The 71756-nt window shown below is 46.6% G+C and overlaps 2 protein-coding genes and 1 long non-coding RNA gene across 6 annotated transcripts; all 3 read right to left on the bottom strand.

Annotated features, from left to right (window-relative positions):
* Positions 1-15120: 15120 nt before the first annotated feature.
* Positions 15121-23249, bottom strand: LOC100191627 (uncharacterized). Its single transcript, NM_001137056.2, has 2 exons — positions 22863-23249; positions 15121-15762 (listed from the first exon to the last, which is right to left on the bottom strand). The coding sequence occupies exons 1-2, from the start codon at positions 23127-23129 to the stop codon at positions 15418-15420; spliced, it is 612 nt and encodes a 203-aa protein (NP_001130528.1). The 5' UTR covers positions 23130-23249; the 3' UTR covers positions 15121-15417.
* A 28432-nt stretch (positions 23250-51681) lies between these two features.
* On the bottom strand, positions 51682-52651 carry LOC103633194 (uncharacterized). The gene is made up of 2 exons (XR_556398.4): positions 52355-52651; positions 51682-52154 (listed from the first exon to the last, which is right to left on the bottom strand). It is a non-coding gene; the product is annotated as an uncharacterized lncRNA (long non-coding RNA).
* Positions 52652-53786: 1135 nt separating this feature from the next.
* Positions 53787-64443, bottom strand: LOC100304236 (uncharacterized). Of its 4 annotated transcripts, none has more exons than XM_008653372.4 (29): positions 63667-64443; positions 61711-61962; positions 61447-61617; positions 61250-61300; positions 61072-61164; positions 60843-60938; positions 60714-60764; positions 60509-60627; positions 60098-60206; positions 59693-59815; positions 59535-59606; positions 59128-59199; positions 58987-59053; positions 58730-58872; positions 58572-58643; positions 58372-58500; positions 57858-58013; positions 57654-57767; positions 57450-57548; positions 57292-57369; positions 56419-56553; positions 56219-56293; positions 56014-56125; positions 55541-55917; positions 55404-55466; positions 55250-55321; positions 54972-55100; positions 54746-54865; positions 53834-54658 (listed from the first exon to the last, which is right to left on the bottom strand). In XM_008653372.4, exons 1-29 carry the CDS (start codon positions 64255-64257, stop codon positions 54578-54580), a joined length of 3822 nt encoding a protein of 1273 aa, XP_008651594.1. In that variant the 5' UTR covers positions 64258-64443; the 3' UTR covers positions 53834-54577. The 4 variants fall into 4 exon arrangements, with proteins under 4 accessions (XP_008651596.1, XP_008651597.1, XP_008651594.1 ...); NM_001361390.1 differs by having other exon boundaries at positions 53891-54658; positions 55541-55914; positions 63667-64381; XM_008653374.4 differs by lacking the exon at positions 55404-55466 and having other exon boundaries at positions 53787-54658; positions 63667-64397.
* Positions 64444-71756: the final 7313 nt, after the last annotated feature.

Raw genomic sequence — 71756 nt, 5'->3', positions numbered from 1 at the left:
TTTGCAAAAAAATGTTGTTTGTTCTGCTCATGAGAAGACCCCCCCCCTCCAAACAACCTTGAGTTTAGCAAGTGAAACCTCTTAAAAAAATCCTGCTTGAGTTGGTATTTTCTAACCCTTGTGTATCTTACCATTGAAGTGACACCTGCACAACTTACAGAACCCCATAGCTTGACCGCTAGACCAACCCAAGTCTCCTTGTGCACTTGTTGTGTCCAAAAAAATTTTTTGCATTGTGTCTAGTTGCTCAAACCCTATCAAGGCCATGTTTCTTTCCATAAATCCTTGCCCCCCTAAAACTTCATAACATTTCTATTGATCATCCTAGCTGATCTTGTTTGACTACCTCTCTTTTCATCTGGATCTGGTCATCTTTCCTTGTGAATCATGTTGTGACTTTATCATCCGAATCTCTGGATCCCTTAATGATTCTGCCCCGTTATCTGGTTATCTGCTATAACATGTTCTCATGTATCAAATGTGGATCAGTCTAATATCTCATTATGATCGTTCTCGTACTCTTCTCTGAGGATCATGACACTATTTTATCGATTCTATCTCTAAGCAGTGTATCCATTTGGTTCAATGGATTATGTTGTTGACTTTAGTTCTCTCATGTCTCAGCAAGTTGTCAATCTTGTTCTCATGGTTGGTTCCCCTCATATCCACTCTTGTATAAATCTCTGACCTGATAATCCCCGTGTTGATCATAAAATGGTTCTCTGAGTTGAAGAAAATTCTCATGTGATGCTCTTTTGCCAACAATCTCTGCTTCAACTCCGGTCACATTCTTATTTTCTGAGTCATACTCTCATGGACTCCATCTATTTATGCCACGTGAATTTTTTTCATTGGTTACGTTTGGTAATGGTGTCATGACTAACGACTGATGGTACCGCGATGAAACCGAGAGCCTACTATGGTGCACACATGGTTGAGCTGCTCGGCACGCGTTGGTATCGTGGTTAATAGTTGTGATCCATTATAAGACTATACCAATGTGCTATCTTTTGTGGACGTTTTCTCAAGTGATCGCTGTATTTTGTCTCAATATGTCGCGATATTCTATCCAAATCTATCTTCAGTATCTTGTCGGATACCCTCTCATGAATTTGCATCTATCTTTAGTCTGGCAGTTACATGCTTCTCCACCCTTAAAGATCCTCATTCGAATCTCGGGACGAGATTCCTTTAAGGGGGGAAGGTTGTGACACCCCAGGTGTCTATTTCGTGTTATGACGGGAGATTTATCCTAATCTCGGATGCTCAGTGAAAATTTCTATTTCCTGATCACATCTATCTCCATTCATCAAGTTACTCATGAATGTTTCACTACGGTTGGAATTATTCAATCTCAAGAACAGCCAAATTTGGAGCCTGTTAAAATTTTTGTTTCTTGAAGCAAATGCAAATTCGAAAGTCAGTCTTGTCTCGCATCTCCCGTCCAGACTCATTTATTCAGACTCTGGATAGTTGTTATGTTATCCAATCGATGTCCGAATCCGCTTTCTCGATAGTTGGTCTACGTCCAAATACTTAATCCGAATCCGCATTCTCCAGTGGAATCTCTGTAGTGTCAACCTCTAATTATTTCTTATGCAATTCAGCTTGTTATATTTATGCCATCATTCATCTCTATCTATCAAGCGTATTCTAAAGATTTCTCAAAGTTTGAACCAAATATTTATATGAAACTATAAATCGTATTCTTGCTTGAAACAGCTCGATTAAGTAAAAGAAAATTTATACATTCAACCAAGTTATGCAAACTTTTCCAAAACACTCTAAATCAACTCTACAACAAAAGTTATTGAGGGTCCATGCCAAGAAAATGTCAAGAAAATAGTCTGATTGCCTTAAAAATATAATTGAGACCTTTATAATGATACTACCTTGACCAAAGTGAAACTTTTATTTATATTCAAGATATGAGGTTTGACCTTTAATAAACATTGTAGAACCTGTGTTATACAACAAAATTTATATTTAAACCAAGTCTTGATTCAATCTCTAAGTATCTCAAACAGTGCAATCAAGACAGAATAAAAATCTGATTTCAGAATTCGAATTCTTCTAAGTGTGAAATCAGCATTGTTCGGGTCGACGTCTCGCGTTCCCAAATTTTTGTTGAACAACTCAAGTTTCCCCAAATACAAAAGTTGTTAATAACTAATAGGGGCACAACATATTAAAAGATGGCATTCATCCGATTCCGTTTGACATGCTTTGACATTCAGTTTTCATGAGTTTCCACTGTTTTCTAACCCACTGACAAACCAATTTTTGTGGGTCTTTATCTTTATAACCAGTGCTCAAATCACCTCAAGTGATGTACAAGATTTGTAGAGTGTACATAAAGGAAGATATTTCCTACAGTAACCTTGATCCGATTCCAAGGAGAAAACGACGAAAATGGGCGCCCCAAGTCGCTCTGCCATCACCTGTCATCTGCTGGTGCAGTCTGACATGTCCAGAGCTTGGCTCTATAAATGGCAGCCCACCCTCTCCCTTCCACACACCACTCCCTTCCCTTCTCTATTTTGGCTGAGCAGGGAGCTCCTCCTTCTTCCCCATGGCGCCCTCCCTCATCCATGGCTGTCTCCCCTCCCTCACCTCCCAGCCCGGCCCCTTCTCTGCTCCCTTGCGTGGAGGAGATGGCTGGAGGTTGAAGAAGACCTCCCTGTGCCTATGACGAGTGGGCCCAAGGCCATGGGTAAGAACACACAAAAGTTTCAGATTTTTGCTCTTTCTTCAAATATTCATATCTCGAGTTTTAGAGCTCCAAAAATCACGAAACTTGTTTTGTTGGCTTACTTATGAAATGCTTTAACTATTGGATCTATATGTTGGTATGTTTTAGTGGAAAAGTTTGTCTGTAGAAATTCGTATTTAAAAACTGGTTTAGAGAATAAACGAACTTGCATCTCTCCATAGTTTTAATTACAAAAATCCAAAAATGATGAAACTTGTTTTGTTAGTTAGATGTTGTCATACCCCATCAAGGAAAAATATAAAACTTATATGTTGTTCACTGTTTTATTGGTGTGTTAATTAAAACAAGTTAAATAGAGAAAAGAAGGTTTATTTGCTTGTTATTTTTGGATCTGTAGCTTTAGTGCTCCAAATAGATTCCAATTTTTACAGTAGACTCTTGGTGTGATTCTTAGTGACTGGTAAAAATTTCATGAATTGTGGTGCATGTATGATTAAGTTAGTGATTTAACTTGATTGATGCATATTAAGTAGTTTTAAGTGGTTTATAAATAATATATGGATGTAAAAATAGAAAATGATGTTCCACTGTCCTTGCATGATATTATAATAGCCTAAGAAAACTTAATATGGTCATGTATCCACAGAAAATAATTAGTTTTAGATTTAACTTGCTCTCACATGCTTTATTGCATTAACAATTTGTTATTTTTGTATTAAATAAAATATAAAACCTGGGTATGTGAAATTTATATATTGGTCATGATTTGTTATTACCTATGCCTCATAAAAATTCCAGCCTCAAATTAGATAGTTTCATATAGTACTAAAATGATACACATTTTATAATTATAAGAACAATTAGTGAAAAATTAGAAGTAAACAAGGGCATGCATGTTTCTTGAAATACTTAAGTACCTTGATATAAATTGAAACTTTACAACTAGGTCATAATGATTTGAATTTGATAAATTAGTGATAGTATCTCTCTATGAGTTTGTTTGGTGATTTAGTTAAGTGCTCTTGTGCGAGCAAACTGAAATTTATGGGTGTACAGTTTTGGTTGTGTGAGTAATCTAGTAAAGTAAAGTGTGTTTTCTGTAGATATGTGCTATATAAAAGTTGTAGTTTACTTGTGTATGTAGCTTGTCCTAAAAATGCATGAGCTAAGAATTGATTGTTTAGAAGCTATACTTTTCACAAGTTCAGTAACTGAATCTGTCCAATTTCTGAACAGATTTCAGAGATTGCAATGGTTGCTTAATTTAATGTTGCAATCAGTTATTGGTGGTCACAATAAAGTTGTATATAACTTTATTAAATTTCTTGTGTTAAAATTTGACAGCCATAAGTCTGATCGTTTAGAACTTATGCTTTTCGCAAGTTTAGTAATTGAATCTGTCCAATTCCTGTACAGATTTCAGAGGTCGCATTGTTTGCTTAAGTTCAGTTTAGAATCAGTCCTTGTCAATTATAAGAAAGTTGTAGATAATGTTCTTATCTTACTTGTGTTAAATTGTCATGACAATACACCTGATAGTTTGAGTGTTATGAATTTTATCAGAGGATTGCTGTATTCTGTCCACTGCCAGAACAGATTTAGAAAACTGTATTGTTTGGTTTAGTTAAATATAGAATCACTTCTTGGTGATTATAAAAGTTATGTATTAAGTTTTCTAAGCTTTCCAAAAAGTCTTGGATCACCCTTTTTGGTGGTCTAAAGATTAAGTTATAGGCGTTTGAAGTGTGAAGTATGAATCTGTCCAAATCTGGACAGCAAAGCCTTTCTAGTGTCTTTTAACCATGATACACTTTAAATCAACCTGAGTTGTTTATAATTGATTTATAGAAAATTTAATTATCTTTCCAGAAAGTTTAAGATCAAATGATTTGGATGTCTGAGTCCCTAGTTATGAATTTTTGAAGGCATAAGTCTGAATCTGCCCAAATCTGAATAAAGCTGTCGTTTATCACTATTTAACCTTATTAAGTGTCTAATCACCTTGAGATGATAATATCAAAGTTGTAGAGAACTTCTTAAACTTTCCAAAAGTATTTGATCACTATTTTTAGATGAATATCTTGTGAGTTACGACTGAAACAAGTAAATGTTGTGCTGCTGTCATAACCTTGTTGATTGTGGTTGATTGCCCTACTCTCTTGTCTTGCTTGAGTATGATTGATAGTTTTATCTCATGATCCCTATATTAGTAGACTATATAATTGAAGATATACAAGTAACTAGTGCAATAGTAAATTAAATGGTTGACGTCTAGTAAGAAATTAGCTTCGATCAACGTCAGTTTAGCAAGTGTCACTATATGGACGAGAAACGAAATTAATGAGATGTTACCATTTCTAATAATTGTGCTGCTAATCTGAGTACTACTAAATAACCAACCTCAATAGATTAGTATAATAAGCAGTGTGATTAGGCTATCACTTTCTTGTGTGTCCTTGGATGTATGCTTGCATTAGAGTATTGCGAACAATTGTAAAACCCGATTAAGTGACTATTCCTTTTTAACTAAGTTTATCTATAGAAGCCATGACAAATTGATATGTACTTAACTAGTATAATAATGAAGGAACTAATGAAAAATTAGAGCGAATGTGATAAATGCTTGCACGTGTGATGTTGTGTTGCGCCGGTTAATTCTAGAAAGTATTGGTTGTCTTTCTAATGGTATTGATTACGTATGATCGATGAAGTGTAGATAGCTAATGCTAGCATATGGTTGTCACGGTGTCTTACAATTTAATGTTTAGTTCTAGGGCTGGGCATTCGGGTTTTTTTGAAACTTCGGTTCGGTTTTTCGGTTTTAAAAAACTTCAGTTTTCTAAACATTAGAAACCGATCGGTTTTCTTAAAAATGAAAAACTGAGAAGTTCGGTTTCGGTTTTTCGGTAAAAACCGAATACCAAACTTATACTTAAGACAACACATACAACAAGTTTATATGATAGATTTCACATAATTTTAAAAAGTAAAAATTATATAGGTACAAATATTTAGAGATACATCATACATTACATATAAATCAGTGAATAACAATTTAATTGCTTCACACATTTTGTTCACATAATCGAATAGTCAAATTTTAGAATTGATAAAGTTTGGTTTTTTCGGTTTTTTTTGGTATTTCGGTTCGGTATACGGTGAAAACCGATTACGATACCGAAAACCGAACTTCTGAGATACAAAAACCGAAACCGAACCGAATTACCAAAAAAACCGAAATTTCGGTTCGGTACGGTTTGGTTCGGTTTTCGGTTTACGGTAAAAAAAGTGCCCACCCCTATTTAGTTCGCCACTGTGTCTTGAACATCTTGTGCTACTTTCATTATATTCATACATATGCATCTTGCATCTCATTTAGGACCGAGAGATGATAATCGTGCAAGTGATATGGTACCAACAACAAGATGCAGTTGGTGGATGACCTGAAGACTGATGGACTTAACCAGTGGATGCTCGCCAAGCGAGTACCTCCCCCAGCAAACACTACCTAAAGTGTTAAATTAAAGGCAAGCCCCGGTTTTATGCATAACCGTTTATATATGCTATTTTACTACACTTAATGTTTGTAGGCTTGTACCGTGCACTTAAGTGTAGGAGTTGGTTGAAACCCTAGTTGCATGAACTCAGGATTCCTTTTGAGATGGATACTAGTATGCTAGGTCGAGTAGCTGCTATGCTAAATCAGGATCTCGGTAGAAGTCGAGTGATTTTTCTAGCACTCGCGCGAGGTCAGGAATTGGTTGTATCCATTTTTTATAACAGAAGGATGATGGTCTGTGGACACGGATCCATGGGGATGCGTTGTCTATGAGACGAAATTGGAATAAGGATTAACGTGCGGATACCTGTGTCAAGCTTTTGAACGTACTAAGCACATGTCGGGAAAAATGGTAACCGGTAAACCTAGTACCTGAGTGAAGCCGGGCGCGGACTTTATCCCTCACCTGTCCTGAGACTGGGTCTCCCATTCTAGATATGGTGGGTACAAGTGCGGCCACTGCACGGCGGCGGCCGGGGTCAGTGGAGCATTGTATGCCAAGGCGGTGAGGCCTGGACGCAAACGGGGAATCGATGGGGACGGTTGACATGTGTGGGGACGGAGTGCCCTGACATGTCGTGTGTTTAGGTTTACCTTGCAAGGTTAAAACTCGATTCGAATCGTCTGCTTCTCGCAGCTAATGAGACTGCTTGATCCATTGTACTGCATTGAGTAATAAGTGGAAATGAGATGACTGGAAAAAGGTTTTGATTAATATAATGTTTGATACCATGTATGAATAGATAGGTTCTCATCTAGTCTAAATTATTATTCTAGAACTTGAAAAGCTAAAACTTGTTTTTAGACTCAGCTAGTGCTTTTGGCAAACCAAACCCCTCAGCCAAACAGCTGCATGGTCTAGAGGTATAGGAGTAGACTCCTCACACCGGGTAAGTCTAGCTGAGTATTAGTATACTCAGCCTTGCTTGTGGCATAATTTTTGCAGGTACTCCTTGAGTTGGTTGCTGGTGTGACTTGGCCTTCATCCCTGCCACCGGGATAGATGGTTGAGAGGGTTAATGCTTCCGCAGGAGAGGACCAGGAAGAGTAACGTGGCCAGGCTTCGCCATGTTACTCGGTTCTTCTCCGTTAGTTATTTCCGCTGCATTAAAAACTATGGTTATTATTTCTGAAACTCCGATAATGTAATCACTAATGATACTTATTAAATTTGTGGTATTATGTTTTATTGTATTTCTCTGTGCCTCACCTTCGAGTGAGCTAGTGGTATTCGATCCTGGTAAGTGACTTCATCGGACTAGATCCGAGGGACTGACGGGTTATTCCTGTTTAAGTGTGTTGCTGCCCTTAAGGGTGCGACTTGGGCACTTAAGCTGGAATAATTCGGGCGGTTCCGCCACAACCCACCACCGCCTCATCAGCGCGCGGCGGTGAGGGAGGCCTTCGCTCATGGGTGGGCGCGGTCGAAAGAGGCACGCTGGCGCCAGGCGCGCCAGGCGGAGGTATGCTGGAGCCGAGGGCGGCAGGCTTCACGCTCGCCCGCACCATTTTGACTTTGCGCCTCGGATCCCCCACCCTAGCGAACGCCCGGCATTTCCGCGGCGCGTCTTGACGATCCTTCTCCATCACTGCCGATACAACAGCACCAACATTCCGTCCGTGAGGGAAAATTTTCATCTCATGAGCTAATCAAGATGTAAACATGTCCTCACCGGCAGCCCAGGGAATCGGAACATTCTTAGGCCAGCGACCCCCGGTAACCTTTAGCATTCGCGCGGAAGATTCCCGGAGCTCGGGCGAAGACATCGTCTCCCCGAGAACCGCGCAGGTCTCCAACAAATCCGCAGTAAAACGATTGGACGCCCTCGACCCCTCAGCTGTTGTACCTAATTTCCACTTTTTGGCGGCCGCGCTCGGCGCTGTTCCCCGCGAAGGGCCCTCGACGGCCGTTGTCATCACCTTCTTCCCCCGACGGACAGCAGCATCGGCATCGTCGTCTCCCGGGTAGCCGGCAGACGGTTCAACTCAAAAACGCGCTTCAACCTAACATTTGAACCGTGGATATCCCAACTCCTCAGAGTCTCCGTCTTCGGCACATACTTTCCTACAATCTTTGCGGCCTCGGCCTCCACTTCACGCACAAACGCGGTCGGGTTGCGACCGCGTAAATCCACCACAAAAGCAGGACTTCGCACCAACCGGTCGCCTAGGGTCAGCATCCAACGGGGGCACACTTCGCCCAGTAACCAGCCGTGCGCCAAGGGCCACACCCCATAGGCAATAAATTCATCAACCAAGTCGTGCCCGCTACTCAAGCGGGCAGCATATCAAAGGGCCCCTTCATCCTCGTCTTCCTCTGCCACCTCGAATTGAGGAAACACCACATAGCAGTGTGAGCACAGAATGGCCAGAGGGAGGCTAGGCAGGTCTTCGACGTCACCAGGGGCCACATAAAACCAAAAATCCCACCAGTTGCCCCACTTGTTCCTAGCACAAGGGACTATCTCCACGACTTCAGCAGAGGTCTTCCTAGTCCTCGACGTAAAGGTCCACAATCCGAATTGTGCTATTTTATTTCCTATCTTCCTCTTCTGTCAATGCAGGCAATAATTTTTAGTGAAGACCTCCGCAGACGGCTGCCCGCCGAAAGAAGTAACTACCCAGACATACTTCGCTAGTGCAACCACGGCGTTGGGTGTCAGCTGGTCGACCTGCACTTCGAACCTTCGCAACACCTCCACCACAAATCGGTGTCGGGAGGCGAAGACCAACAACAAAAAAAGGCCTCAAAAACCACTAACTCGCCTTCTGGCTCGGGGACCTCCTCCGCGCCCGGTGCACGCCCGACACCGTCGCCAAAGTAACCAAGCCACTGCATCTCCAGCACGCGGACCGAGGAAATCCTCAAAGTACCAAACTCCACGGTATGGCCAGGCTGCAACTCCATAACCGCCAAATCGCTTAAGATCTCCTCGAACGACGTCACGGTCGGCGATGCGCTCGCAGCAGACGAGGAAGAAGACATTGCAACGTACCATCGGTGGCGGCGCGCGGTCTGTTTGATGCAGGTCAGTTTTCCAAAGCGGGAGAGAAAGGAGGGCAGGCGAGCTGTTTACAAAAGCTAGGGTTTCTACTGCGCCAATGCAAGCCGGAAACAAGCTCGGTCACAGTCGGCTTTTTATAGGCACGACGCGACGCCTCGGGAAACATGCAGTCCAACAGTAACACATCCATCAACGGTCACATTTCAAAAAAAACTTGCGGGACCACTTCAAGCGAGGACAGCGTCTTCACCATCTTACGGTGGTCTTTGGCACCAGCTGACTTAGTCGAACTGGTCCCTCAGAGGTTAAATGTTGGGGCGAAGGCGAACACGCCACCCTTCGCTCTACGACTTCGTCCTCGCCTTGCACAGACGAAGGTCGAGTCTACAGAACCCGCCAAAGCAGGCCGAGGGCGCCAATCGGGTGGAGGCCTGTTCGACCCCCTTCGTCCACACGAGACAAGATGAAGGCCCTGTCGAAGTCTGTGGACCTCCCGCTCCCTCACCACCGGGGGAGGCCCATGTCAACGAAGCTTTTGGCATTCCGTGCTAAACTTTGCTAATACTACTTATACTTTCTCGTTGGATCAACTTGCCCAGGAGAGCAGGTTCCAACAATTACATAGCAACCACCAAGGCTATTATTTAGCCCCACGTAACAACTGGTCCAAAAGCAGCACACTCATCGTTCATTTTAAATTCGAGCAACATATTAGCAAGTATTGCTTGCACACAAAAGTACAAAGTTTCTTTGCCCGGCGGCAATATTAGTAGCGGATAAGTGACATGTCTCCTCATTTCATATTAAATGTTTACCTTCATTGTACCTGTCAAGAAAGAAAATTCTCTAGGAACAAAAAAATGATGTTTTCCCATAATTTGTTGGCGAGGTAGATGTGAGCGCATATTCTGTTGGCAACGCAAAAAGCTCGAAGGCATTTGAGTACAACTATGATGAGAAGATGTGATCCTTTTCACAGTTCAATCAATAGCCTGCTTGAATCTGCTGAGGAGGCGGCTAATGGCGCAGACTCAAACAAACGCCTCAAGCGAAACCTCATACAGTGGAGCTTACTGTCCAAAACATGAGGACGGTGCACACAGCATCACAAAGAACAGGTGAGCAGAACTACTTTGGTTGCTCAAACTAAGGGAGCTGAAGAATATGGATAGATCAGCACACAGTTATATCTAGCTCGATTGATTGTCAGGACCGATGGCGATGACATATTATTCACCCTAAACTCCAAATTGACTATGCATATGTAGGGGTAATGGGTCGCGATCCAAGTGCTTTTTCACAATTTGTTACGGCCCTAAATTATTTCTAGTTCAAAAATGAATAGAAATAAGGTCTGATCCTTAAATTTTATGGTATAAAATTTAGAGTCCATTGTCACCCCTATGCATATGCAAAGTTCTTTGTCAATAATTCTATTGGCGAGGCAGATGTGAGCTCATAAATGTGTTTAGGTAGAAAAGGAGTGGATTCAAAACTGAATGGTTACATTAGTTTGCATAGGAGTTCAGTGAAAAATTAATGTATGTCCTATAGCCGTCAAAAACATTCAGGTAGCAGTATGAAACTTTTGACCATAGCGAGGACATATCTTTTATTATTTATTTTTGCATCAATCATGTATCCACAATCTATGGAGCACAAAGTCCACCACAAGATCATTACACAGCTAGAAAATGGAGATGTTTACACCAACACACAATTATAGAATGAGATGAAAAGATCTTGAATTTATTAGCCCTTCCTTTTTTTGCAAGAAATTGATACTATTAACACTTAAGCATACCTAAAGAGCACTCTTAAGCTTTTCAACTCATATTGGAGGACTCGATGAACCTAGTGTCTGGAAGCCACCCAAAATAATAGGATGTGTGCTAGAAATATGTGAAAACTATCCATACTGAATAATGTGTAATAAAAGATCATCATTAATGATTAAACTGTATTGATCTCGCAACAATCGAGGAGTTGATTTGCACCTTCTAACAAGTAATCGAGTACCAAATGGAGGATAGGGAAATGCAGGGAATAAATCGTACAATGGGAAAACGATAAGTAAATATGTAAGCAAAACAGATACATTTAACAATATAAAATTGGGAAGCACGAGAATACATCAAAACATCTTATGGCAAGGTCATAATCTATATATTAAAAGAGAAAGTTTGCACTAAATATATAGGATAAGCACTATATCGCGGTCGTGGGTGATCAGGAATCAGGTTAGGAGTAATAGTAGAACAAGATAACAGATACTTGGAGCTTGACAACACACTCCACGACTGAAAAATTAAAATCTTGCAACGAACGACTGGAAACTCGGTGAACAGATACCGCACATCCCCACCATCACCCAAAATTCTTACTTTGGCAAGTTCTCAATAACAAACCTCAAGTAGCCAATATGAAACGTGGTTTGTCCTTTCACATAATTTTTTCATAAACCGAGAGGAGATGAGCATAACATACCTTTCAATAACCAACTTAACGTTGTAATGTGCAGTTTGGAGGCCTGAGAGTAGTCATTTGTCAAATGCAACATCCTGTAAAATTCAAGTATTAGATCGCAAGCTCATTCTATCTAGGTGCAGAAACATAGTTTATGACACTGAAGAGGTACACCTAGAGACCAAATATCGGATTTAGTACCATATGGTATATCAGCAAGAAGTTTTAGGCACATATAACTTGGTGTTACTACCACCTTTGTTGGAGAAAATACGGTAACAAGAAACACCAGCAAAAAATGCAAGACTCAAAATTTTTCAAGTATACTTACAGAAGACGCAAGATCATCTGACGTCAATATATTGGCAAGACCAAAGTCACCTGAATTTGCACATATTTAGAATGAATATCATTGGGATTTCTGAATTCATACATAAAGTATTATACTTTTCCTAAGCATATGCTTTTATCTCTGGCAATAATTATATTGGAGCACTGAAATAAACCAAGAAGTTTTAATTGGGGCTAATTACATGCCTTAGGACGGAGGGGAAATACCATGTACTTCAGATCAATCGAGCACTGCTACTGACCTTCATGTCTCGATGAAGAATGTGATTTGCATGCAGATAATCAAGAGCCATGAGAAGTCGCACACTTACACAAGCCGCTTGCAAAGTTTCTAGATATGAAAAACATTGTCCAACAGATACATACATGTCTCCTCCCTCACAATTTCCAATAACAATGCAAATGTAGCAACCCTGAAATTTTGATACACTTTACTTTGGTCCTTTGCCTATCTTTTCTATGTAGGAATCTTTGTACTCCATAATGAATGGATTCTGGACTATCGCGATGAGCTGCATCTGCATCAAAATGAAAACAAACAGTACAAACAAATGCCCTAAACCTACATGCACATCAAGGGGAATTAAGAGCATAATACAATGATGCACAAAATAAAATAGATCAAACCCGAATAAACCTAGAAGAGATGCCCTCTATATGTCAAGGAAGATGAGGGTCTCCTCCATCCTTGTGTGCTCCAACATCAACTACATTATGTCCCTGTGCCACTTGCCGAGACTCCTGTCCTTAGCAACCTCCTATATTGCTCATCCCCTTCCTGGACTTCTTCCCCTTCTTGACCATCTCCACCACCTTCATCGGCACGCCCTCGAGGAGCCGCTTTCGCGCTGCCCTATTGCAGCAGCACCAGTTCGGCGACCTCCGCGACACAACGCGCGACCTACCCTCGAACCGGGCATCCACCTGGTGCAGCAGCTCGTCAGATGTGTCGCATACCTCCGAGTCGGCGATGGAGAGATGGCACACGGGGTGGCTGAGCGTGGTCGCCTCAGAGGGCGTGAGGTGGAGGGGCGCTGACGCCTTATAGAGGAGCGAGACGCGGAGGCACCACATGTCATGGATAGACGCCAGGGGAGCTTCCCTGAAGGCGAGAGATCTCGCTCGCCGACGCTGAGAGCGAGGGGAGGGAGAAAAGCGGGCGTGCGGTGTCCTGCAGCAACGGTGTGAAGACCTGGGTGGAGTTTGGGAGGCGCTGACTCACTGTCTGGTGCAGGAGAGAGAGTGGAGGAGGTTCGGACTTCAGAGCTCAGTTGCTTAAGAATTTCGGGCTTTAAAAACACTAATATTTATGATATCAAAGTACTCCCTCTGTTCGTAACCACTTTTTATTCTTATCCTATATAAGACGTGTTTTTTCTAGAGGAGCGCATATTTACTACATACATCAAAACGTTAATACTTAGGGCTCGTTTGGGAACCAGAATACATGAGAGGGTTAGATTGGCTAAAATCCTTATGTTAATCAATTTTAGGGTATGTTTGGTTTTAGTTAGGAGACGAAAGTTTAGTCCCTACCCTGTTTCGTTTTAGGGAAAAATATTCATAATACATTAAATGGATCTTAAGAGCAACTCCAATAGTTATGTAAATTTTAGCTCTCTAAATCACAGATTTAAGATGTTGCTAAATGGCTTTTGGAGTAAAAAATATGAGTTATCCAATAGTTCTCTAAATATAGGTTGTAATTTTGTTTTGTATCTATCCACATAAAAAATAAGTCACAAAAACTATATAATGCAGTCAACATTTTTATTTAGGGAGTTGTTAAATGGTTGCCAAATGTAGAGAGAAAATGAGGTTAGATGATAGGTTATTAAATTTAGAAAGTTCATTTAGAGAACTGTTGGAGAATAGTTTTCATGTTAACTACCTAAATTATTGATTTAGGAAGTATTTTAGAGAACTACTGGAGTTGCTCTAAGAAGACCAAAATATCACTTATCATTCTCCCTCCATTAGTGCAACTGAAATAAACAAGGGAAAAAGTGAAATTAATATGATTTAGGGGGTGTTTGGTTTCTAGGGAGTAATTTTTAGTCCCTCCATTTTATTCTATTTTTCTCCTAAATTGCTAAATACGGAAATTAAAACTATATTTTAGTTTTCATATTTTACAATTTTATTTTCTAGGGACTGATTTAGGGGCACGACACTGAGGTGAGGCGCGTGGGATGGACCCAAAGTATCAGTGTGGAGGGTGAAGCCGTAGTAATACGAGATGCCCATATTAGTTGCTTAATATAGTAGTATATATAAGTTAAATTATGGTAAAAGACTAGAAATGTAAAATATCACTTTTAAACCATAAATAAGCTAAAATAAGCTAACATTAGATATCTTATTTTAGCTTATTTGTAAACTCAAATTAATATTTTACCCTTCTACCCTTCCACATCCACTGTGACCTAGCTTATATAGTCTAGGAGGGAAACAAACAAGGCCTTAGACCGTTCAATCCCCTCTGATATTCTTGTCCCCGAACAAGCGCTTAGTGTTGATAACTCTTATGGCTAGTTTGGAAGCCACAAAACCAGAGGAGATTGAAGAGCCTAAAATCCCCTCTTTATTCAATTTTGAATAACGGAATTTTAGCCTCTCTGGTTTTTGCACTTCCAAACTAGGCCTTAGTGTTGATAGAGAATTAAACACGTTTCTTGTCTTATATATGGGACGGAGTAGAATTCCATAGTGTAACTATCTGAAACCATAATTATTATATTTTTTCTGTGGATTTAGCCAAACCTAAAACAGATTCACTTGGGAGAGATTCAGTGTTAGCAGCTCCCACATGAATAGAATATACAAAGGTATAGAGAAGGAATAACTTTACCCTTACATTTTTTTAACAGAAACTGCCAAACCTTTGGCTTACTAGGAAGGCTTCTCACCTCTATATATATCAGGCTTGTCCTTTACTTCGACCAGATCTAAAAATACAACCTTTTTAGTACAGAAGATGGAATTTCAAAATCTGAAAATTCTGACACAAGATCCAAAACATCTCATGCAGTAATCAAATGTGGTTTATATTTCTCTTAAAATAGACTTAACAATATTTAACAATTTACTGGAGCTATGGAGGAACATCGATTTCATCTGATCCAAGGCCGCAACTCAACGGAAAAAGAAAGCAACTCCGGGTTTTGAGCTCCAGAGTTAAAATATTCACGAGTACAAAAATAAATCCATGCAGGATTCAGGTAACAAGAAACATATGTCCATGTTTTAGATGGACTATAATTTATTTAGGATTTGCAAAGTTAAACTCAATCTAAAAGACAGACAATTTAAGATGACACCAATTAACCGGTCAATGCAGCATTGAGCGCACTGTGAACATCGACACCGATCTGAGCCTCAGCCTTCTCCAGGTCAGTAGAGGCCGAACCAAGCTTGGCAGTGAATTCAGCGAGACCCTTCTGAACAAAAGCTGGGTCGATCTGATCCACAGGGACAGCCTCAACAGCCACAATATCAGCAATGGAGTTTGCATGGACGAAAGCAAATCCACTGCTCACAAAGTACTTGGTCACATCGTTCCCCTCATGTACTGAGAGAACACCAGGCTTGAGCTCTGCAATCGTGGCAACATGGCCTGGCAAAACGCCCATCTGACCAGTTGTAGCTGGTACAATTACCATGTCCACCTGAAAACAAAATCACATCAGCCAAAAGCAACAGAGGATAAAAAAGATTCAGAGAAAACTGCTACAAGGAAACATATCATAACTACACAAGAAAGCAATATTGCAATAAACACCAGAAAGTAATTCCTTGTCGGACAGATAATGATAGCTAAACATGGCAGAAGAGAAACTATCCTGAAAACTATGAACATTATATATCACAATGTAAAGGGTTACATTTCATACAGAGGCATGCATGACAAGCAAATAAACAGTGCTGCCAGTGCACAATGGTCTTGACGCAAAAACGTGATGAGAAGATTCGGTTTAAACAGAAGCATGGATCATACTTAGACCACCCTTCTGTTCAACAGTAGCACAGAAAGCACTTTGAACTATGCACCATACAGCATTATAAGTATTGAGAGATGGCATACCATGGTAAATAAATGAGAGTAGATGAAAGGACAAACCTATATTCAATAATAAGAAACTAGGTTGCAGGAAATAAGCCACTACTTGTTCTACTCACAACAGAGCAAGCCGCAGGAGCAGCCCGGTGCATGTGCTCCCATTTGCACACTGGGGGTGTAATCGGATCGGACAGATATTTTTTTTCTCGAACACGCAGGAGAGCTACGTATCATTAAATTAAGGAAGGACGGTCCAAAAATAGACCAATTACAAATACAAGAAAAGGACACCCTATGGTGGCCGCAACTTAGAATACATGAAAACATCCATGAAGGAACACCTAAAAAGGACACCACCTACACAGACCCGACGCACCAGCCCAGCACCAGACAACATCTTCATCTATGATGTTATCAACTGGTCCCTCTACCAGACCCCTGTAATACACCTGGAATGGGAGCTGTGAGAAGAGCAAGATGTTTGGCCCCCACGAACGTCCATAAATCAATATCTTCTTCAGCACTTCTTATAGCTATCTCTAGGTTATGTTTAATTCTCTCATTTCTATGGTTCCAGAGAGTCCATAGCCCGAGGGTGATTAAAGAATTAAGCCGTATTTGTTTTCATATTTTTGTTCGGATTCGAATTCGAATACGGATAGCTTTAGATACGAATACAAATACGGATGTTTTTCGGATGCAAATACGGATAATCGAGTATCGAATATAGAACTAATCGGACACGGATAGCGTCGGTAATGGATTTTTTGTCGGATGACGTATAAAATTTCTTCTCTAATACCTACCAAATTCAGGTGTTACCTCTTGTTTCTCTCTCTAGATTTCTTCCCTTTTCCTTTTTATTAGAGATATGTCTAGTTTGTAGGGGTTAACTATTTATTTAATATAGCAAAACTTATGTGAGTCATGAAATGTTGCATCATGCGGAGCTTAAATTATTCTTTTGTTTGATGCACATGTTTGAATTATTTGAATTTGAATTGTGGTTGAATTTGAATTAAATTCCATAGAGAAAATAAAAAGAAAAGCAGTTGGAAATTCCAGGAAAATAGAAAAACTGAATTCGGCCCGTTCAGCCCAGCTAGGCCGCGCCCGCGCGCTCTCTCCCTCTCTCTCCCCCGCTGCCCGGTGGGGCCAGCTTGTCGGCGCCAGTTCCTTTGCTCGCGCGCACGCCCCCTCCCGTTGTCCAGTGGGTTCGCCCTATCAGCGCTAACCGCCCGTTCGTGAATCCTCTCGCTGTGCGCGGACCCCACCTGTCAGCCACCTCCCCTTCCCTAACCTACCACTCGTGCACCCCACCGTCGACGCGCCCACGTCGTGCTTTTCCTAGCCACCTTCCCACGCGCCCGACCTCATTTTTGAGCCCGCACCCCACTCACTCACTCCCCTCGCCCATTAGCGCCCCACTACAGAGCTCTCGCACCTCTCTCGCACCGCGCGCGCACCCGTGGAGCACCATCGTCGTCTACCGTGACCTCGGGTCCATTCTGCGGCCGTCGTTGAGCTTCTGTCGTGTTCGTTGCCCCGGTGAGCTCCGCCTCCTCGCCAGCAACTCAAGACACCCCTTGGTTTGCCCCTACCCCCTCTATTCCCCTCTGCTCGCGCTCACCGGACTCCTCGCCGTGCAGCCGTGTTGCCGCCGCCGTCGACCAGAGCCCTCGTTGTGTTCTCTCCGTCGCTCAAGCAATCCAGAGCCGTCTCTCGAGGTAACCAACCTCCCCATACCCCTAATTTCCCATTTCCTGCCTTGTTATTCGCTCAATCGCTCGCCGGAGTGAGCTAGTGCCGCCGCCGGGCCACTTCGTCGCGGACCGGTGCCCTTTGGTGCCTCTGCGCCAGTATCGTGCCCACGGCCGAGTCCGTCGTGTCGCCCCGAACCCGCCTGAGCCCTTTCCCAGCGCCCCAGACCCTCGTCGTGGTCGTGCTCTCGCCTCTGGAGAAACTCCGCCGCGGGGTCGGGCGACGCCGCCGCTGGCAGCCAGGAAGACTCTGCCCAGGCTTGCCGCAGGATCCCAACCGTCCGTCTGAGATCAAGTGGCCCAGATTCAATTAGCGCAGATCTAATCCTACCCGTCCGATTCGGATCCGGTCGCTCGGATCCGCTCCCTCACTCGCGCTCTGCAGCTGGGCTCGGCCGGTTAGGTCGCCTCGTCCCCAAGCCGCTAACAACCCTGGCCCACGCATCCGCGCACGCACTCGCGCGTTCAGATCTGATCGTGGCCGTTCGTCTGCGATCGGATGGATGAGATCACCTCGTACCACTTCGGTAGTTTTGTTAAAGAGACCCTCGGGTTTTTAGGAATCAACCCGTCGTCCCTAGTTTTCGCGCGCAGGCCCCTGAGTTTTTGCAAAAAAAAACCCTAACCTTTTAGTTTATCACAGAAATAGGCTAGTTTTGTATTTTGAATTCTAAAACTTGTTTATTTCATATCTTTTGCATATGAACTCCAAATTGAGTGATTCAAATTGCAAAATGTTCAAACGATTATTCTCCATCTGTTTAAATTATAATCTTTCACTGTCTACATGTATTAATTTTATGTCTAGGCTATAGGTTAATTTAAGTGATGGTTTATTTATTAATAGGAAAATAAAAGGAAAACCCTAATGGTAATTAGGTGATTAACTTTGTGAGGTTAGCATCATGTAATGTATGAACCCATCCCTGGTATAATTTTAGTAATTCATTAAGATTGAAGTTAAGTTATGTGATCCCCGAGATAGGTAGTACTTAGAAAACCACAAACCTCTAGGTGTAACTGCCCACCGTAGAACCTAGATTTCACTCTTGTGTTTATATTGTTCCTTTGAGCTTGTGTTCACTTTATTGTGCATGTTTGGTGTACTGTTTCCTTGTCATTTTCCAAATGTGTTGAATGCATGATCGCTTTGCGTAGACAACGAGCAGTCCGTGGTTCCTGAGTGTGTTGTCGGAGACTTCCCTGAGCAGCAACCTGGTGAAGGCAAGTGTCCTCTGACCCATTATGTCCTACTTATTTTATAATTCACTATCCCGCATTACTTAATTGAAACCTAAGGATTGACTAGTTTGTATTCACCTTGTCCTTGATTACCTTTTGGGTTATTATGGTTAGCTTTATGCTATTGCTCTACATTAATCAACGAACATAATAAGAATATTTATGATATGATGATGTTATTTTGATTATGATGATGATCTGTGATACTTTAGGGGACTCAGGTTGTTTTCTGAGTACCTCTCCGTAAGGACCTGTTCGTTGGGGATAAAAGTACAACCATGAGGGTGGAATAGGACGCACTTAGCTGATTAGTTAGAGGAACTTGAGGTGTAGTTGTCTTTGTCGTAGGGCCGTCAATAGGGCCGTCAATGGGGTATGGGCACAGTACTTGCTCTACCGAGGCTGGTTGTCGAGGTTCTTTTGATTTGGTTTTGTTAGTCACTCTTCCTATGGGGAGAAGTAATGTGTTTATCAAACTGGAGAAACCTAACGGGTGCCTATGACCTCTAGGGAATCTTTGCAAAGGCTACGTAGTGAATCCCTAGCCATTCACCTCGGTAGTGAAGATCAGGTCTGTACAAACCAGGCTAGAAAGGGATCACGACTCATGGGTAAAGTGTGCAACCTCTGCAGAGTGTTAGAAGCTAGTATATCAAACGTGCTCACGGTTAAGAGCAGTCTTGGGATACTCTTTAATTAGAATAACTTTGGATACTTTTATGATGATGGTAACTGATGATGATTACAACTATGGTTTCTGGTATTTCCTCGTGGAGGGAGTACTTTTGGGTAATAACTGAGTTTATCACTAAAACTTGGCTTACTACTAGTACTAAATATCTTACAAACTAAAAGAAACGGCTTTATCCTTAACTCCACATACAGATAGTCCACTTTAGCCAAACGAGACATTTGCTGAGTACGTTGATGTGTACTCACTCTTGCTTTAAAAAACCCATAACCCCGGGTTGTCCCCATTGCAACCAGTGCTCAGTATGAGATGCAGGCAACATGGAGAACTTTAAGGAGTTTCGGGACTACGATGAGTTCTAGTCGTGTTTACTGGCAACCCCCAGTCAGCTGCTTGTGAAAGCCTTATCCTCTACATTTCGTATTCGGCACTTTGATTATGATTATGACTATGTTAAGTTAGGTAGTGTTTGGTTGAAGAGCCAAGTAGAACGGAGTCGTTATGTCCCAGTTTTGTTGCTATTCGGTTACAAAGTAACTAGAACGGAATGGCTCCAATTAGGGAATATTCTCCTCAGATCCGGAACCATTCCGCTCCAAAAAATCAACCGGACGGAGCCGCTCCGTTCCCATCCCGCTCTCACAGTCACGCTCCATTCCGTTCACTCTACAACCAAACAAAAAACAGAGTCGCTCCGTTTCAGATTACCAAACACAGAACAGAGCGGCTCCGTTCCTAGAATCAGGAATGGAACGGCTCCGTTCTACTTGGCTCCTCAACCAAACACTACCTTAATGACTCTATGGATGTCTTGGACATCTTGATGTAATAAAGTACTATTTCAGCTGTTAATTTTAGCAATGTGTGATGATGTCTAACTATGTAATCATTGTGTACGTGAGTTTCTCATCCTGGTACGCACATGGTTCGCATTCCGTTTGCCTTCCAAAACCGGGTGTAACAAATATCCATACCGTTTACACCCCTATGCGCAAGGTCCAGGGAAGGGTCGAACCCATTTGGGTCTATAGTACGTGCTAAGCAGTCTTTCTGTGCATTTGCAATAGGCTGTTTCCACGACTTGAAGTCGCGACCTCCTGGTTACAAGGCAGCAGCTTTACCACTGCGCGAAGGCTTACCTTTAACAAGCCTCGGAAGCAAAAAGGAAAAAAAAAAGAAGTCAATTGTTTATACGATTTTTAGGGCACGATTAAGTAGGAATTTCATGGCATAGAACTTAAAAATGTGATTGTTGGGATCTGGATAACCTAAACGAAAGATATCACATTAACCACTGCACATTGTCAAAGTAATAACCTTGTTAAGGATACAACAGCACCACAAGACACACAGGTACATGATAAAAAGTCTGTCTAAGATTGGGTCTTTTGTCCTCAAATCACCATATCAACCAATTAGGGCTAGTTTGGACACATTTGGGGAGAAATGAACTAATTTCCCCTTCAATCCCGGAGGGGATTTGAGTTCCCAAACTAGCCCTTACAGATAGAACACGGAGCAACTAACCACACATCCATACATAAGAACAGCAGACATAACTCTGTAGACGCCAATATAAAAAGAAGTGCAGAACACATAATAGGATTTCATTTGATGTAGCGTGCTAGATAGAAATAAAACTATAATTATACAAACATTAGAAAACACTTAAAGCAAACCAAAATGTGGATGTGCACAATCTTCAATCCCATAAAACATAAAGAGAAAGGTGTATAAAAGGAGGCTAAGCAGGCAGGCATGTACTCCTGTTTTAAGGCGTAAAGATGTTCAACCAGGAGGATGTTGTAAAATTACGAAACTCATGTGCATCCACTAAACTCCAAATAGCTGCAAGTGTTATCAGCAGTAATCAAGTCCAGAACAATGATATACGTGATAGACTAGGGTTAGCACCAATTGAAGATAAGCTTGTCTCACACTGGTTAAAATGGTTTGAGCATATCCAATGGAAACCTCCAGAGGCACCAATGTGTAGTGGGATCCTATGGCGCGATAGTAATAGAAAGAGATACAGGAGAAGGGGGAAGTTGACATACGAAGAGATAGGGCCTATTTGTTTTGACTTTTTTCTGACGAGCTTTTCTGAGAATCTGGTTGTGGGAAGAATCTAGTTGCGGGAAGAATCTGAGTATCGTGTGGATTATGTGGGGAGAAAGATGAAGGGAATCATAAGGTTTAGGATCTAGAAAGTGACGGATTCCTACTATCACGACAATTCAACTGATTCTATGTCCACATTGATTTTGAACGGTTTTCATCGAAGCGGTTTTTACAAAAGCGGGCTGAAAAGCTATGTGTTTGGCAGACCACAACAGCTTCTGATGGCCAAAAGCTGAAAAAAGCCGAAACAAACAGGGCCATAGTAAAAGAAGACTTAAAAGGATGTAATACACCCAATGCATGGAAAACAGCTATCCACGTGTCTGAACCTTGACTTGTGGCTTCTGTTGGATTTCAATTCTAGCCTACCCAACTTGTTCGAAACTAAATGGCTTTGTTGTTGATTATCAGTAGCAATCACTTGCAATCAGAGAACTTAGATTCTGACACTTCTATACACATCAGTTAAATGACTGAAGCCAACCAGCACAATTTATCATAAGGGTTCCACCACAGTCCACATTGGCTCATTCAAGAGAGTGAAAAACTGCTCGTGGGCCATGGTAACCTGATTAATTATCCAACACCCTATAGCAATTAGAAACAATGTAGGATCACATAAACGTTGATTGCATCACAAACATCTGACCTTAACAAAACAAAAACACAGGCTAACGGCGCTAAATGAACCACCCTATCCAAAACACGGACTCTGGAGGGAGGTTCACATCAACCCGTGAGAACCAGATCAAGACAGGGGCATGCCTCCTCAACATATCTCCCATATAGGGGCAACCCAATCCCCAGATCGTGGAGACCACAAACCCTAGAAACGATCGAACACGGATCTGGGACCAGAAATGGCGAAGGGGAGGGGGCGGCGGATGGGTATACCTCCTTGTTGGCGATCTCGGACTTGTAGGGGAGGACGAAGTTGACGGTGAGCTTAGTGGGGATGGTAGCCGGCGTGGGCGGGCGCGGCTGCATGAGGAAGAGGGGCGTCGTTGGGGGCTCGATGTTGGGGGCGACCTTCTTCCACGCCTCCACAAACGTGGAGTCCTCGGCGGCCTCCGCAGGCACCTCTGCCGTGACGAGCGCCCGGCGGGCGGTGGGCGCCGCGGCGGTGCGGGAGACGAGACGGCGGGCGGCGTGGCGCAGCATTTCCCCCCTCTCACTCGTTTTCCTCTATACTAGGCCTCGCCTCGTTGCCCTTCGTGTATTTTGACGGATGCCTCCGTGCAAAGTACGTAGCGGGGAGCTCGGCTGGCCGTCTGGGGTTCGGGTGATTTGAAGACGAGAGTGGCTGGAGTAGCCGGCAGCCTTAGTGGGCCAAATTTTGTTCGGCCTTTTTTTTTTTTTGCTTTAACATGGAAGCCGAGCAGTAGTATTGAAGGTAAGCCTTGATCGCATGTTCATATTTGGAAGCAATCCAATTTTTAAGAAACCAGTTTTTATCTTTTAGCTAGAAGAGGCTAGTTTCTTATTTTAATAAACTGGCAATCTAATTTCTATAAACTGAGTCATAAATAGAGATAACAATGGGTACTCACGACCCGATACCTAATGGATATTTACTTCATTAGAGTATGTATATGAACTAAATATTCTATCCATAGGTATTTTATTGGGCAAAAACTTTCACCTAATGGTAAACGGGTATTAGAACGTTCTGTCATCACTCATACATGTTAACCCGAGGGTATAAAATATCCAGAGTTGTTGCATACTTGTCTGTTGGGTACTTGGGCCAGCCGCTAGCCCAAAAGTCCAAAACAAATGAAACCCTAAGACCCATATATGATCTTTACTATCTACTTTCTATCGTAGCGTACCACACAGCATAGCCGGCTGGCGGTCGCCACTCACGGGCACGACACTCGACTTCATAGATCGCAGATTCACAGGCGCCCATTGACGACTGCAGCAGGCCAGACTTCCACCGTCTCTGTGCTAGCGTGTTGTGATATATGTGGTAATATTGTATTGTTGTTACTTTATCTAATTATCTATGTGATGTTGAATGGATGTTTAAATGATGCTTGAATTTTTGTAATGGTATTTAGATGGATACACTTGATTGTCGGGGACCATAATTAGGGGTACCCTCAAGACGCCTAATTCTCAGCTGGTAACCCCCATCAGCATAAAGCTGCAAAGGTCTGATGGGTACGATTAAGTCAGGGATCAGTCCACACGAGTGACTCGATCACGCTTCGCCCGATCCTAGCCTCGGCCAAGGGCAGCCGACCTCGAGAGACTCCCGTCTCGTCCGAGGCCCCCCTTTTTAACGGCGGACACACCTCCGGCTCGCCCGAGGCCCTGGCTTCGCTTAGAAGCAACCCTGACTAAATCGCCGTGCCGACTGACCAGGTTGCAGGAGCATTTAACGCAAAGGTGGTCTGACACCTTTATCCTGACACGCGCCCCCCGGCAGAGCCGAAGTGACCGTCGTCACTCCACCGCTCTACTGACCAGTCTGACAGAAGGACAGCGTCGCCTGCGCCACTCCGACTGCAGTGCCACTCGACAGAGTGGGTCTGACAGGTAGTCAGGCCTTGCCAAAGGCGCCATAGGGAACTCCGCTCCGCCCGACCCCAGGGCTCGGACTCGGGCTAAGACCCGGAAGACGGCGAACTCCGCTCCGCCCGACCCCAGGGCTCGGACTCGGGCTAAGACCCGGAAGACGGCGAACTCCGCTCCGCCCGACCCCAGGGCTCGGACTCGGGCCAAGACCCGGAAGACGGCGAACTCCGCTCCGCCCGACCCCAGGGCTCGGACTCGGGCTAAGACCCGGAAGACGGCGAACTCCGCTCCGCCCGACCCCAGGGCTCGGACTCGGGCTAAGACCCGGAAGACGGCGAACTCCGCTCCGCCCGACCCCAGGGCTCGGACTCGAGCTAAGACCCGGAAGACGGCAAACTCCGCTCCGCCCGACCCTAGGGCTCGGACTCGGGCTAAGACCCGGAAGACGGCGAACTCCGCTCCGCCCGACCCAGGGCTCGGACTCGGGCTCAGCCCCAGAAGACGACGAAACTCCGCCTCGCCCGACCTAGGGCTCGGACTCCGCCCTGGCCTCGGCCGAACGACCTCCGCCTCGCCCGACCCGATGGCTCGGACTCGGCCTTGACAACAGAAGACAGACTCAACCTCGGCTTCGGAGGAGCCCCCACGTCGCCCGACCTAGGGCGCAGGCCCGCCACGTCAACAAGGAGCGCCATCATCATCCTACCCCGAGCCGACTCGGGTCACGGAGAACAAGACCGGCGTCCCATCTGGCCAGCTCCGCCAGATGGACAATGATGGCGCCCCACAAGCTCTGTGACGACGGCGGCTCTCAGCTCTCTTACGGAAGCAGGGCGACGTCAGCGAGGACTCGACCGCTCCAACAGCTGTCCCTCCGCCAGGCTCCGTTGCTCCTCCGACAGCCACGACATCACGCCAGCAAGGTGCCAAGACCTCTCCGACTGCCACATTGGCATGTACCTAGGGCGCTAGCTCTCTCTCCGCTAGACACGTAGCACTCTGCTACACCCCCCATTGTACACCTGGATCCTCTCCTTACGACTATAAAAGGAAGGACCAGGGCCTTCTTAGAGAAGGTTGACCGCGCGGGGACAAGGACGAGACAGGCGCTCTCTTGGGGCCGCTCGCTTCCCTCACCCGCGTGGACGCTTGTAACCCCCCTACTGCAAGCGCACCCGACCTGGGCGCGGGACGAACACGAAGGCCGCGGGATCTCCACCTCTCTCACGCCCGTCTCCGGCCACCTCACCTCTCCCCCCTTCGCGCTCGCCCACGCGCTCGACCCATCTGGGCTGGGGCACGCAGCACACTCACTCGTCGGCTCGGGGACCCCCCGGTCTCGAAACGCCGACAGTTGGCGCGCCAGGTAGGGGCCTGCTGCGTGCTGACGAACAGCTTCCCGTCAAGCTCTAGATGGGCAGTCTCCAGCAACCTCTCCGGCCCGGGACGGTGCTCCGTTTCGGGAGTCTCGAGTTCATGTACTTCAACGGCAGCTACGACATGATACTCCTTCCTCCGCCGCGCGACAACGACAATGGCGGCCGACAACCCGCCCGCCGGCGGCGGAATCGGCGACATCTTCCCCGCGTGGCGGAAGAACAACATTCGAGCTCGCTCCGTCCTCTCCCCCGCCAACGGAGGAGGAGGCGAGGCAACCAAGGCCAAGCGGGAGGCCGCGCTTCGTCGGCTGTCGAGCGAATCGACGTCCCCAGCGCCCCGATGGAAGGCACACCGGGCGTCGACCTCGCGTTCGAGACGGAGGCAGGCGCCGTCCCCCCGCGACACGCTGATCCCGAGCAAGAAGACGACGCCAGCGCGCTCGCGGAAAGCCTGCAGGACGTCGCCCTCGTACCTGGGATGGCGGTGCAACCAGTCCCCGATGTGACTACGTCGCTCCTCGTCGACCAAAAGGTACCGACTAACTCCCATCTTACGTCATTTTGACTCGGCCTCAACCCGCCAAGCGACCTCGCTTTGGCGGGCGCTCTCGTTGAGGCGAGTGCAACCCCACTGGGGTTTCGTATGCGGTCGCCTTGGGACCGGTTGACGGACGTCTCAACCTACGGGCCCTCCGGGTCCGAGGAAGATGACGATCCCAGCATCTGTTGGGATTTCTCTGGACTTGGCAACCCCAGTGCCATGCGGGACTTCATGACCGCATGCGACTACTGCCTCTCCGACTGTTCCGACGGAAGCCGCAGCCTTGACGACGAGGGCTGCGGCCCAAGCCGCGAATGTTTCCACGTTGAGCTGGGGGATCCCTCCGAAGGCAACCATCTTGGCATGCCGGAGGACGGTGATTTTCCTAGGCCTGTGCCTCGCGCCGACATCCCGCGGGAGCTAGTTGTGGTCCCCGTTCCGGCGGGGGGTCACGACCCACAGCTCGAGCAAGTCCGCGGGGCGCAGGCCAGGCTCGACGAGGGAACACGAGCGCTTGAGACGATCCGCCGGGACGTCGGGCAGGTATGGGCGGGCCAACCCCCGGCCGGAGAAATACGTCACCTGCCCCAGGGTCTCCAACACCGCGTCGCCAACGATGTCAGGGTCAGGCCGCCGCCCGCATCCAGCGGGGTTGGTCAGAACCTGGCAGCCGCAGCAATGCTCCTCCGCGCGATGCCGGAGCCATCAACCACCGAGGGTCGGCGAATCCAGGGAGAGCTCAAGAATCTTCTGGAAGGCGCTGCGGCCCGACGGGCCGAGAGCACTGCCTCCCGAAGGCAGGGATATCCCTCGGAACCTCATGCCGCGACTTCCCGATTCATGCGGGAAGCCTCGGTCTACACCGGGCGCACGCGTAACACCGCGCCTGCGGCCCCGGGCCACCTCGGCAACGAGCACCATCGACGCGACCGTCGGGCCCACCTCGACGAAAGGGTGCGCCGAGGCTACCACCCCAGGCGTGGGGGACGCTACGACAGCGGGGAGGATCGGAGTCCCTCGCCCGAACCACCCGGTCCGCAGGCCTTCAGTCGGGCCATCCGACGGGCGCCGTTCCCGACCCGGTTCCGACCCCTGACTACTATCACGAAGTACTCGGGGGAAACGAGACCGGAACTGTGGCTCGCGGACTACCGCCTGGCCTGCCAACTGGGTGGGACGGACGACGACAACCTCATCATCTGTAACCTCCCCCTGTTCCTCTCCGACACTGCTCGCGCCTGGTTGGAGCACCTGCCTCCGGGGCAGATCTCCAACTGGGACGACTTGGTCCAAGCCTTCGCCGGCAATTTCCAGGGCACATACGTGCGCCCCGGCAATTCCTGGGACCTTCGAAGCTGCCGGCAACAGCCGGGAGAGTCTCTCCGGGACTACATCCGGCGATTCTCGAAGCAGCGCACCGAGCTGCCCAACATCACCGACTCGGATGTCATCGGCGCGTTCCTCGCCGGCACCACTTGCCGCGACCTGGTGAGCAAGCTGGGTCGCAAGACCCCCACCAGGGCGAGCGAGCTGATGGACATCGCCACCAAGTTCGCCTCTGGCCAGGAGGCGGTCGAGGCTATCTTCCGAAAGGACAAGCAGCCCTAGGGCCGCCCGTCGGAAGAGGCTCCCGAGGCGTCTACTCCGCGCGGCGCCAAGAAGAAAGGCAAGAAGAAGTCGCAATCGAAACGCGACGCCGCTGACGCGGACCTTGTCGCCGCCGCCGAGTACAAGAACCCTCGGAAGCCCCCCGGAGGTGCTAACCTCTTCGACAAGATGCTCAAGGAGCCGTGCCCCTACCATCAGGGACCCGTCAAGCACACCCTCGAGGAGTGCGTCATGCTTCGGCGTCACTTCCACAGGGCCGGGCCACCCGCCGAGGGTGGCAGGGCCCGCGACGACAACAAGGACGAGGATCGCCAAGCAGGAGAGTTCCCCGAGGTCCGCGACTGCTTCATGATCTACGGTGGGCATGCGGCAAACGCCTCGGCTCGGCACCGCAAGCAAGAGCGCCGGGAGGTCTGCTCGGTGAAGGTGGTGGCGCCAGTCTACCTAGACTGGTCCGACAAGCCCATCACCTTCGACCAGGCCGACCACCCCGACCACGTGCCGAGCCCGGGGAAATACCCGCTCGTCGTCGACCCCGTCATCGGCAACGTCAGGCTCACCAAGGTCCTGATGGATGGGGGCAGCTGCCTCAACATCATCTACGCCGAGACCCCCAAGCTCCTGCGCGTCGATCAGTCCTCCGTCCGGGCAGGCGCTGCGCCATTCCACGGGATCGTCCCTGGGAAGCGCGTCCAGCCCCTCGGACGACTCGACCTCCCCGTCTGCTTCGGAACGCCCTCCAACTTCCGAAGGGAGACCCTGACGTTCGAGGTGGTCGGGTTCCGAGGAACCTACCACGCGGTACTGGGGAGGCCATGCTACGCGAAGTTCATGGCCGTCCCCAACTACACCTACTTGAAGCTCAAGATGCCGGGCCCCAACGGGGTCATCACCGTCGGCCCCACGTACAAACACGCGTTCGAATGCGACGTGGAGTGCGTGGAGTACGCCGAGGCCCTCGCCGAGTCCGAGGCCCTCATCGCCGACCTGGAGAACCTCTCCAAGGAGGTGCCAGACGTGAAGCGTCACGCCGGCAACTTCCAGCCAGCGGAGACGGTTAAAGCCGTCCCTCTCAACCCCAGCGGCGACACCTCCAAGCAGATCCGGATTGGGTCCGGGCTCGACCCCAAATAGGAAGCAGTGCTCGTCGACTTTCTCCGCGCAAACGCCGACGTCTTTGCGTGGAGTCCCTCGGACATGCCCGGCATACCGAGGGATGTCGCCGAGCACTCGCTGGATATTCGGGCCGGAGCCCGACCCGTCAGGCAGCCTCTGCGCCGATTCGACGAGGAGAAACGCAGGGTGATAGGCGAGGAGATCCACAAGCTAATGGCAGCAGGGTTCATCAAAGAGGTATTCCATCCCGAATGGCTTGCCAACCCTGTGCCTGTGAGGAAGAAAGGGGGAAATGGCGGATGTGTGTAGACTACACTGGTCTCAACAAAGCATGTCCGAAGGTTCCCTACCCTCTGCCTCGCATCGATCAAATTGTGGATTCCACCGCTGGGTGCGAAACCCTGTCCTTCCTCGATGCCTACTCAGGGTATCACCAGATCCGGATGAAAGAGTCCGACCAGCTCGCGACTTCTTTCATCACGCCGTTCGGCATGTACTGCTATGTCACCATGCCGTTCGGTTTGAGGAATGCGGGCGCGACGTACCAGCGGTGCATGGACCATGTGTTCGGCGAACACATCGGTCGCACAGTCGAGGCCTACGTCGATGACATCGTAGTCAAGACAAGGAAGGCTTCCGACCTCCTCTCCGACCTTGAAGTGACATTCCGATGTCTCAAGGCGAAAGGAGTCAAGCTCAATCCTGAGAAGTGTGTCTTCGGGGTGCCCCGGGGCATGCTCCTGGGGTTCATCGTCTCCGAGCGAGGCATCGAAGCCAACCCGGAGAAGATCGCAGCCATCACCAGCATGGGACCCATCAAGGACTTAAAAGGCGTACAGAGGGTCATGGGATGCCTCGCGGCCCTGAGCCGCTTCATCTCACGCCTCGGCGAAAGAGGTCTGCCTCTGTACCGCCTCTTAAGGAAGACTGAGTGTTTCGCTTGGACCCCTGAAGCCGAGGAAGCCCTCGAGAACCTGAAGGCGCTCCTTACAAAGGCGCCTGTCTTGGTGCCCCCAGCTGATGGATAAGCCCTCTTGGTCTACGTCGCCGCCACCACTCAGGTGGTTAGCGCCGCGATTGTGGTCGAGAGGCAAGAGGAAGGGCATGCACTGCCCGTTCAGAGGCCAGTCTACTTCGTCAGCGAGGTACTATCCGAGACCAAGATCCGCTACCCACAAGTTCAGAAGCTGCTGGATGCTGTGATCCTGACGAGGCGGAAGTTACGACACTACTTCGAGTCTCATCCGGTAACTGTGGTGTCATCCTTCCCCCTGGGGGAGATCATCCAGTGCCGAGAGGCCTCGGGCAGGATCGCAAAGTGGGCGGTGGAAATCATGGGCGAAACGATCTCGTTCGCCCCTCGGAAAGCCATCAAGTCCTAGGTGTTGGCGGACTTCGTGGCCGAGTGGGTCGACACCCAGCTGCCGACGGCTCCGATCCAACCGGAGCTCTGGACCATGTTTTTCGACGGGTCGCTGATGAAGACAGGAGCCGGCGCGGGCCTGCTCTTCATCTCGCCCCTCGGAAAGCACCTGCGCTACGTGCTGCGCCTCCATTTCCCGGCGTCCAACAATGTGGCCGAGTACGAAGCTCTGGTCAACGAGTTGCGGATCGCCATCGAGCTAGGGGTCAGACGCCTCGACGCCCGCGGTGATTCGCAGCTCGTCATCGACCAAGTCATGAAGAACTCCCACTGCCGCGACCCGAAGATGGAGGCCTACTGCAATGAGGTTCGGCGCCTGGAAGACAAGTTCTTCGGGCTCGAGCTCAACCACATCGCTCGGCGCTACAACGAAACTGCAGACGAGCTGGCTAAAATAGCCTCGGGGCGAACGACGGTCCCCCCGGACGTCTTCTCCCGGGATCTGCATCGACCCTCCGTCAAGATCGACGACGCGCCCGAGCCCGAGGCACCCTCGGCTCAGGCCGAGGCGCCCTCGGCTCGGCCCGAGGCACCCTCGGCTCAGCCCGAGGTACCCTCGGCCCCCGAGGCCGAGGTACTGAACGTCGAGGAGGAGCAGAGCGGGGCCGCGCCTGATCGAAACTGGCAGGCCCCGTACCTGCGATATCTCCGCCAGGGAGAGCTACCCCTCGACCAAGCCGAGGCTCGGCGGGTAGCACGACGCGCCAAGTCGTTCGTCTTGCTGGGCGACGAGGAGGAGCTCTACCACCGGAGCCCCTCGGGCATCCTCCAGCGATGCATCTCCATCGCCGAAGGTCAGGAACTCCTGCGAGAAATACACTCGGGGGCTTGCGGCCATCATGCAGCGCCTCGAGCCCTTGTCGGGAATGCTTTCCGGCAAGGCTTCTACTGGCCAACGGCGGTGGCTGACGCCACTAGAATTGTCCGCACCTGCGAAGGGTGCCAATTCTATGCGAAGCAGACCCACCTGCCCGCTTAGGCTCTGCAGACGATACCCATCACCTGGCCCTTCGCTGTATGGGGTCTAGACCTCGTCGGTCCCTTGCAGAAGGCGCCCGGGGGCTACACGCACCTGCTGGTCGCCATCGACAAATTCTCCAAGTGGATCGAGGTCCGACCCCTGAACAGCATCAGGTCCGAGCAGGCGGTGGCGTTCTTCACCAACATCATCCATCGCTTCGGGGTCCCAAACTCCATCATCACCGACAACGGTACCCAGTTCACCGGCAAAAAATTCTTGGATTTTTGCGAGGATCACCACATCCGGGTGGACTGGGCCGTCGTGGCTCATCCCATGTCGAATGGGCAAGTAGAGCGTGCCAACGGCATGATTCTACAAGGGCTCAAGCCTCGGATCTACAACGGCCTCAACAAGTTCGGCAAGCGATGGATGAAGGAACTCCCCTCGGTGGTCTGGAGCCTAAGGACGACGCTGAGTCGCGCCACGGGTTTCACGCCGTTTTTCCTGGTCTACGGGGCCGAAGCTATCTTGCCCACTGACCTGGAATACGGCTCCCCGAGGACGAGGGCCTACACCGATCAAAGCAACCAAGCTAGCCGGGAAGAATCGCTGGACCAGCTGGAGGAGGCTCGGGACAGGGCCTTACTACACTTGGCGCGGTACCAGCAGTCCCTGCGACGCTACCACGCCCGAGGGGTCCGACCCCGAGACTTCCAGGTGGGCGACCTGGTGCTTCGGCTACGGCAAGACGCCCGGGGAAGGCACAAACTCACGCCCCCCTGGGAGGGGCCATTCGTCATCGCCAAAGTTCTGAAGCCCGGAACATACAAGCTAGCCAACAACCAAGGCGAGATCTACGACAACGCTTGGAACATCAAACAACTACGTCGCTTCTACCCTTAAGATGTTTTCAAGTTGTTCATATACCTCGCACCTACGCAAAGTTTAGTCATCAAGGAAGGGTCGGCCTAGCCTCGGCAAAGCCCGACCCTCCCTCGGGGGCTAAAAGGGGGGAGACCCCCTTTGCGTCGAAATTTTCCTCGAAAAAGGATCTCTTTTTAGCAGAATTTCTTTCGTGCTTTTTGACTGCTTCGAAAAGCGGATCCTGGAAACGACGGAGTACACGTAAGCAGCCAAGGCCGACCGAGCCGAGGGACTCCTACGCCTCCGGGATACGGATACTTCACTCATCACCTTCTGCGATAAGTAACTCGCGTTCGGATAAAGTGATTCCGCGGACCGAACAAGTCTTCACGTTTGGAAGCTCTTCTGCCGAGACGGTCCTTCAAGCCTTCTCGACTGAATCGGTGACAGGGCCTCATGGACGGGCGAAAGTACGTGTAAGCGGCAAGGCCGACCGAGCCGAGGGACTCCCACGCCTCTGGGATACGGATACCTCACTCATCACCTTCCGCGAGAAGCAACTCTCGCCCACACAAACATCCCTGTTACCGACAGAAAGTCCAGATGCTCGAAATAAGAGGAAAAGGAGACGCGGCTTTACAACGAAGCGAGGGTGTGTTTTCTGGCCTCGGCGGCCGCAGAAGGCACACACTACAAGACAATCTGATCCTGCAGGTTCGGGTCTTCACGCTAAAGGGGGCCGTACCACCCTCGGCATCGACGACGCCTTCAACAAGGTCCGACCCAGCCTCGGACGGCGACGCGGTCCGGGGACTTCTCCGGGAATCCGGCCCGAGCAGGCGGCTCGGCCGGTTACCCCTGGGGCCTCGGCCAAGCATCTTCCAATGGCGCCAGCCCGACCCGAGGCCTCGGGTCATCGACTCCGACGTCGACCCCCGCTGACGGGCAACCCGACTAGGCTCCGGCCAACCAGGTTCCCATTTTCGAGCCAACTCCGCCTCTGTTCGTACTGACATCGCTACCCCTGGCCTCGGCTCATCGAAGAGCGGCCAAGGGGTCCCTTTAACTAAGCTAGAGGAGCCTCAGACAACAAGGCCGATCGAGCCGAGGGATTCCTATGCCTCCGGGATACGGATACCTCACTCGTCACCTTGACACGGGGCGACTCACGCTTGGTGAAGCGGTTCAAATAATCAACAGGCGAGACTTAGTGCTCGAAAATGAGGAAAAAACACGGCTCCGTGCCAAAATTACATATATGCTCAGGCCTCGACAGCCGCAATGAACAAACACACTGGCATTCGAAGTGCCATTACAAACGGAACTCCGGTTCCCCCTCCGCAGGTACGAACAACCCCACTCCGAGGGGGAAGGCCTGCGGAGCAACAGAAGACCGACGAGCGGCTCACCGCCGCCCGCTCCAACACGCTCCAAGGCCCTCCCCTGCGGCGCGGGGGCTGGGTCCCGCATGTCATGCAAACCGACTCAGAAGCAGAAGAAGCCAAACCGCCGCGCGCGGTGCACACAACCGCCCAGCGGTTACAAGCGATTCCCCACTTTCGCCCAGACCAACGGGCGGGAGGGGCGGGCAGCCATGCAGGCGGCATGCAACCGCGCCAGGTGGACACGCTTCTCCGACTTCTGACGCGCCGGCTTGGAGGCCCAGGCCCACGCGTCGCACAACCAACGCGCCAGTTGCTGCATGCAAGCAACCGCACCGCCACTTGTGCCACCGTCGCACCTCTTCGGTTGCGGAGCCTATGCCGCGACTCGAGGCGACCCAGCGCACGACCCAGCAGCGCCAGCCTGGCGCGATGGTCAAAGCGGCCGAAAGTGGACCGTCAGTAATGGCGGTGGCAGGCGGGCGGGCGCAGCAGTCACGTCGTCAGCCAGGCTCACGTCCCATCCTGGCACAGCAAGAGAGCCTCCTCCCACGGCGTGAAGACGGTGCACCCGTGATCCGTTCCTCGAACGGCTCGCGCACGCGCAACGGCCGCCCCGCCAACCACTCGCCCCGTCGCATTAACTCCGCGGCGGGATAGGCGGCGCCTCTGGCAGGAGAAGCGGACGACGCTTCGCCTTCGCCGTAATAACCGCGTCAAAAAAGGTACGCCACGTCGTTCGATTTCGTATCCTTTTTTCCTCTTTCTCTATCTCTTGCAACAGGGACCGGGAAAGGGGGATACCCCGAAAAGGATCCTTCTCTGTGAAGGAACCGGGCTCCGAGCCCCCCCTACTGATCAGAAGTTCGAAGGCTGGCCCTCCGAGGGGTTCAACAGTCGCCTCAGATCGCGTGGGCCCGACACCCACTACTGGTCAGGGGTTCGAAGGCCGGCCCCCCGAAGGGCTCCATGGCCGCCTCAGGCTACTCGGGCTCCGCACCCATTACTGATCAGGGGTTCGAAGGCTGGCCCCCGAAGGGTTCACAGTCGCCTCAGACGCCGAGCGAGAGATGACCAGGGGTACGTTCGATACATAACCGAGGCTCGGGCTGCGCTCCCGAGGTACCCTAGGACATTTCCGAGACCAGCGGGAACGATCTTGTAACGGAATCCCATCGGAGGGAGGCATCGAGCCCTCGGACCCCGTCGCCAGGGGACCGGGTCCGGCAAATCACCCGCAGGTACTTTTGGGCGTGCCTCTGGGCCCCTAGCCGACCCCCAACGAACGGGGCACGGACGTCCACTCGGATTACCCGCTTGCAGCTCACCGGAGACACCATGTTCGGTGCCCATCGAGGGTAACATGGCGCTCCCCCCCCCTCCTCCTTGCGGAAAGGCGACGTAGGGGCGTATGTAAAAAGCCGAGTCTGTCCCTGATCGTCCTCTCGCCCTGTGCGGAGGCTCGGGGGCTGCTCTCGCAAACCCGGCTCCGGCCAAACCGTTGACAGCGTCAACATACCAGCCCGAGAGCTTGGGCCCCGACCGTGCACCCGGGCTACGGCCAGTTCGCATGAGGGAACAACCAGACCAGCCGAAGCATTACGCAAGGCATTAAGACCTCGAAGGAGTGTAACCACTCCTCCAAGGCCTCGGGGGCTACACCCGGCGGGTGCGCTCGCGCGCACCCCCCGGAACAAAATGCAACCGAGAAAGGATGGTCCCCTTGCAAAAAAGTGCGACGAAAGCCTCCAAGCGAGTGCTAACACTCCCTTCGAGGCTCGGGGGCTACTGTCGGGGACCATAATTAGGGGTACCCTCAAGACGCCTAATTCTCAGCTGGTAACCCCCATCAGCATAAAGCTGCAAAGGCCTGATGGGTACGATTAAGTCAGGGATCAGTCCACACGAGTGACTCGATCACGCTTCGCCCGAGCCTAGCCTCGGCCAAGGGCAGCCGACCTCGAGAGACTTCCGTCTCGCCCGAGGCCCCCCTTTTTAACGGCGGACACACCTCCGGCTCGCCCGAGGCCCTGGCTTCGCTTAGAAGCAACCCTGACTAAATCGCTGTGCCGACTGACCAGGTTGCAGGAGCATTTAACGCAAAGGTGGCCTGACACCTTTATCCTGACACGCGCCCCCCGGCAGAGCCGAAGTGACCGCCGTCACTCCACCGCTCTACTGACCAGTCTGACAGAAGGACAGCGCCGCCTGCGCCACTCCGACTGCAGTGCCACTCGACAAAGTGGGTCTGACAGGCAGTCAGGCCTTGCCAAAGGCGCCATAGGGAACTCCGCTCCGCCCGACCCCAGGGCTCGGACTCGGGCTAAGACCCGGAAGACGGCGAACTCCGCTCCGCCCGACCCCAGGGCTCGGACTCGGGCTAAGACCCGGAAGACGGCGAACTCCGCTCCGCCCGACCCCAGGGCTCGGACTCGGGCCAAGACCCGGAAGACGGCGAACTCCGCTCCGCCCGACCCCAGGGCTCGGACTCGGGCTAAGACCCGGAAGACGGCGAACTCCGCTCCGCCCGACCCCAGGGCTCGGACTCGGGCTAAGACCCGGAAGACGGCGAACTCCGCTCCGCCCGACCCCAGGGCTCGGACTCGGGCTAAGACCCGGAAGACGGCAAACTCCGCTCCGCCCGACCCAGGGCTCGGACTCGGGCTCAGCCCCAGAAGACGACGAAACTCCGCCTCGCCTGACCCAGGGCTCGGACTCCGCCCTGGCCTCGGCCGAACGACCTCCGCCTCGCCCGACCCGATGGCTCGGACTCGGCCTCGACAACAGAAGACAGACTCAACCTCGGCTTCGGAGGAGCCCCCACGTCGCCCGACCTAGGGCGCAGGCCCGCCACGTCAACAAGGAGCGCCATCATCATCCTACCCTGAGCCGACTCGGGTCACGGAGAACAAGACCGGCGTCCCATCTGGCCAGCTCCGCCAGATGGACAATGATGGCGCCCCACAAGCTCTGTGACGACGGCGGCTCTCAGCTCTCTTACGGAAGCAGGGCGACGTCAGCGAGGACTCGACCGCTCCAACAGCTGTCCCTCCGCCAGGCTCCGTTGCTCCTCCGACAGCCACGACATCACGCCAGCAAGGTGCCAAGACCTCTCCGGCTGCCACATTGGCATGTACCTAGGGCGCTAGCTCTCTCTCCGCTAGACACGTAGCACTCTGCTACACCCCCATTGTACACCTGGATCCTCTCCTTACGACTATAAAAGGAAGGACCAGGGCCTTCTTAGAGAAGGTTGGCCGCGCGGGGACAAGGACGAGACAGGCGCTCTCTTGGGGCCGCTCGCTTCCCTCACCCGCGTGGACGCTTGTAACCCCCCTACTGCAAGCGCACCCGACCTGGGCGCGGGACGAACACGAAGGCCGCGGGATCTCCACCTCTCTCACGCCCGTCTCCGGCCACCTCGCCTCTCCCCCCTTCGCGCTCGCCCACGCGCTCGACCCATCTGGGCTGGGGCAGGCAGCACACTCACTCGTCGGCTCGGGGACCCCCCGGTCTCGAAACGCCGACATTGATGATGCTTAAATCTTTGTGGGTATGGATTACCCGACGGGTGACCCGTACCCACATGAGTATAGGGGTAAATATATACCCACTAGTAGATATGGGCAACCCGACAGGGTTATTTTTTGTTGTGAGTATAGGTATGTGATAGTAATATCCGGCGGGTATTTAGCCATTGGCATCTCTAGTCATAAACTGATATGTTTGGAACCACCTCAATTTTTATAAATCAGTTTTTTAAAAACTAGGTGCTTCCAAATAGGGCCTAAATATATCATTTGGGACTGGCCCTGCATGTGCTCAAATGTAAGTGCAATAAAGTTGTAACTAATGTATGGCGCGCGCCCATGCGCGCATGCCGAGCGGTAGCGTGGACCATTTTTTATGAGCAGTTGGAACAGTTGTTATGGAGCACATAAAGACATAAGTACAACCTGTATAAGGCCAAACTTAACCAAATTGCAATGCTTACAGTTGTAAACTGAGACAATTTTAGCGCTTACAACATATTGAATAGAATGTAAGTAGTGTACATAAAAAGTTAATTGGAGTAATGTAACAACCTAAAATCGTATTTCTGGTAAGTTAGGAAAGTTGTCTCAAGATTTAAATTCTTGTGCTCTGAAGCAAGGTATTAGATGAAAAGAACCTCTAGGGACTTAAATAATTGTTACATTAAATCTTATGCTTTGAACAATTCTCTAAAGAATTATACAAAAGTGTTGCCTAATGAAGATTTCATGGTAATAAACATTTAAATCTTAAAATAAAGCTATTTAACTTTTTTTAATCAATAATACGAGAAGGGTCCTTAATTATTTAATTGTATGATTCATTCTTTATTAAGTCTATATGTGTTGAAGCATTTTTATTTAAATAAATAGGAATAATAAATAAATATGTATACTTTGCATTATGTTGGATTTTTGTACTGTGCATTTAACTGTAAAGTTGAATTTCCAAAACCAAGGTTGAATTTGAACTAGAAATCAAAAATTGAAAACTAGAAAAACAAAACTAAAATTTAAAAGAAAATAAGAAGAAAAGGGAACTACCTGCGCTGGGCTGAAACCCGTTGTGTGGCCCAACTTGGCCGGCCCACATCCTCACCCGCGCTAGCCCCCCCAACACACACACACTTTACCTGCCGGATCAAAAGGGCACTGGCAAGCGGGTCCCGCTCGGTCAGTGGCGCAACTCCTCGGCATCTGTTGTATGTACTCCCGGTGATGTGGGACCTGCAAGACAGTTTCTCTTGCCTCCTCCCTGTTGTGCACATCTCATCTGGTCACCGTCGTGTGGGCCCTACTTGTCATCTCCCTCTTCCCCGTGCGGTGTGGCTCTGGTTGAACACCGCAACTGAACGCGCCAAAATCGGTGGCTTCTGTTCACCCATCCTGGCGTACAACCGACCCGATGTTTCGGCCTATTTAAGCCGCGTCCTACCCCCCCCCCCTTCTCTCTGAGCCATCCAAGGGGAGATTTGGATCAAGCCGCCATTAGCGCAGAAAATGGAGATCTACAGCCGCGGTCGGCACGCATGTTTGGCGCCACCCGAGCTCATCCGACCCCTGTGGGATGTTTACCACATTGTCTCGCGTGTGGCCGTCACTTCGTCAGGCATAGGGGAGCTCGCAGTCGTGAGGAATTGCTCGCCGAACTTGGTGGTCGCCATCAAACCGCGCTCCATCGCGGAGAGGACTCCCTGCGCTACCATCTCTGGTCAGATTTTCTCTCATGGATTAGCCTCACTCTTCCCTTCGTTTAGCATCTATCTGCTTAGGAAGTCGAGCAATTGGGTCGTCGGGACAACGCACGCCGGCGTGGACTCCGCCGTTAGCCGGGGAGCGCTGTTGCGCGGTGAAGAGAGATTAGGGGAGAGAAGTAGCGACCGTGGATCTTGCAGCGTGCGGCTGAGATCATAACATCGCATACCCATTCGCACGATTAGATTGGCGTCGCTGCTATGTGAGCGGACGGTCGGCTGTCGATGTTAACTGTTTTAAATCCAGACCGTTGATACAGAATTTGGCGGTCATCATTATTTATAACCCTAATCTAATCTGGGCCACTCAGATCAGATATTGCGTGGGGAAAATGATAATACCCCTTCTACCGCCTATTTTGCTAAAAAGCCCTTCGAGTTGGAAGATATCAACCCGCGGTCCTCATTTATATAAAGATCGTCACCATTAAGTCCTAGATTTTTGCAAGATAGACCCTACGCTTCCAGAAAATAATTCTCATGGTTGGGAGGCGTTGGATTTTATAAATAAAATTCTAGAGAAGGATTAATAAGTGAAAGGGAAATGTGTTTAAAACATTTCCTATAATCAGTTTTGGTGTTTGACGTCCATCATAAAACCATGTGGACTAACGAGTTTTCCTAGTTGCCATTTATCTTAGGTAGTCAGGTGCATAAAGTTCAACATAAACCAAGAAAGAAATTAAGTTGGCGACTCAATCAAGTTTGGAGCAAAGACAAGCAATGGTGTTGGCAGTGGCGCACCGGACAGTGTCTGGTGCCCAAGCCGAGCACCTCCCAACTGGCCACTCTTGGGTTTCTAAGTATGCCACTCCGCTATAATTCACCGAAGTGTCCGGTGTGCACCGGACAGTGTTCGGTGAGCCAACGGAGCAATGGTCAGATGCGCCAACAGTGGACTGCGATGTTAGATCAACAATGCACAGTACAGAAGTCAGAAGTCAGGCTGCGAAGTCAGAACGCACCGGACTGTCCGGTGCAACTAGAAGACAAAGGACTTCAACGGTCAACCGCTCCAAACCCCAACGGGCAGATGACGTGGCACGCACCGGACACTGAACAGTGCCATATCCGGTGCACCACCGGACTGTCCGGGGTGCCATCAACATCAACGGCTAGAATAGTGGTTGGGGCTATAAATACCCTCCAACCACCTCCATTCAAGTCATCCAAGTTTTCTGAACTTCACATTCATTGCAAGAGCAAAGGCAAACACTCCAAAGACACAACCAAAGCATTCAATCAACTCCAAGCTCCTTGTGAGAGGATCATTTGTGTTCTTTTGTTGCTCTTGTTGCTTGGATTACTTGCTCCTTCCTATTCTCATTCTTCTAAGTGCTTTGTAAAGCTAGCAAGAGACACCTAAGGGCTTGTTCGTTTCTATCGGATTGCACCCGGAATCGTTCCAGCTAATCAAAGTTTATATAAATTAGAGAAGCAATCCGATTAGGAATCATTCCGACCCACCAATCCGACACAAACTATAACACCCCGTCCAATCCCTCGACCGGCGGTACTTACTCCTGGCAGCTGTCTAGGATCATATATTGTCCCCACAGACCAACACGAGTCTTTTGTGCGCACTTTGTCCTCACTCATGCGCACCCGAGAAAACTTCCCGGTCGGTCACCCATCCCAAATTGCTCCAAGCCAAGCACGCTTAACTTGGAGGTTCTTTTGAGATAGGCTTCCGAAAAAGAAGATGCACCTTGTTGGTATGAAATACTCTATTAATTCTATTAAGCATTGGGCCAGGATATCCCATCCCAGAGGCCAGGATATCACACAAATGAACAAGGCCTAAGTGTGTGGTGATCCTTGCAGGGTCTTAGTGACCCAAGTGATTAAGGAGAAGCCTCAACCGGTCTGAGTGACCGATTGAGAGAGGGAAAGGGTTGGAATAGACCCGGCCTTTATGGCATCCTTAACGGGGACTAGGTTCTTTGGAACCGAACCTCGGTAAACAAAACATCGTGTTCATTTGTGTTAGTCTTCACTTGTGAAAGGGAAATAGGATTACACCTTTTCCTAATTGATTTTGGTGGTTGAATTGCCCAACACAAATAATTGGACTAACTAGTTTGCTCTAGACTATAAGTTTTACAGGTGCCAAAGGTTCACAATAAACCAATAAAAAGACCAAGAAAGGGTTCAAACAAAGAGAGAAAAAGACAACCAAAGTGTGCCCTGGTCCGGCGCACCGGACAGTGTCTGGTGCACCAGGGAACCAAACTCTGAACTGCTCACCTTCAGGAATTCTGGGAGCCGCTCTGCTATAATTCACCGGACTGTCCGGTGTAGCACCGGACTGTCCGATGTACCAGTGGAGTAACGGCTACTACAGCGCCAACGATCGCCTGCAACGGCAGTTAATGCGCTACAGTGCGCGCAGAAGTCAGAGCAGAGCCAGAAGGCGCACCGGACAGTCTACAGGACCTGTCCGGTGAACCACCGGACTGTTCGGTGGCCCAGAAGACAGAAGCTCCAACAGTCGAACCCTAACGGTCGGGTGACGTGGATGGCGCACCGGACAGTGTCCGGTGGTGCACCGGACTGTCCGGTGCGCCATGCGACAGCAGCCTCCACCAAACGGCTAGTTTGGTGGTTGGGGCTATAAATACCCCCAACCACCCACCATTCATTGCATCCAAGTTTTCAGCCTTCAAACACCTTATAAGAGCTATAGCATTCAATACAAGACACAATCAAAGAGATCAAATCCTCTCCCAAGTCCAAAGATCATTCCAATCAAATAGTGACTCGTGAGAGAGAGACTTGTGTTCATTTGAGCTCTTGCGCTTGGATTGCTTTTCTTCTTCCTTCTTTCTTGTGTTCAACTCAATTGTAACCAAGGCAAGAGACACCAATTGTGTGGTGGTCCTTGTGGGGACTTAGTGTCCCGTTTGATTGAGAAGAAAAGCTCACTCGATCTAAGTGACCGTTTGAGAGAGGGAAAGGGTTGAAAGAGACCCGGTCTTTGTGACCACCTCAACGGGGAGTAGGTTTGCAAGAACCGAACCTCGGTAAAACAAATCACCGTGTTATCCGCCTTATTTGCTTGTGATTTGTTTTCGCCCTCTCTTTCGGACTTGTTTATATTTCTAACGCTAACCCCGACTTGTAGTTGTGCTTAAAGTTTGTAAATTTCAGATTCGCCCTATTCACCCCCTCCCCCTCTAGGCGACTTTCAACTTGATTTGTTTTCCCTTCTTTCCTCTCTCTAAACAGTTCCATTGCTCACATTGATTGAGCGACTCCTAGCAAGGAGAACTATATTCCGCACTCCAATTTATTTCTAACGCTAACCTCGAACATAGTGTGTGTTTTAAGTTTGTAAATTTCAGGTTTCGCCTATTCACCCCTTTCTAGGCGACTATAAATAAGTATAAAATAATTATAGAAACATAGAAAATCCATATATTCTCCGATATAACTCTGATTTGATCCATTCCAGTTTCGTTAGCTTCGTCATAAAATTACATGCGCGGTGATGACATTATTTGTACCATAAAACATATCTTTATAAATAGACAGTGGTTAGCCTATTATTAGTAGATTTATCCTTCCATCCAAAGTTAAATTGGTCCATGACAATAATTGACTAAAATATGATTTCTAATCAAACCATAATCTAGGTTAAAGTTGAATTAGATATTTGGAGGATTTTTCTCATATGATGTATATTAACCAATTTATAATATAGTTTAATATTTAATCACGTAGATCTTGGGAAAATCATATCTTTATAACTGTAACTCCAAATATAGTGGTTCTCGAACCTACAATCTCATTACGACGCGTAGAATATTCTTACACGGTTTGTTCTTATGTTTGGTATGCTATTAATTTTGCATATACCATGTTTGTTTCTATTGCTACGATTAGCAGTGAGGTCACGAGAATTTGAAGATAATCCTGGTACCTAGAATCTCGAGTCTCACGCAAGTTGTGCCCTTAATCACTTTTCTTTACCCAATAATGTTCCTGTTAATCACCATGACATGCTCAGGTTAATCTGATGTGACATAATAGGTTTCCCTATACTTGTTTATCCCACACCTTGTTTACCACTGAACTTTTGGGTAGTTTTGTTATTGCTCTACCTAGTTTTGGGATTAATATTACATTAAGATCATGTTCCAGTTATATTGTTGTTTTAATTATTATTCATGACAGGATCATTGTGTTAATTGGAACATGGAGCTTAACTTGAGAAACACGTACTACCACGAGGGTGGAATGGGATGCCCTTAGCTAACTAATTAGGAAAGCTAGTGGAGGACTACCTTACCCGAAAGGGGCAAGGGCAGTAGGGGAGTTGCGTATAGGGAGGTTCTCGGGTCGATCATGCTGCGATGGTTTTTCGAACGAGGGATTCCTATATTGCCCTTCCTAGAAATTGTAGCGGGTTTTCTGAAGCTAGTGGAACTTTGTAAACGCCTCGTAGTGGATCCCTAGCCATTCACCACGGAAGTGTCTAAGAGTCTAGCTAACCTTGGCTAGACGGGATACACGACTTGTGGGTAAAGGGCACAACCTCTACAAAGTGTAAAACTGGTATATCAGCCGTGCTCGCGGTCATGAGCAGCTCAGGACTCTCGCATGATTAATTTATGGAACTAAACTTAATCTGTCATATGCATTGCATCGTGGGTGTTATTATCAATGGTGATCTCTTATTTAATTGGGTTGGTATCTACTTATACTTAGTAACTGCTAATAAAATTTTGACCAACTTTAAAAGCAATGCTCAGCTTTAATCATCTCCTTTGGTAAGCCTTACACTTCACATGAGCTCCCACCTTTGGTGAGTTCATGCACATTATTCCCCCACAACTTGTTGAGCGATGAACACATATGAGCTCACCCTTGATGTACTCACACCCCCAGATCAAGGACAGGTACCACAGGATGTCGTGATGAGTTCGTGAGAAATCTAGGTCGTCGTCTCCTAGTCAACTATGGTCGTTGGATCGTTGTCTTCATATGATGTAATTATTTAATTATTTTGTATAGAACCCTGTTATATATTAAAGATGTGACATTCGTTTCTGTACCATGAGTCATCATATGTGTGAGACTTGATCCCAGCACACTTGGTGATTATTTCGCGTCCGGGTTTGGGACCCTTAGAACTTGGGTGTGACAAGTAAGTTCGCAGGGTCGCATAAACATATATGGAGCTAAAAAGTTTTTAGCAGTTTGGTTTGAAAGTCGCCTAGAGGGGGGTGAATAGGCGAAACCTGAAATTTATAACTTTAAACACGCACTAAGGTCGGATGTTAGCGTTAGAATTAAATTCAAGTCGGAAAGAGAGGAAAAACAAATCAACCAAGAAATAAGGCGAGTGAACATGGTGATTTGTTTTACCGAGGTTCAGTTCCAAAGAACCTAGTCCCCGTTGAGGAGGTCGCAAAGACCGGGTCTCTTCCAACCCTTTCCCTCTCTCAAACGGATTTGGCAGAAGCTCTTGATGATGAGCGATTGAGCGCCATCTCCTCGTTGTCGAGCTTGGAGGCATCGATTGGAAGCCTACTTGATGTAGACTCCTCCTTCTTCTCTTCCGTCGCTTTGAATGAGACGGGTTGCACCTCGGGTGTTGAGGTGTCGCCTTGCTCCAAGTTGACAATATGTTTGGAGTCTTTGATCATAAGTTCAAAGCTCACAAACTTGCCAATTACTTCCACGGGAGACATCTGTTTATATCTAGGGTCTCCACGGATTAGTTGCACTTGAGTGGGATTATGAAAAACAAGTGATCTAACAATAACCTTGACCATCTCATGGTCATCCCACTTTGTGCTCCCGAGGTTACGCACTTGGTTGACCATCGTTTTGAGACGGTTGTACATGGCTTGTGGCTCTTCTCCTTTGTTGAGGATGAATCGACCGAGCTCGCTCTCGATCATTTCCCGCTTGGTGATCTTGGTCACCTTGTCCCCTTCGTGCGCGGTCTTGAGCATGTCCCAAATTTCTTTGGCGCTCTTTAACCTTTGCACATTGTTATACTCCTCTTGACACAAGGAGGCGAGGAGTATAGACGTGGCTTGAGAGTTAAAGTGCCTAATTTGGGCAACTTCGTCCGAGTCATAATCTTTGTCCCCCACCTTAGGTACCTGCGTTCCAAATTCAACAATATCCCATATGCTTTCGTGGAGTGAGGTTAGATGATGCCTCATTTTAGCACTCCACATACAATAATCTTCACCATCAAAATATGGTGGTTTGCCTAGGGGAACGAAAAGTAATGGAGCACGCTTTGAAATACGAGGATAGCGTAGGGGCATCTTACTATACTTCTTGCGCTCATGGCGCTTAGAAGCGACGGACGAGTCGGAGCTTGATGTGGAGGGTGACGAAGAGTCGGTCTCATAGTAGACCACCTTCTTCATCTTCTTCTTCTTGTCACCTCTCTGATGTGATTTGATGGAGGAAGAGGATTTCTCCTTATGCTTGTTGTCGGACTCCCTTGAAAGGGTTCTCCCCGAGCTTGCGGGCTTGTCGCCGATCACGATCTCCCTCTTGGCGTGATCTCCAGACATCACTTCGAGTTTGTTAGACTCTTAATGAAGCACTGGCTCCGATACCAATTGAAAGTCGCCTAGAGGGGGGTGAATAGGCGAAACCTGAAATTTATAACTTTAAACATGCACTAAGGTCAGAGGTTGGCGTTAGAATTAAATTCAAATCGGAAAGAGAGGAAAAACAAATCAACCAATAAATAAGGCGAGTGAACATGGTGATTTGTTTTACCGAGGTTCGGTTCCAAAGAACCTAGTCCCCGTTGAGGAGGTCACAAAGATCGGGTCTCTTCCAACCCTTTCCCTCTCTCAAACGGTCACTTAGACCGAGTGAGCCTTCTTCCTTAATCTCACGGGTCACTAAGACCCCACAAGGACCACCACACACATGGGTGTCTCTTGTCTCGCTTACAGAGCACTTGAGAATAAGAGACAGAAAAGAAGAAAGGCAATCCAAGCGACAAGAACTCAAATGAACACAAAAAACTCTCTCTCACAAGCCACTAAGTGTTTGGAGTGAATTTGGGACTCGGAAAGGATTTGATCTTTTGTATTGTGTCTTGGAGTGAATGCTAGAGCTCTTGTATTGAATGTGATCTTCAGAAAACTTGGATGCCTAGAGTTGTGGTGGTTGGGTCGTATTTATAACCCCCAACCACCAAGGTAGCCGTTGGGGAGACTGCTGGCGATGGGCGCACCGGACAGTTCGGTGTGTCACCTGACAGGTACTGTGTGTTGTACGGTGCGCCGCCACATCACCCAACTGTTAGGGTTCGGAGCTCGAGCGACCGTTGGAGCTGTCCTCTTGCGGCAGCAGACAGTCCGGTGTCACACCGGACAGTCCGGTGCCCTCTGACTTCGCGGCTCTGACTTCTGCTGCGCACTGTGCTGCACTGTTCCTGCTGTCAGAGTCGACCGTTGCGCGCTGGGTAGTCGTTGCTCGCTGACTCACCGGACAGTCTGGTGGCACATCGGACAATCTGGTGAATTATAGTGGAGAGCGTCTGCGTTTTATCGAGAGTGGCTGTTTCGGAGTTGTACAGGCATGGTGCATCGGACACTGTCCAGTGGCACACCGGACAGTCCGGTGCGCCAATCCACAGCACACTCAAGTATTTGCTCCATTTCAAATTAGTCCCTAACTTGAATCTTCTATTGGTTTGTGTTGAACCTTATGCACCTGTAATACATGAGTTCTAGAGCAAACTAGTTAGTCCATATGTTTGTGTTGGACATTCAACCACCAAAATTAATCGTAGGAAAAGGTTAACCCTATTTTCCTTTCATGGTTATATGTACACAAAAGCATTCTTGCTCCAAAAGTGACAATGCCCTTCATAGGTACGCAAAAGCAACTGCCTATACACAAACAAGAGGGTAATATCAGTTGTGGTTAAAGAGTTTGTCAATTACTCTATTGTTCTGCAATGGTTATAAAGGAGAGAGAAGAACAATATGCAAACTATACTGGTAACAAGCTTTGTAGCAATGAAGGAGAATAGATGGCGTCGTACCTTCATGAAAATAACGATCTACCGGTCATGTTTTCTAGGGTCTGTAGAACTTGACTGAAGTTTGTGAAGGTGGTTAGTCTTGATTCTATATGTGCTTTGCGACATCGGAGTGAATTATGATTCATAGGCCTTTAAAAGGAAAGCTATTCGCTATTCGGGTCCCTTTTTCTTAGTACATACTTTTTAGGTGGCGATGGTAGGCCATCCTTGTTATGTTGATCTGCATGCGACTCATCATCATGTCATTAAGTGGATAACAATTGTCAAATCATGTTGCTACTTTAAATTAGAAGTTCAGTAAATCAGTAGTTATGTCCTCTCCCCTTTCTATTGCAGTTAGAAAACAGGTATCAGTGTTTTAAAGTAGAAGTTCAGTAGTTGTTTGCTCTCTCTTTTGTTGGTTTTAACAAACATGTATCAAGGGAGAATGGATTCTAATATTTGCTATTGTTGTATTAAGAGGATACAACCATGTAACTTTTGGAGCATATACAATATAAGTGTATTGGTAATTTGGTATACCAAACTTACCTCTCTAAGGAGGAAGAGGGACTTTGCCACTTTTACAACAGTTATTGTAAATGACAGTTCGGGATCCACTTGATGATCTTATCCTCTCATTATACCAAAAAAGAGCATATTAGTGAGTATACTGGTATGATGGTAGGCTGAGGGAGTAAGAAGAGAAGTGGGAAAAGTGCGGAAGCGTAAACAAACAAAGCAAGTTAGCACATTGCAAACCAGAGAAAACAAAGGTAGGCCTCACGACATCTATCTGGTGGAGACACGAATAGACTACGAGAAAAAAAGACGATGAAGCACATAAAAATGTCTTTGCTCTTTTTGGGGGAAAACCGTAAAGCATTGCTGTAGGCAAAGCCGCATTGAGTGGTTCTTGTTTAAGCCTCTTAAATGAAAGGTAGAACTTTAAGAATCTCATTGATCATTACGTAATGAAGTACAACTATGCAGTTTGTGTAAGAGCATATGTAGGGACAATTAAAATCTTTGATGTATATGAGGTAATTATATAGAAGCTTACCTCTTTGGTGGAGATTGAAGAGGAGTCTCGATTTTTTACCTTTATCGTCGGGAGTTTTCTGCAACCGTTAAATTGGAATGAGCGAGTTGTACATAAGTGCATTTAAGAATTTACTAAATCGCACGATGTTAGTTGCAATATAAGATATATGCACTAAGATATGAGGCATTAGAATTTTAGTTTTCGTCGTGCAGTAATTAATAGTGTAATAAGTTGAGCAGTCGTGTGCCATATAAACACAAAAAACTACTATGTAAGTTAATAAACATAAACATATAAGCAAGATTGAGATACATACTTGTCTTCGAGTTTTTTTCTTCGGATTTATTCGCACAAACAATAGAATAATAAACCTTTCATGTCAGGGAAAACATTAGTTTGCAATCGATTGCATTTAACTAAATAGAACAAACATTAGAGTAATAAAATATTTATGTGGTGACAGAAAAGGGTGGAACGTTAGGAAAAACATAAATATGGAAGTAAGGTTAGACAAGTGCTTGTATTTGGCCCTTATTCGAATTTAGAAGCATACATGTGACAAAGAGATTGAAAAACTTAAGTTCTCAGTCGATTGCAGTGGAGAAAATGCTAATGTATGTGGCAAACCTTTTTTAAAACAATTTTAGAAATTTACCTTTTTTGTACAGGCCAGTAATTCTTCAAAGCGTCACAAAGGTTCTGAAGATATCTTCTAATTACATCACAAATAGTCTGAAATGGCTATCAGCAATTAGCTATTATGCTAGAAAATGCAAGGCATTAAAAAGTGCATAACATAAAGTACAATGCGTAGGCAAAATGAAAAGGCATGCAATAGTTAACTATATATAAGAATATATATATGTGTGTGTTTGTGTGTGTCTGTGTGAGCATTTATGATCAGTAAAATGTTTTGGCAACGCAAATTAATTTTAGTTTGTTTCCATCTCACCTTTCCTGTTATGAGGAGAAAGAGAAATCGTTGGAGCTCAATTAGGTGGAACTAGTCGGTTACCCGTGCGTTGCGATGGCTCACAACAATATCCACCAAAAAAGATCTCAAGATTTTTTATTGATTGTCTCCGCTCTTCGTATAATATTTTTTATGTATGCACAGGTACCATAGACAGCAAATCAGAGACCCACATCCCTCGCCTCCCCACTTCCAAGGTTTCGTAGAGCAGTAGGAGAAGGGAAGAGGCGGACATACTTGTTTGTTGCCGGAGAAGGATACGATGAAGACATGGGCATCTGGAGGCGACATAGTGAAAGGGAATTAGGCTTACACCTATCTCCTAATTGATTTTGGTGGTTGAATTGCCCAACACAAATAATTGGACTAACTAGTTTGCTCTAGTCTATAAGTTCTATAGGTGCCAAAGGTTCACAATAAGCCAATGAAAAGACCAAGAAAAGGGTTCAAACAAGAGAGCAAAAGACAACCCGAAAGGCACCCTGGTCTGGCGCACCGGACTGTCCGGTGCACCACCAGACTGTCCGGTGCACCAGGGAACTTCAGCTCGAACTCTTCACCTTCGGAAAAATCAGAGGGCGCTCCGCTATAATTCACCGGACTGTCCGGTGAGTCACCGGACAGTGTCCGGTGCACACTGGACAGTGTCCGGTGCACACCGGACTGTCCGGTGTGCCAGCGGAGCAACGACTACTTCGCGAAGCAACGGTCGACTGCAACGCATTAAATGCGCACCTGCGCGCGCAGAGGACAGAGCAGCGTCAAATGGCGCACCGGACAGTCTACAGGACCTATCCGGTGCACCACCGGACAACCCAGAGGCCCCACAAGTCAGAGCTCCAACGGTCGAACCCCAACGGTCTGCTGACGTGGCTGGCGCACCGGACAGTGTCCGGTGGCGCACCGGACTGTCCGGTGCGCCATGCGACAGCACACTTCCAACGGCCATTTTTGGTGGTTGGGTCTATAAATACCCCAACCACCCCACATTCAATGGCATCCAAGTTTTCCACTCTTTTACACCTTACAAGAGCTAGCATTCAATACAAGACACACCAAAGAGTTCAAATCCTCTCTCAACTCCACACAAAGCTTTAGTAATTAGAGAGAGTGATTTGTCGTGTTCATTTGAGCTCTTGCGCTTGGATCGTTTCTTTTCTTTCTCCATTCTTGTGATCAAACTCAATTTTAACCAAGGCAAGAGACACCAATTGTGTGGTGGTCCTTGCGGGAACTTCGTGTTCCGTTTGATTGAGAAGAGAAGCTCACTCGGTCTAAGTGACCGTTTGAGAGAGGGAAAGGGTTGAAAGAGACCCGGTCTTTGTGACCACCTCAACGGGGAGTAGGTTTGCAAGAACCGAACCTCGGTAAAACAAATCATCGTGTCTCACTCTTTATTCGCTCACGATTTGTTTTGCGCCCTCTCTCTCGGACTCATTTCTATTTCTAACGCTAACTCGGCTTGAAGTTGTCCTTAAGTTTGTAAATTTCAGATTCGCCCTATTCACCCCCCCCCCCCCCCCCCTCTAGGCGACTTTCACATAGGTAGTATACCGCTAGATATATATAGGGAGAGAGCACACAATCGTAGAAAGAAGCCCAGCCGGAGCAGCTCCAAACCGAGAGGCACCTGCACCAGGCGTCAATCCAAGAAGGGCGAGAGAATGCGAGTGTATTCCCAGCCCTGGACCCGCCGAAGCGACGCAACACCACCACCAACTTCGTAGCATATGCCGACTGCTACCACGCTACGAGCCTTGGTTGTCCAATATCTCAGACCAGGACTCCTCATCGCCAAGATAACCTAAGCGTGGCAGGTGCCACCATGTCCTCGACGACACGCATGGAGAAAGGCCAGGAGCTGAACGACTCGCCTCGTACCCACGTCGATTAGCGTCGGTCGGCTCGTGGCTACGATCGTGGGTGGGGGCAGCAGGTTGGGGAGAAAGAACAGGGCGAAGGCCGGGAAGACGAACGGGACGTCCGACAACGGCGAAAACGATAGTATGCGCATGATGTGAAACGTCCTTGTGGACGTGCAATAGACATTGCGCGAGTCGGTGTCGGGACTGGTGTCAGACGAATACGGGAAGAAGACGCATACTCCTACACCCTCTGCCAAGAATGGGGTGGCGCGGAGGTGGAGGCATGAGGGGGGAGAGTAAAGAAGTAGAATGGCGAACGAGGTGGTGGCAACTGAGACGAGGACCATCATTATCGTGTGGAGGTATAGATGGCCAAATTAGTCGTGTCTAGCGAGCCGGTCCGAGACATGACCCATTTATATCCCGACACGATTATTTTTTATTTTATAAAAAAATCATATATAATATGTACAATTTATATTCAATATTATAAACACTTAAACATGATGTTCTGCTGGTTAGATAGCTTGGTCTAGTGTCTCCCACACTTCTTCCATCAGGGTGTGGGTTACGTTGGGTTGATTTGGAAGAAATGTAAGGATTTTTTTGTAAAAAGATGACGCAGGACGACCGTTAAAACTGATGCTTTAAGTATAGTAGAGATTAGGTGGACCGAGGAAACTGATGCTTTAAGTATAGTAGAGATTAGGTAGACCGAGGCTTGTTCTACAATTCCAACATCAATGTGTCTCATGTTTGCAGCAAGAAAGGATTTCTATATTGTTGCATATATACTTTCAAAAGAATTTGGTTGTCTAAATCCTAGGCTTACTTTAAATAATCACCATGGTCTGTTGTTGCAACAACAGCCCGTATCAGTTACATAGATATAGATATACGCTAAAAAGGTTGCAAGGAAAAGTGACATTCCTCGACGTTACATTCCACTGCGGCTTAGCATCGAATCTCTCTCGTGCATGGGGAAATCATAGTTTGATTGCTTTCTTTTGCAGGCGTTCGCCGCTCTGAGAGGTGGAGAAGGGGGAGGAGCAGCATCGACTGCAGCTTAACATGGAACAGCTTCCGCGCCGCCGCGCGTGGGCCAAATCACTAGCAATCTCAGCTGGAGGAGGCAAGGACAGCAGTGTGTAGCACTGTAGCGTACGGCGGGACGTAGTGTATCTGCATGCGTGGACGCGCCATCGCTTCTTGCGAACCAGTTAACCAAAAGGAAATACTTGCCTTTTAGATCTCAATCTCCACGCACTGAAGCAACAAGATCTCTAAAAAACAAGAGGATCTCGAGTAGAGGACTTTGGATACGATCGACGAACGGATCTGGAACCAGGTGTCGACCGAATCGAAAAGGACGGCGAAAGAGAAAGAAAAAAATTTTGTATCTCACCAAAGAGACGCAGCCGATGAGCAAGCCAAGAGAAGTCGAAGTCTTCAGACGGAAGCGGAGTTTTCCTTGACGGCGACGAAATCAAAGAGACGCAAAGAGGATGAAAGTGAGACGAAGCAACTGGGAGAGGAAGCGAGATGCGGCGGATGGGGAGGTGTGCGATGGAAATATCTGGAAACAGTTGTCGTGTCTGTGTTTTTTCCCACCCCACTCGGCGGGGACCATTTTGAACCGGCTTCAATAATATAGAAATGTGGATTTTGGTATGGATAACCAGACAACTTTGAGGACTATTAAGATAATATGGAGTTAGACAAGCAGTTGAGTACTTGGTGAGAATAATATATGACTTGGTGGAGACCCCAATTATAAAAGGATGTGGTGTTGAACTTATCGGAGGATTGTATTCTTTTTTACATTTTAAAAGTAAATGTAGGAACTGTCATGCTATCAAGGGGGTGCAAAATACAAGGTGTGTTTGGTTTTGCTTATCAAACGTAATTCTACTTTAAAAACAAAAGTTGAACCAAAGGGGACACTAAATTTGCTTCTACCAAAAAGCATTTCCTTCTAGTACAAATTTGGAAGTAGCTTCCCCTACTTTCTGCTAGGCAAGAACATTCGGTTTACCTAAAATATCTGGCTCGAGTAATTCGGGTATAAAAAACTGCTACCAGATTTTTGCCTCGAGAAATTGTTACCCGAATTTTGGATACCCAATAATTCAGAAGAGGGTTCAGGTTTTACCCGATATACCCAAAATTGACAAAACCAATCATTTTAAAAGATTTTAGTAGCATTTAAAACAATAAACAATTGTTTTTAAAATCACATCATATCTTCATATTAATTAACAACAAACCAATTATTAAGTTAACATAAATAACAAACCAATTATTAAGTTAGCATAAATCTATTCCAATTTATAATTCGTTTGACTTTTCTACACTAAGTTTGATAACAACAAACTCCAGAAATTAAGAGCTAACCACCAGAATACACGTATCTTAGTACTTAGAAATAAACAATAATCATATTTAAATAAACATCTCGATACTTATTTATATGATAGATAATAATCGTAGCAAAGCACACATAATTGGCTAGTCTATAACATACATATAATTTAGAATAATATATAAATATGTTACATATACAAATATATTAACTTAATTAATTTATTTCCCAGTTATTATTATTATAATAGAATTCAATTCAAAGGAAACAAACGAGCCCTAGAATTTCCTATCAATGTCACAGATCTAAAAATAATCCCGTATGATCGCACAAGCCGCGAAATACAAGCTCAACTGCGATGCGATTAGCAAGCTTATCAGATATCAGAATCCCCTGTAGCCTAAAAAAACTGTGGCCTCGATAAACTTGTTTATCCGATCTGGCACGATGGCAACAGAAACTTCAGACACGCACATTTCATTGCAGAATTGACCACTCAGAAAAGTGCCACTTGCAGAAAGATAAAGAACAAATATGTGATGCACCTATGCATGAATATCTCTGAACGGACTATCCAAATTATACAATAAACTTCATGATCAGCCATTCCTCGCAGGATTCAGGGTCAAATTTACTTTCACAGAACACTCCCAAATTTCCAGTCGTCACTAACTAATTTTACCATCACCTAAATCATCTCTGGCATAAATATCAAAACCATATCAGATGCATACAAAATGTAAAGGTAAATATCTTGTCATGTGTGATATCCAAAAGGGTTGTGGCCACCCAACCTATAGCACCTTTATACAAAGCCACTCTACACCATGGAGGCATGCAATTGCTGCAACTTGACTTGAGTGGCAGCAAATCCTGGAATATGTTCACATTGTACCACTATAGGCCCAGATTGCCTTTATATACAGGTGAGGGATGAGGATAGTGCCGCCAACCTCTTCCGATGCACAATATGACCCCTCTTGTGGTCTAAACGGGTAGTGAACCACAACGATCAAGAACATGATACATTGCAATCCTTGTGCTCCTCGGCGCTGGCTGTTGGTCAGTAGCCATAGCCATCTTGTACAAGCCTGCCCCGATAAACATCCAATACAAAGTGTGTCATATGCTTGTTCACATTGCTTGCATCTGATGTCTATGCACCATCGATTCTGAAATAGCAGAGAAGGGCACAACATGTGGGCCAAAAGATGCAACCCACCAAACTTCCAAAATGTGGCTTCACCATATCACAAGCCTTAATTATCACTGGGGAGGAGGTTGAAGAGAATGTGGCTGGGTGTTGTAGTGAGCATAGGATTGAGAGTATAAGGGGTTCATCATGCTCTGTAAAAAAAGTATTACTAGTCATATATATGTGAGATGGAAAGAAGAGACGAGAACAAAGGTTTAAGAATTGAGAAGACAAACCACCTGCGAATGTAGGGGACCAGCAGCAGCCATTCCATAATGAATCTGAGATGACTCATCTTGCGACGGATCATTATACCCCACTTGCGTAAACATTCCGTGAGATCCATGGGCCATGTGATCCTGAATCAAATCAACAGGTTTAGGAGCATACATATCCACCAAGGGACATGCAAAAATGGTTAGGTTACTTGATATAGCGGTCATGCACTAATATAAACGAACATACCTGAGATACAATGTCATTTGTTGTACCAATATGGGAGTATCCAGGATGTGTGTTTTGGTTCATATAATTCCCAGAGTATCCAGATTGGGGCGCTTGAGTAAACTCAACACCATAACCACCTTGAGAAGCCTGTTGATGGAAACTTTTTTCTATGAGCCAAAGAAAGAACTAAACTTCACAGTAACCAGATAATTTGGTTTGTTAAATTTCACAAAACCACAAGCGTATATGAATCCAGAAAGAAGTAAAAAATAACATGTAGTGAACTGTACAGAAACCTGGGTAGAAAATTCTGCAATGTTGTATGGCACATGTGATCCTTGGCTCTTAAAATCATCTACAATGAAGTCCTAGCAAACAAGCAAAAAGAGATATTGCATCAATAAAGAGTACAGGAAGCTAATAATGCCAGGCATCACTTATTAGCAATACCTGAGACATCCCACCAATGGAAAAACCATCACGGAATGTTTGACTTAGTCCTTGAACAGGCATCTAAGTTGAAAAGAAAATATCACTATGTGAATATTGTTTTTTTCATGTGTAATATATAAGATAGAAAAGCAAACCTGTGTCATTAATCCCGATTGGGACATTTGGGCTACACCAGAAGGCTGACTACTCGAATTCTCCATGCCAGCGTAGTTAAAATTTGACCCAATGCCACCCATAGCTTGCTGGGAATTCTGTTGATGAGCAAGGTGGCCACCAATAGGCCCACCAGTATTTGAACGAGGTGCCCCAAAACTTCTACTTCCAGGTTGATGCACCGGTGGAACAGCTCCAATGGGCCCATGCAAACCCCGAGTCGGAATTGCATATGGTTGAGAATGTGGAGCCCCAGGAAATGGAGGAAAAGGCATACGAGGTACAGCATAACCTGCTGGGTGCACACCAGGCTTGTGCACCCCATTTGGAGGGCCATAAGAAACAAATGATTGCCCTGCTATTGAGCAGGGACTCCAGAGAGTCAGAGGGTGAATGGTGAACCATAACTATTTATGTAAAACAAATACAGCATGCAAATGTAAACTGTGCATACCTTTCCCCCTGCCACTTCTCTTATCTGCTGCTTGGCTTGAGGCCCCAGCCCCGAAGTTAGCTCCATGCATGCCTTGAGCACCGCCCAGTAACAATCTCCGATCATTATATATCTGCTTACCAAAATAGTATTGATTGAGATAGAAAACAAACGTGACATGACACCTTGCAGTAGTCAACTAGTCATCTGAGGGCAAAGCAGTCACCTTTTTGGGCTTCTGAAACTGCACCATGCTCTGCTTTAAGTTGTTCAGAGGTCCTTCTACCAAGCACTCATGCTCCTAAATACACAAGTTATGTGTGCAAAATCAAAAACAAAAGTATTTTTTACTCGTCATAGTGCTAACAAAAGAAATAGCAATAACAACAATCCCAAATCAGCGTCCAAATGTATGAAATAGCTTACCTTGTAATGTGTCAACAAGCTATTCCAAAGTGGCTGCTTGCTTAGTACTTTTGGATTACCAAGAATAACTATGCCATAACGTGCACGAGTTAACGCAACGTTTAACCTGCGCGGGTCATTGAGAAACCCAATTCCCTGAAAGAGCATAGAAGGCATAAATTTACGCAACAGTTTGCTACTTAAGGACGAGGCAAGGGCCTGTTTGGTTCCATAAATTAACTTGTATCCAGGATTGTGCAATGCAGTTTACTCATGTTTGGTTGAACGCAGAGGGTCTTACACAGGATTGCACAGTGATCAAAGTAGGCCAAAAGCAGCATTACCTAATACGCCAGATGTGGTCGTATTAGGCAATGCAGATTTGCACAAGTCGACAGGCACACAAAAATGAAACTCTCATCTGTCATACATCTCTATTAGAACATGGAGATGACTACATGTAACAACATGGAAGCAGTCAACATAACATTACCAAACAGGGCTTACCTGTGCCAACCAAACACCAAGACATCGCACAAGTTTGGTTTGGGTTCTGCTGCATAAGTTCTAATGCAGGCTAAGTCTCATGCAAGTCACCAATCAGACAACTAAGCTACAACTACAAGCATGCCAATACAATGATTGCAAATGAAAATGATGCACACCACAGATAAAAATAAATGAACAATAGATCCCATCCAGGAATATTCCACATCAATAGAGCCTTGATGGTTTCATGTATCAACTGCTTACACTACACACAAGGATCTCCATATTAAACAAAGCTCAGCTGCAGATTGACCACCACAGTCGTTCATCATGATTAAATTGTGCAAACCACCACAGTACTTCTACATCATAAGCAAAACATAATATGACCGGAAAGGAGCATACCTGGTGCTCATTGCTTCTAACACAAGATAGAATAATGTAGTCTTTCTCTCTACCCTGAAATGAGTCTACACTAGCGACCTGCAAGAGGTATAAAACTTAAGCAAGCAACCTTCTATAATATAGATTAAAACTAGGTTTTTATAAATTTTATGGTCGACCTCGATTTCCTTGTAAAGTTGTTGGCGAAGAGAGCCATTCCTTGACATGTAATTTACAATGTATGCCCTTTGCCCTTCATAAGGTGTGATAACTCCGATCTGTGTGAAAAATGCATGAGACACACCATCAGGGATTTTGACTTCATATAAAGTAAAGAATAGCAGGTCATGAGATGATAAGACACACAATGAGTGAAAAAATACCTGGCTTGGTACAACACCACTTCTTAAAAAAGTTGTTACAATTTTTTCAACATTTGCAGCTTCAGTTCTATTGAGATACGATGTCCCACTAGCACTGATTTCTTCTTGTCCCATCTGCAGATATTAGTATGGATATGCAGCACATCCAGATAAGAGTTTGTGTATGAAACACATCAATATTTCCATAGTTGTCAAAGAAGCTACCTGCACATAGAAGAACATTGGGCGATTTGGAACAGGCCAAGGAAAATCAATTCCAGACGAATGCCTCTCATTAACAGTCACTCCATTTTGCAGTGTGCCTTCATAAAAGCAGTTGGATGGAAACTCTGAGAGGCATGGATGCATTCTATACTGGACCTATAAATCAGAGATGATTTGAGTTAGAATTATTGCTGATGGTATAGAGTTATCAGCTCACTTCTAATTATGACTATTAATCCTGGCAATACCATTGTTTCAAGTTTTGACATAACTTAATAGATCGATAACAGCAGGAAAAACCAGATAACATCAGCATGAACTCATTTATGTGAAGTACAAAAAACAATAGTTTCCAAAATGTCTAATGAGGAGTAATTATCATGACATAAAAATGTAAGTAACTGCTATAACTAAGTCAAGAAAAAACTATAGCCTTTATACATGGAGTGCCAAAGTTGCAGGATGAAGCAGGGAAAGGATAATAACACCAAGGTACATCATATGCAGGTATTACCTGTAGCCTGAATGGCTTCACTCCAAGGATAACAAGGCGTTCAAAGAGAGATTGTGCTAATCCTGCACGGGCTGCTTTTTTGCACATGATGACAGGACCCAATTGGCAATGATCTCCGACAAGGACAACCTATAATTGCAAGAGTATTAATAAAGGATAAATAAAAAGAAAAGAAAAGAAAATACAAGTTTATATTTTACCTGCTTGACACCAAGCACCAAAGGAATAAGACATTCAGGCTCTGTTGCCTGTGTGGACTCATCAATAAGAACCTGACAATAAAGTTTACTGTTGCATCAGAATATTACACAACAGGAATCATAGCTAACCGGAGACAGCATGAGGCGACAATAATTACTTGTCGGAAACGGAAGTTTGAAAGACGAGGATCTCCAGCACCGACACAGGTGCAACAAATGACATCAGCACTCTGCAGTATCTCTCTTTCAGTGGCACGCTTTAGTGCCTTGTACTTCTTCTCATCACTGCTGGACAATTCACCTGTAACAGTAGAATATGCTTGTCGGAATACTCATCAATAATCTTTGCACATCACATCCCTCGACAATGCTTGATTGTGGCATAATGGTATCACAATAGTTAAACATGGATTACCTTGTTCATCTTTCAGTTGCTGTAACTTGTGAAATTCACTCTTTTCAGAGGTATCAAGGTGCCTAACCTGCAAGAGTTAACATAAGCATCAGTGACATTCATAGCAAGATTAATTTCCACAAAAGCAACAATAGGATGTACCTGATAATGAAGTGTGAGATGCTCAACAGGAGACGAAACAGCTTCTCTAGATTTTGCACACAGCCTAACAACCTGTAGCACATAATAAAAAATAAATAACAGAAAACACTAAATACCGAATGAATATCAGGATAACAGCACCAACAGAAGTTGGATACTGAAAAACTGGGCACATCAGGTGGAATGGGGATTTTTTTCATTTATCATCATGCTATGATTATTCATAAATTCTTAGTTGAATATCATTATCATATACTACTGAAGTACTGGTGACAGGTTCACAGTTGAGTACTGCATTCAACCATACATAAAATGTTCAGTTAATCCTCCAAACAGCTTTGGCATATAACTCTAAATATAAAGCAAGTTGGAGAACTGCAGAAATTTAAATAAGATTTCAACGATACCTTGAGACCGGTTGAGCTTATCTTCTCTGCCAGCTGATCAACAGCAACATTACTTGGGGCACATACAAGAACCTACAAATTTGACAAAATTAGAGGTCAGACAATTCTCCCTAAACCATGTCAAACAAGTGAACAACATACTTCTAATAATCCCATACCTGTCCTTGACCTTGTTTGGCCATGTGATACACAATTGCACCAGATGTGACAGTTTTTCCAGTGCCAGGTGGACCTTGAATCAAACTAACTGGCTTCTGCAGGACACTTTTAACTGCTAAAACCTGAATACACAATAAATAATACAGAAGACAACATCAGATCAAACAATCAATAACAACATACACAGGCCATAACAGCAGCAAATTTGCAAAGCTGCACCCAAAATTTAAAATATATAATATACACAGATTGTCCCAGAACAGAAGACAACCATGTTAATCAAAGGCATGAATGCACCATGTTAGAAGACATGAAAAGCAAAAAAAAGAGGAAATATAGAACAAAGAATACACACACATGTGTGAGTGTAGAGAGAGACAGAGAGAGAGAGAGAGATAATGTACCTGGGAAGCATTTAGTTCTGGAAGTCCAGGTGCACCAAAGCGTCTTGGTAGGGTGTTACGTATTATTTGATGCTCAACTTCATGTCCCAAAAGGTGGTGGTATATGTATCTGTGTGAAAGAACAGACAGTAAAACTTTGTTAATAGTGATACAACTATGACAAACACTTCAGAAGAACAAAATTATAAAGAATGAGATAGAATGGATCTTATTATAAGAATATTCTTCAGTATGCACATAGTTAACCAATGAAACAGTGTGTGTAACAGAAACAATCAAATATCTCGCCGACTAATAATATATGAAGTGGTTTAGGATTTGATGGAGTTGTTTTCTATCAAAGAGCCTTGTTCGATTATAATGACAACGATATGTCGTAACCCTATGCACAGTATCACATATTATACTCACCCACTGACACTTGTCTCGTCCACAGCAAAAGTTTTCATTGCTCCTTGCATCCTATCAAAACTGGTACTCTTCCAAACGAAATCAACACTGAATCCAACGTTTAGCTCAGTAGGCACCCCCTGAAATTCAAGGAAATTGTTAAAATAGGCTGAGTGGATGCTAAAAAGGAACATGAGAAAAATCATACTGCCTTATACGGTTATACCTGACTTGCACGAAGCTCAAGTGCCACCTCCTCTTGTGCAGTGAGCTTAATCTGAAAGAACAAATGTCCTTAGCATAGCCACAAAGATAAAACTGGCCCAATTAAGATTATCAGCAGGTTTCTAATTACCACATGTCCCACAGATTGCCATGTGGGATGTGAGCTATCACCAGGATATCTCAAGCGTAGCTCATCTCCAGGCACAAGCCTCAACTCATTGTCTTCCTAAAATACATAATTGTTTCCCGTGTTAGACAATAGAGTATCACGAAGCAATACCGAACATCATCAACAACAGATAACTATACAATTATGGTATTAATTCACTAATCCCATATATTTCACTTCTTGAACAGACCTTTGGAAAGACAAAGTAAGCTACACGCTTCTTGTTCAACCCAATATCCCACCGGACAGTTACATTATCCTTGCTCTGTGACTCTTTCGTCATCTACAACAACATATAAAACAGTAACACAACTCAGTTTTGTGATGGAAAAGATAAAAAACATGATCTCTTAATCAGAACACAGTACCTTGTCATAATCAGCCTCAAGTTTTATCAGTGGCGCAAAAACATTTTGGTACTGGCAAAAAAAGGGGGGCAGGATATGCTAGTTAGGTCTTAGATGCAAGGTAAAAATATGGGCTTTGATATTTGAGAGTAGGAAGTAAAGCACCAACAAAAAAGTAAACTCAAGTAACAGAATACAGAACTTTAGAAAGTTTTAACCTGGTAAGCATCTTCATACTTCAAAACAACTGGCTGAGGTTCATCATCTACGCCAGGCTTTTCAAGATCTTCAAGAGATGCATCAGGATTTGTCTTCCAAAGCTCTTCCACTTTGTTAATTTGCTGTGCACTAATTTGCCGAGCTCTTAGCTGCTCCTGCTCTGAAGGTACCTGAAGAAAGTAAATTGTCCAACCATCAGAAAGTTCCTAGCTATGCACAAATGCATGACAGAACAACCTAAGAAATCATCATGAGACCCTTGCCTTTACAAGCCATGACAAGAAACACCTGTCATCAATAAGAGGGCACCACTGGCTGAGATCCCAATTCATATCCTTCAGTGCATTAACACTTAAACACGGCTCTCTGCATAAAAGAACGACAACATTCTCCAATTTTGCTGAGATAAACCCAAGAAGAAATACATTCCGACAGCCACAGTTGTAGCATTCAAGGATTGTTTCTCCCAAAGGGCTATCCTTGTGAAGGCACACTTCCTTATGCTTTGCCCTAACCTGCAAATGATAAACATATGGTTATGACCATGTATACTGAATTTGTTTCATTTAAATGGGTAAAGGTAGGTGGATTCTTACACAATAACACAATAAGCATATGATTCAGAATGAGTGATCTAGCCTACACTCAATGCATTTATTTGTATACAAAGCTTATGGGTGACTGTAGGTAGCAAGTATATGCTTATAATCAACTAGGCCAAACGTTCACTGTTAGAGCATTGACATTTGACATCGTAGATCAAGCTAGAAATTTTGACGCATTGCCAAACCACTGAAGCTTGGTTTACATATATATGTTCTTTTCGGTGAGAAGAATCATAGTCTTTCTAGAACTAGATAAACTTGATAGGATATCATCACTGTTCTCCCACCAGACTCTCTCCATCCTTCATTTCACTTCTAAATGGACCCATGCCTCAGCTTTTGTACTAAGCATTTTTCAGGATGTACTTGTACCAGTCCTTGGTTTGCTTGGACAACCACCACAACACAATGCCAAAACATCAAAAGTGTGTCCACTGTCCAAGGACAATGGTGTGCTTGCATGCTGCGAGTTGCCTAAAGGATAGCAAAGCTGCTTATGAAACACCACAGAGCCTCTCAATAAGGAATCAGGGTTGCAATATAATAAGTTGTAGAAACAGATGTGTTGACAATTTTTTTTAACAAAAGTTATATCCATGTTGCTGTCATAATGTTGTGTTCTACACTCCTACTCATACGGTTTGAGATGGTCTTCACTGAAAATTAAATTAAACTGATAGCAAACTATTTAGACAGTATAAGTGACACCTTGCAAATGGGACTTAACAATTAAGACCCTAGATACCAAATAGGAACGAAATGTCTTCACTGCAAATACAGCTAGCTTCCTAACCAACTATTTAAACAATATGTCCAAGGACCCTTTGCAAATGGGTCTGAACAATAGGAACCACTTTCACAAAATGTATCAACCATTCCATTAGCACAAAAAATCAAAAGTTAATACTGCTACTGCACAACAAAACCAAATACGCACATCTAGCAATCGTCGCATTCCCATTGCAATGTCTCCCACAGATACAACAGTATACTACAAATTTGCTTATTCTCAACCTAATTCAAGAGATAATTAACATGACATTCTCCTCAGAGTTATTTTATCTATAGTTCTATACTTATTTCCACCAGAAAACCTTCCAAGTCTAAAGCCACATCAATGCAGCATGGCTAACAAATTACAGCAACTAGATACACCGACACTATGGCATACCATGAAAAATACAAAAACTAACTAACCGACTCATGGCATCAATTTACCAATTTTAAGATGGTACCGATCACCTCCTTAGCCACCCCCGCATATAATACGAAAGACATGCTGCTACTTGCTACAACATCTGAGCAATAGTTTACTTATAGAGCCATAAAGTGCACCCCAATAAAGCATGATGTCTTCTTTTAACAACTAAAAGGCCTAGAATTGATTCAAAGCAGACTATTGTGAAACAGAGCCCACTAAGTTCGTTCCTAAGCAATTATCAACAAATTTGTACGACAAAATCTCACTCGTTCAGTTTCTAAAAAACAATTATCAACAGACTTGTATGACAGAACTCTGATTAATCAGTTTTTAAGCAATTCTCAACAAATTAACATCTGAGTAGTCTTAAATTCTAAATGAGCTATGCCATGAAAAAAGATAAGTAAACAAACCAGGTGGTTGACAATGTGGGAGCCAGAGGTGTTCCCCCGCGAGTTACAGAACCACTTGCGGCAGGAGGGCACGTTGCACCTCGCCACGCATGCAGGATTGTGGATCCCACAGTACCGGCAGGCGTGTTCCACGAAGTCTCCCTTGCCGTAGTCGTACCCGTCCTCTCCGGCGCCGGCTCCAACAGGATCCTCGAAGCTGAGTGCGGCTACCCCGGAGGCGAGCCCATCTGCCGCAGCCAACGAGCGCGCCTTGGAGGCAGACCGCGGCGACGGCGAGGAGGAGGAGGCCGGCGGGGTGGGGACGTCCAGAGACGTGAGATCGGGTTCAGCGGAGGCCGCGTCGGAGGGCGGCGGCGGCGGGGCAGGCCACGACGAGGACGACGCGCCAGCGCCGGGGATGGAAGACGTCAGCGGCGTCGATCGGGGCGGCGGTTGAGAAAGCTCCGGAAAGTCGGGGTAGTCGAATTCGTCACCCTGAGTGTTGAACTCAAGGAAGGTGTAGGCGTCGCCGGCAACGGAGGCGTCCGGCTGAGAGGCCGTCTCATACATGTCTATCGCGGCAGCGGAGGAGGAGTGCGACTGCGTCGCCATCCCCGCGGTTAGGGTTAGGGTTTTGTCGCTAGCGGCAAAGCAGGGCTTGGGAAGACAGGGCGAATCGGGAAAAAAAAGGGGAGAGGTAGCATGGTGAAGGTGTGGGGCCGGGGTTTGGTTTGTTGAGGTTGAGGATTCCACTGTGCACGGAAGAAGTGGAGAGGCACCGGTATGCCTTCCCTCCTCGAGCCTACGCTCCGACGGGCGACGGCTACGCGCCGAATTTTTTTTCCAGTTTGGCTCATTTTTTTCGAAAAAAAATCACGTTTAGACCCTACGAAAATTTAATGTCATTTTTTGACTCTTTATTCAGCGTCATAGGCTATGACGCCGAGATATCTGTTACGCTGGAACAACCTGGATATCGTGCCGCCGATGTGGCGCCGAGCTCGGTTATATAAGCGAAGCGGCGAAACCCCACGGAAGCGACGAGACTCAATTGCGCGAAGGAGGTCGGGCCGAGCGGCACGCGTACCTTCCAGGTCGGTGCCGGCGTCGGACTCGCCGCCCTTCGTCGCCGCGTACGGCTCCATCTGACGTCCCTCGTAAGCTCCCGGAGAGCGGTGATTGAGCTCACGACGGCCCACGTACGGCTCAATCGAAGCTCAGGCGAGCGAGCAAGCACAGGAACCTCACGGAGCCAAAGGGAAGAAAAAATTATTCCAAAATTTCTTTTTTTCTGCGCCGCTGCAGTGCAGCTCGCTGCTCCCTCGCGGTCTCGCTCAGCCTGCCTGCACTCACGGCTCACCTCCCGTACGCGGTCGCGTCGCGGTGGCCTTTTGTAGGGAGAGGGATTGGGGGGACGCCGGGACGTGGGATCGGGAGTGGTCAGTGCTGATGGGGCTTTCCGTTTGGCGCTGGAGTGCCCCCTACCCCGGAGACAACGGGCGAAAGCGTGGATTCGCTCGGGCAACCACTGCCGCAACCATGCGGCGTTGTTTTACGGGGACGAGTACGACGTGGCGCAACGGCGGATAAGCCTGGGATGTCAGCCTCTAAACAACCGAGCTCGGCGCCAAGATCTGTGGCGCCGAGCTCGGTGCCACGTCGGCGCCACGGCGTTCGGGTTATGCCAGCGCAGCAGGTACCTCGGCGCCATAGGCTATGGCACCGAGAAAAGTGTCAAAAAATGACATTAAATTTTCATATGGTCCAAATTGAGAGCACCTAGAGGGGGGTGAATAGGTGATCCTGTAAAAATCTAAAACTTATAGCCACAAAACTTGGTTAAGTGTTAGCACAATGGAATCAAGTGGCTAAGGACCGAGCTCTTGTGAAACACAATGGTTACAAAGAAACAAGCACAAGAGACACGGTGATTTATCCCGTGGTTCGGCCAAGTATAACACTTGCCTACTCCACGTTGTGGCGTCCCAATGGACGAGGGTTGCACTCAACCCCTCTCAAGTGATCCAATGATCGACTTGAATACCAAAGTGTTTTTCTTTCTTATACTCTCTCCCGTTTGCAAGGAATCTCCACAACTTGGAGCCTCTCGCCCTTACAATTGATGATCACAAAGAAGCACGGAAGTAAGGGTGGGAAGAGCAACACACACAAAACTCAAAGCACAAGCATAATCACGCACACAAGCCACAACTTGAGCTCACAACACAAATCAAGGAGTTCTCTACTCAAATGGAGCTCAAGTCACTATCTCAAAGAATCGAATGTGCGAGAATGGAGTCTTGGTGCTTAGGAATGATCAAGGAATGCTTGGTTGACTCCTCCATGCGCCTAGGGGTCCCTTTTATAGCCCTAAGGCAGCTAGGAGCCGTTGGAACCCAACAAGGAAATTCTTGCCTTCTGTCGGGTGGCGCACCGGACAGTCCGGTGCACCACCGGACAGCCACTGTAGCATGTCCGGTGCGGATCTCCTTCCATTTCTGGCGCAGCCGACCGTTGGATCTTCGGGCTGGTTGGCGCACTGGACAGTCCGGTGCCCCCAACCGACCGTTGGCGTGGGCCACGCGTCGCGCGCGGATTGCGCGGCCGACCGTTGCTCTAGCGGCCGTTGGCTCACCGGTCCGGTGAATTATAGTCGTACGCCGCCGACGAATTCCCGAGAGTGGCCAGTTCGCCAGAGCCCAGCCTGGCGCACCAGACACTGTCCGGTGCACCCAGACTGTGCTGAGTCTTGGCTGCTTCGAGACAAGTTCTCTTCTTCTTTTCTTTTCTCTGATTCTAGCACTTAGACAAATATATTAGTACACAACAACCAATGTACTAAGTCTAGAACCATACCTTCTTGTCGATTTTCACTTCATCCATCATTTGGCATATAATTACTCACTCAATATGTGTTGGGCACTTAATCACCAAAATATACTAGAAATGGCCCAAGGGCACATTTCCCTTTCAATCTCCCCCTTTTTGGTGATTTATGTCAACACATCAAGAAGCAACAACTAGAAGTGCAACATCAATGCAATTGAGAACAAAAAAATATCCTTTACAAGATTTGACATATTTGGATCATTCTTTGCCACCACTTGGTTTGTTTTTGCAAATCAAATTCATTTTCCTATCTCTAAATCAAACTCACTTATTTGGGCATAAAGAGAGATAATCCAAAAAGAGAAAATGATCAAGATCCAAAAACTCCCTCTTTTTCCCATAATCATAAATTCTCCCCATAAGAGACAAAATTTTGACAAAGAGAGTATTTTGACAAATCAAAAGTTCTAACTCTAATATTTTCAAAGTTCTCAAGTGGTAGCTGATCCATTTGCTTTGGCCTTAATTTCTCCCCCTTTGGCATTAAGCACCAAAACGGGATCATTATTAGCCCTTAAACCCCATTGCCTCACCAAAATCGTCAATTAAGAGTAAAAAGGCAATAAGAGCATGGAGATGAACTTGGAGTAAATTACCCTCTCATCGGAGTGCAGAGGAAGTCTTAAATGGTCCAAGTTCACCTTTCCCTTTCAATCCACCTTTGAGACTAAATTAAGTAAACTCAAGCACACGGTTAGTCTCAAAGGGTCAAGTTGTAGCACATCTCCCCCTAAATATGTGCATCACTCACACATGGACTTTTGAGGTCCGGGGATTGCTTGCACAACTTGAGCACCATAAATAAACAACAAAATGCATAAAGAAACATGATCAAAGACATAAAACACATGTATGTTATAGATCAATCCAAGTTACGCGAATCTAAGACATTTAGCTCACTATGCAGCCTGCAAAAGGTCTTCTCATCTAAAGGCTTGGTAAAGATATCGGCTAGCTGGTTCTCGATGCTAACATAAAATACTTTGATATCTCCCTTTTGCTGGTGGTCTCTCAAAAAATGATGCCGGATGTCTATGTGCTTTGTGCAGCTGCGTTCAACAGGATTGTCCGCCATGCGGATTATACTCTCATTATCGCATAGGAGTGGGACTTTGCTCAGATTGTAGCCAAAGTCCCGGAGGGTTTGCCTCATCCAAAGTAGTTGTGTGCAGCACTGTCCTGCGGCAACATACTCGGCCTCAGCGGTGGATAGGGCAACGAAAGTTTGTTTCTTAGAACTCCACGACACCAGGGACCTTCCTAGGAATTGGCACGTCCCTGATGTACTCTTCCTATCAACCTTGCATCCAGCATAATCGGAATCTGAATATCCAATCAAGTCAAAGGTAGACCCCTTTGGATACCAGATCCCGAAGCAAGGCATAGTAACTAAATATCTAAGAAATCGCTTAACGACCACAAGGTGACACTCCCTTGGGTCGGATTGAAATCTAGCACACATGCATACGCTTAGCATAATATCCGGTCTACTAGCACATAAATAGAGCAAAGAACATATCATAGACCGGTATGCCTTTTGATCAACGGACTTACCTCCTTTGTCGAGGTCGACATGTCCGTCGGTTCCCATGGGTGTCTTTGCGGGCTTGGCATCCTTCATCCCGAACCGCTTGAGCAAGTCTTGCGTGTACTTCATTTGTGAGTTGAAGGTGTCATCCTTGAGTTGCTTCGCTTGGAACCCAAGTAAGTAGTTCAACTCGCCCATCATTGACATCTCAAATTTCTGTGTCATCACCCTGCTAAACTCCTCACAAGACTTTTGGTTAGTAGAACCAAATATTATGTCATCGACATAAATTTGGCACACAAATAGGTCACCATCACAAGTCTTAGTGAAAAGAGTTGGATCGGCTTTTCCAACCTTGAAAGCATTAGCAAATAGAAAATCTCTAAGGCATTCATACCATGCTCTTGGGGCTTGCTTAAGTCCATAGAGCGCCTTAGAGAGCTTACACACATGGTTGGGGTACCGTTCATCCTCAAAGCCAGGGGGTTGTTCCACATACACCTCCTCCTTGATTGGCCCGTTGAGGAAAGCGCTCTTCACGTCCATTTGAAACAACCTGAAAGAGTGGTGAGCAGCATAGGCTAACAAAATGCGAATGGATTCTAGCCTAGCCACAGGAGCAAAAGTCTCCTCAAAGTCCAAACCTGTGACTTAGGCATAACCTTTTGCCACAAGTCGAGCCTTGTTTCTTGTCACCACTCTGTGCTCGTCTTGCTTGTTGCGGAACACCCACTTGGTTCCCACAACGTTTTGCTTTGGACGTGGCACCAGGGTCCAAACTTCATTTCGCTTGAAGTTGTTGAGCTCTTCTTGCATGGCCAACACCCAGTCCGGATCTAGCAGGGCCTCTTCTACCCTGAAAGGCTCAATAGAAGAGACAAACGAGTAATGCTCACAAAAATTAACTAATCTAGAGCGAGTGGTTACTCCCTTGCTTATATCACCCAAAATCTGGTCGACGGGATGATTCCTTTGAATCGTCGCTCGGACTTGAGTTGGAGGGGCCCGTGGTGCTTCTTCCTCCACAACTTGGTCTTCTTGTGCTCTCCCTTGATCACACGCCTCCTCTTGAGGAACCTGTTCATCATCTTGTGATGGGGGATGCACCATCGTTGAGGAAGATGGTTGATCTTGCTTCTGTTGCTCCTGTGGTCGCACATCTCCAATTGCCATGGTGCGAATTGCGGCCGTCGGAACATCATTTTCATCTATATCATCAAGATCAACTTGCTCTCTTGGAGAGCCACTAGTCTCATCAAATACAACGTCGCTAGAGACTTCAATTAAACCCAATGATTTGTTGAAGACTCTATACGCCTTTGTATTTGAGTCATAACCTAGTAAAAACCCTTCTACAGCTTTGGGAGCAAATTTAGAATGTCTACCCTTCTTCACTAGAATGTAACATTTACTCCCAAATACACGAAAGTATGAAACATTGGGTTTGTTACCGGTTAGAAGTTCATACGAGGTCTTCTTGAGGAGGCGATGGAGGTAGAGCCGGTTTATGGCATGGCAAGCTGTGTTCACAGCTTCCGACCAAAACCGCTCGGGCGTCTTGAATTCTCCAATCATCATCCTCGCCATGTCGATAAGTGTCCTGTTCTTCCTCTCTACCACACCATTTTGTTGTGGTGTGTAGGGAACGGAGAACTCGTGCTTGATCCCTTCCTCCTCAAGATACTCATCCACTTGTAAGTTCTTGAACTCGGACCCGTTGTCGCTTCTAATCTTTTTTACCTTGGGCTCAAACTCGTTTTAAGCCCTCCTTAGAAAGTGTTTGAGGGTCCCTTGGGTTTCTGATTTATCCTGCAAAAAGAATACCCAAGTGAAGCGGGAAAAATCATCAACAATAACAAGACCATACTTACTTCCCCCGATGCTAAGGTAGGCAATGGGTCCAAAGAGGTCCATGTGGAGAAGCTCCAATGGTCTTGATGTACTCATCACATTCTTGTTATGATGGGTGCTTCCCACCTGTTTCCCTGCTTGACAAGTTGCACAATGTCTATCTTTTTCGAAGCATACATTGGTTAGTCCTAACACATGCTCTCCCTTTAGAAGTTTGTGAAGGTTCTTCATCCCAACATGTGCTAGACGGCGATACCACAGCCAGCCCATACTAGTCTTAGCGATTAAGCATGCATTTAGATCGGCCTCCTCTTTCGAAAAATCAACTAAGTAGAGTTTGCCATCTAGTACACCACCCTTAAACGCTAATGAACCATCACTCCTTCTAAAGACAGATACATCAACATTTGTAAACAAACAATTGTAGCCCATGTGGTAACCGACAGGAGATTATAGCCTAGCGACTCTACTAAGAATACAATAGGAATAGAGTGCTCATTTGTGATGGCAATCTTGCCTAAGCCTTTGACCTTGCCTTGGTTCCCATCTCCAAAGATAATCGTGTCTTGGGAGTCCTTGTTCTTGACGTAGGAGGTGAACATCTTCTTCTCCCCCGTCATGTGGTTTGTGAATCCGCTGTCGATAATCCAGCTTGATCCCCCGGATGCATAAACCTGCAAGGCAAATTAGGCTTGGGTCTTAGGTACCCAACTCTTGTTGGGTCCTACAAGGTTAGTTACAACATCCTTTGGGACCCAAATGCAAGTCTTGTCTCCCTTGCATTTGGCCCCCAATTTCCTAAGAACCACTTTCTTATTTTTACATGAAAGTACAAAAGCAGTGTTACAAGCATGAAAAACAGTAGCAGATTCATTATGCATTTTCCTAGGCACATGATGAATAACATTTCCCTTCCTAGGCCTACTTCTACCATGCACAAAAGTATAACTTGAAGCAATCATAGCATGAGAATCATAAGCATCATAACTCCTATTATAATGAGCATTCCTAGAAAATTTTCTATCATAAATGAATGCATGATTCTTTTGACTACTGCTAGCCATAGGAGCCTTCCCTTTCTCCTTGTTGGGAATGGGAGCCCTTTGACTTGTTAAGTTCTTGGCTTCCTTTCGAAAGCCAAGTCCATCCTTAATTGAGGGGTGTCTACCAACCGTGTAGGCATCCCTAGCAAATTTTAACTTATCAAAGTCACTTTTGCAAGTCTTAAGTTGAGCATTAAGACTTGCCACTTCACCATTTAGTTTTGTAATAGAAGTAAGGTGCTCAACACATGCATCACATCAAAATCCTTACACCTATTACAAATGACAACATGCTCTACATAATAACTAGATTTATTAGCTACTTCTAGCTTAGCATTTAAATCATCATTAATACTCTTTAAACTAGACAGAGTTTCATGACAAGCAGATAATTCAGAAGAAAGCATCTCATTCCTGTTGGGGACTTGCTCTCAAACGCTTCAGCTTAAGAACAAGGCAACACAAAGAATGTTAAACGTTAAAGTTCTTCATCATTCGAAGCATTATTTCCCTTAGGATATAACGACTTTAGGATGAAGGTTACGAAGGACATACCTTCGTAAGCATGACATATAAAAATGGAGAGGAAATCATACGAAGTATAAGAGACGACATGAACAATTAAATATGTTGTTATTATTGAATCATTTCTATTTTATTACTATGAAGAAATAGAAATGATATCATGTTACAAGTGTACCTTCGGCTTGAGGGAAAGTCAAGAGTACAAGCGTGACGCAAAAGCAAATGCCAAGTCCGCCTGAACAGTACTGGAGCACTGTTCATCTATTTATAGGCAC

Source organism: Zea mays, chromosome 7, assembly GCF_902167145.1.
Source record: "Zea mays cultivar B73 chromosome 7, Zm-B73-REFERENCE-NAM-5.0, whole genome shotgun sequence".
NCBI classification, from domain to species: Eukaryota; Viridiplantae; Streptophyta; class Magnoliopsida; order Poales; family Poaceae; genus Zea; species Zea mays.
The sequence above is the reverse complement of the archived record's forward strand: the minus strand, read 5'-3'. Positions and strand labels throughout refer to the sequence as shown.

What these genes read in the sequence shown, in the direction of transcription:
- LOC100191627 (NM_001137056.2), bottom strand. Translation starts at nt 23,129, where the DNA reads ATGCTGCGCCACGCCGCCCGCCGTCTCGTCTCCCGCACCGCCGCGGCG. An exon ending in CCGAGATCGCCAACAAGGAG is followed by an intron (nt 15,763 to 22,862) that starts GTATACCCATCC and finishes TTTTGTTTTCAG; the next exon opens with GTGGACATGGTAATTGTACC.
- LOC100304236 (XM_008653372.4), bottom strand. Translation starts at nt 64,257, where the DNA reads ATGGCGACGCAGTCGCACTCCTCCTCCGCTGCCGCGATAGACATGTAT. An exon ending in AGTATGAAGATGCTTACCAG is followed by an intron (nt 61,301 to 61,446) that starts GTTAAAACTTTC and finishes TTTTTTTGCCAG; the next exon opens with TACCAAAATGTTTTTGCGCC. An exon ending in TTGCAGAATTTTCTACCCAG is followed by an intron (nt 55,101 to 55,249) that starts GTTTCTGTACAG and finishes TTCCATCAACAG; the next exon opens with GCTTCTCAAGGTGGTTATGG.